General features: G+C 37.0%; 10 protein-coding genes across 10 annotated transcripts; 8 read left to right on the top strand and 2 right to left on the bottom strand.

Moving 5' to 3' along the window:
• Positions 1-10,566: 10,566 nt before the first annotated feature.
• Positions 10,567-13,570, top strand: LOC146165009 (protein phosphatase 1 regulatory subunit 3B-like). The gene is made up of 2 exons (XM_083381705.1): positions 10,567-11,307; positions 11,866-13,570. Exons 1-2 carry the CDS (start codon positions 11,277-11,279, stop codon positions 12,945-12,947), a joined length of 1,113 nt encoding a protein of 370 aa, XP_083237831.1. The 5' UTR covers positions 10,567-11,276; the 3' UTR covers positions 12,948-13,570.
• A 17,532-nt stretch (positions 13,571-31,102) lies between these two features.
• Positions 31,103-33,452, bottom strand: LOC146165008 (uncharacterized). The gene is made up of 2 exons (XM_083381071.1): positions 31,917-33,452; positions 31,103-31,314 (listed from the first exon to the last, which is right to left on the bottom strand). Exons 1-2 carry the CDS (start codon positions 33,367-33,369, stop codon positions 31,103-31,105), a joined length of 1,665 nt encoding a protein of 554 aa, XP_083237197.1. The 5' UTR covers positions 33,370-33,452.
• A 27-nt stretch (positions 33,453-33,479) lies between these two features.
• Positions 33,480-35,712, bottom strand: LOC146165007 (peptidylprolyl isomerase domain and WD repeat-containing protein 1-like). Its single transcript, XM_083381070.1, has one exon. It carries the CDS (start codon positions 35,594-35,596, stop codon positions 33,848-33,850), a length of 1,749 nt encoding a protein of 582 aa, XP_083237196.1. The 5' UTR covers positions 35,597-35,712; the 3' UTR covers positions 33,480-33,847.
• Positions 35,713-39,078: 3,366 nt separating this feature from the next.
• Positions 39,079-47,170, top strand: LOC146165005 (cytochrome P450 2C4-like). Its single transcript, XM_083380906.1, has 2 exons — positions 39,079-42,287; positions 45,181-47,170. Exons 1-2 carry the CDS (start codon positions 40,830-40,832, stop codon positions 45,688-45,690), a joined length of 1,968 nt encoding a protein of 655 aa, XP_083237032.1. The 5' UTR covers positions 39,079-40,829; the 3' UTR covers positions 45,691-47,170.
• On the top strand, positions 44,147-45,316 carry LOC146165006 (cytochrome P450 2C50-like). Its single transcript, XM_083382812.1, has one exon. The coding sequence runs from the start codon at positions 44,205-44,207 to the stop codon at positions 45,177-45,179; it is 975 nt and encodes a 324-aa protein (XP_083238938.1). The 5' UTR covers positions 44,147-44,204; the 3' UTR covers positions 45,180-45,316.
• An 8-nt stretch (positions 47,171-47,178) lies between the features above and the next one.
• On the top strand, positions 47,179-48,752 carry LOC146165004 (cytochrome P450 2D1-like). Its single transcript, XM_083382810.1, has one exon. The coding sequence runs from the start codon at positions 47,267-47,269 to the stop codon at positions 48,749-48,751; it is 1,485 nt and encodes a 494-aa protein (XP_083238936.1). The 5' UTR covers positions 47,179-47,266; the 3' UTR covers position 48,752.
• Positions 48,753-50,181: 1,429 nt separating this feature from the next.
• Positions 50,182-51,695, top strand: LOC146165003 (cytochrome P450 2J6-like). The gene is made up of 2 exons (XM_083382811.1): positions 50,182-50,891; positions 50,949-51,695. Exons 1-2 carry the CDS (start codon positions 50,188-50,190, stop codon positions 51,661-51,663), a joined length of 1,419 nt encoding a protein of 472 aa, XP_083238937.1. The 5' UTR covers positions 50,182-50,187; the 3' UTR covers positions 51,664-51,695.
• A 665-nt stretch (positions 51,696-52,360) lies between these two features.
• Positions 52,361-53,877, top strand: LOC146165002 (vitamin D 25-hydroxylase-like). Its single transcript, XM_083380905.1, has one exon. It carries the CDS (start codon positions 52,393-52,395, stop codon positions 53,875-53,877), a length of 1,485 nt encoding a protein of 494 aa, XP_083237031.1. The 5' UTR covers positions 52,361-52,392.
• A 1,404-nt stretch (positions 53,878-55,281) lies between these two features.
• Positions 55,282-57,424, top strand: LOC146165001 (vitamin D 25-hydroxylase-like). The gene has a single exon (XM_083381811.1). It carries the CDS (start codon positions 55,310-55,312, stop codon positions 56,792-56,794), a length of 1,485 nt encoding a protein of 494 aa, XP_083237937.1. The 5' UTR covers positions 55,282-55,309; the 3' UTR covers positions 56,795-57,424.
• A 326-nt stretch (positions 57,425-57,750) lies between these two features.
• LOC146165000 (cystinosin-like) lies at positions 57,751-69,683 on the top strand. The gene is made up of 9 exons (XM_083381687.1): positions 57,751-57,909; positions 58,118-58,278; positions 60,155-60,255; positions 60,739-60,882; positions 62,466-62,565; positions 63,066-63,185; positions 64,673-64,843; positions 67,748-67,865; positions 68,890-69,683. The coding sequence occupies exons 1-9, from the start codon at positions 57,840-57,842 to the stop codon at positions 69,057-69,059; spliced, it is 1,155 nt and encodes a 384-aa protein (XP_083237813.1). The 5' UTR covers positions 57,751-57,839; the 3' UTR covers positions 69,060-69,683.
• The last annotated feature ends 1,172 nt before the right edge of the window (positions 69,684-70,855 follow it).

The following is a 70,855-nucleotide window of genomic DNA, read 5'->3' as shown; positions in this document are numbered from 1 at the left end:
TTTGGTTGCCAGCTACCGACTTTCCTGTGAACTCATTTTACCGAAGCTTGGATACAAAAGATTTAAAACATCAAATTTAGGATAATTTAACCAATTTTTGCAAAACGTTTACGGCCAACATATGATTCCTTGCTACACACTTGTATTAGGTGCCTAAAGCGGTGGTCGCCACTTATTCGTAAGCAGGGGCATATCCAGAGAACCAACGTAAACATGGGAAAATACGAGTATTGTAATGCAATGAATTGCTTAAGTGCATTTAATTAGTCATTTTCAATAGACTTAACTTGACTTAAATCGTTTCGAAAAAGTTACCTGACCTGACTTCAGTCTTTTAGACAAATGACTTTTTTTTTGGTTATTCATAGTAATCGGACGAGTTTACCAATTTTAATAGTTTATCGTTTTATTTTAGATGAATTATTTGACTTGGAGTTGACTTGCTTGGTTAATGACCTTATTAGGAGTTGTGACTGGGACTTGACTTGTTATTTAAAAGAAAGATTGAATGTGGAATTAAGATATTTAAAAAATGACGTATACTTATTTTGTTTAAATAACTGGACTTGGAATTAAGTTTTTTAACAATTTAGTTGGACTCGGACTTAACTAAAGCTACTGATGACTTGGACTGGTACTTGACGTAGTATTTTGTAAACGTCTTGACTTGGACTTCAGTCATTTCAAAATGAATTATTTACAACACTGACCAAGTATCGCTACAAAATCAACTGGATGCTACTATTGATGCAGGCTGGCCAAAAGCAGCGTATACCCCTCTTTGCCGTAAATGTCCAACACGTGCTTTTACCAACGTTTCGGCAACCTATGCAAGTCGCCTTGGTCAGGGTGAATGACACCGTTTAGCTCAGTAGTTCACAACTTTTTTTCTTTCGTGGCCCATTTACGTTGCAAAACAATTCTGTGGCCCAATAAATTTTTATGAAAGAAAAAACTGTAAAATAGGTAATTATTTACTTGCGGCTGAACATTATATTTACATTCCTTTTTAATTCCTCCCCAAGCCATTATTCGTGTAAAATTAAATAGTGAAACAAATAAAACTAAATCTAGCTTTTTTAAATTGGTCTGTGGCCCGCCTTAAATGTTGTTATGACCCACCAATAAGCCATGGCCCACTGGTTGAGAACCGCTGGTTTAGCTCTATTATGTTTTCAACCGATAGTTTTGAACTATTGGTATCGAACAGGAATTCGAAACACTTTAATCCGGTGTTTCTCAACCTGTGGGTGTGACCTAAAATTGAATGACCGTTTGATTTGTTTGGATCACAGATTGCAGTATAGTACACATGGTTAGATATATTGAATCGGTTTTGAGCAAGATCTATCCAGAATTTTAAATATTGTAAAAGCAATACGGAGACATGGCTAATATTACTTAAATCCGTATTTAATAATGTTAATGTCTTCTTTTTCTTCAATTTGGTCGCCAACGCTTTGATGTTGTACTTATACGCTTAGTAATTAGGTTGCTGCGAACAAAATTGAGATATACTTAATCTAACAACCTTTTAATATCATTATTAAAGCTTCTTGCAACCTATAAGGTTGGCAGTCCATTTGGTCGTCTTCCACACGCGTTAAATAAATATGCAAATCAGTAAGGATGGTGTCTTATCAGAATTTCAATGGACATCAAAGCCCGTACAAAAGTGTAGAAGTATAGCATTTGGTGAACGTTATGATATTCATTCCACGTCTACTTTATAAGTATGAATAAAATAAGTGTAATATCATGGAAAGCTAGTTTTATGGGGTACCGGGATATCAAAAGGCATTTAATTGTTTATATGCTAATATAAGCTACTTGCCTGAAATTGCTAACTTTTTTTTTCGGGTGACTTTAACAGAGACACACTGACGCAGGACCCGATGTTGACAACAATGTAAGGGTACGGGTTTTGCAAATCGAAAGGCTCTTTAACGATAGGTCCATCCGCTTGTTGGTTTTTAATCGAATAGCTTTGAGAACCACAACCAGTCTTACTACTTTGTATTAGTACGGTTTAAATCGAAATAAGTCCTAAATCCGTCGGAATAAGACCTAAAAAGTCAAAATCAGGCCTAAACAACACTTTAACTAACCCCGAACCCCACCCCTAAGTGCATCACTAATTCCCCTAATAATTTCACCACTAACCCATTTTCTAACCCCACCCATTACCCACCAACAACCCCAAACAGGACCAAAAATCCGGTGCCAAAACAGCGGCGCCCTGACGGCGCCGGTCATATTAGGGCGTCCAAACGTAGTCACCATAACGGCCGATGCCAGACCGATGGCCCCCGGTCGTCTCATACTCTCTACCCACAGGTTCGGGCGTTATTCTGACCATTTTGGCCTTCTTCGGATGAATTTAGGCCTTATTCCAAAAAATGTAGGCCTTATACCGATGAATTTAGGCCTTATTCCGTTGAATTTAGGCTTTATTCCGATGAATTTAGGACTTATTCCGATGAATTTAGGACTAGTTCCGATGAATCTAGGCCTTATTCCGGTGAATTTAGGCCTTATTCCGATGAAATTAGGTCTTATTCAGACGATTTTGATCTTAAGCTGTACTGGATATTACTTCGTATTTGGCATTATTATGACGTTGGTCCTAACACTATGGTTTTATAGATTTTTCTGCTTTAGGTATTGTTGCTTTTTAGGTCTTATTGTGTGTTCCCCATTCATGCAAGGAAAAACACGAGAACTCGCTTAGATGAGTAAACAACATTTCAATCGTTGTTTTCAACTGAGCTACTTGCTATTTACTCCAGTCATGGGGGGCTCCAGGCAAATGACTTAAGCGTTTTGTAAAACATATTTTTTGTCTAACTTCACGCACAACATTCCCTGATTTAAGTTTTAACTTTAATATTTTCGGGAAATTTTGTATTGAATATATTCGTTTGAAATCAACTTGCCTTAGACCACAATTTTTTTTTTAATGGCTTGCTTGAACCTCTTTTGACTTGTTTGCAACACTATAAAACAGGAATGTGCGATTTCAACTTGAAACCTGACAGTTTGGAAAAACAAGCGAAAGATGCTTTTTTATGAGAAAGCAACACTTAGTTCACACAACGTGCTCCCCTAGCGCCTCGTGTGGCCGTATTTTTTGTTTTTTTTCACTCGTTGTAGGTCAATATATGACTCCAAGCGGGGTAGATCCAAAAGGGGGCACTAAATCATGCCAAATTTATCTTATGTACCAAAAAACATAACAAGTATCTTAAAAAAGTATGGTTTGCCAATTTAAACCGAATATACCCAGGTTTTGTCTCGCCTCGGCCAATTAGACTGGATTTCAGCTGCATACTTGCGAACAGCCCGTTTGAGAACAAGATGTTTTTGAAATTAATTGTTTCATGGCGTACCGTAACTTTTCAAGTCGCTCCTAAAAAACGTTATGCCTGACAGGGCTACGGAGTCGGAGTCGCGGTCGGGACTCGGCGGAGTCGGTTTGTTACCTGCAGTCGAACTCGGAAACTCGAGTAAGACCACGTAAGACTGCCCGAGTCCCGAGTCCGACGTGCGCATGTGCAGTACCAAATTTCGAAAATGATAACGTCGCAAACTGTAAACTGTGAAGGCGGAATAGCATAGGCTACTATGGAAAATTTTCCAAGCACGTAATTAGGGCGGATAAATTATCTGACATTACACACCACTATAAGTAGATGCTAAATATCCACCGTATTTAGTTATGTAAATTGGCAGAAAACCGGCTGAAGATTTAGAGCCGGAATCTGGACTCGACAAAATCGCACATTTGACCAGAGTCGGACTTGGGCCTTGGGAGTCGGACTCTGGTTCATTTTTTCGGCGTGAGTCGGTTATTGCCACATCTGCAGGTCAGACTTAGACAACTAGATAATTCTAGTTTTCTAATTCATTGAATTAAAGCAAAATGCAGCTAATTCTAATTCTAATCTAATTTATGAATTGCCTGTGTGCTCTAATTCTAGTTCTAATCTAATTCGGATTTTTCCACAAATGCTACTTTGTCCAACGGCATTTTTAGTGACTCGGTTAAAACACAGAATTTTAATTAAAACTCTTTGGTTGGAACGACTTGTATGTAATTTTTACAGTCTAAAAAGCATAAAAAGCCTTAAAAATTAGCACACACATATTTACCATTCGCATTCTTATAAGAATACTTTGCGATTAAATTAAATCGGTTGTAAATAATTAAATGTGATTCTAGTTGAAATTCTAGTTGAAATTTGTTTTTTTAGGAATTCGGTAATTTTAATTCTAATTCTAATCTAATTTAGAAAAACTAAAATGCCCTAATTATAATTCTAATCTAATTTTAAAAAGCTAAAATAAATCTAGTTGTCTAAGTCTGCTGCAGGTCTGATGCCTCAAAACAAAAAGCCTGGATCTTTCTTTGTTCAAGTACCTTTATTTGAAGATGTGTGTCGCTCTCTCCAATTACTTCAAAAGAGTTATACTCAGTTAAGCACTCTCCCATTGTTCTTGCGATTTTTTCACTGAATCTCCTTCTTCCGGGGTTAAAGAGCAGGGCTCGAAATAAACGAGTTTTGCAAGGGTGCCTCCAAGGTCGACACCAAACAAAGGATACATCGATGGCATTTTTGCAGCGTTTCTTGATGGTATTTTGGCAATTTTTGCCGCAAACAAAACCTTACAAACTATTATTTCTTTGCGATCTGCACCTGGGCCTTCCATTTATTTTTTGACCGTGATGCTTAGCCTAATTATCTATGGAGAGAATTTGGTATGTAGGTTTACAAATAAGCACACTGCAACTGTAATTTTTCCCTATAAACAATTTTCGCCACTTGTAAAGTCGTAAACGTGGTATTCTTACGCAATATTGTATTTGTAATTACGAATACAAAATGCGCCACAATTAATGTACTCAAACTTTCATTGGCTGGCGCATTTATCTTCTATTGGCAAAGAAAGAAGTTGTTTATTTAACTACAGCAAATCCTTTTAATAACACGTTACGGTTTGGTGTAAGACCTATTATTTATCCTTCGGTGTGATAGCGACTAAATGCCGATGTTTAAACGTTGGACCAGCTTATTTATGTAAATTAACTTAACACCGTAATGTTATAAAATTTGCCAATCTCAGTAAACTCAAAGTCAAGCATGGAGCTTTTTAGCAATTTGTTGCAATCAAAAAAAGTAATCTAAAAAGAAAACAATTTATCTAACTTGCGCTAAAAACCCAAACTAAACAAATGACCTACAGATCACTGCAGAAAAACTGGGCACTGTCCACCAGCTAAAAAAATACAGCTAAAATGAAACGAGGCAAACCTTTTAACGATTCATTATCCAACAACAAATACTTTATATCCTATTTAAATGAATTGATGTAGTCGGTTTTCAATTTAGCCTTTCGTATATGTCGGTAGCCGGTAAATGTGAAACAAGTCGGTATATGTGAAACAAGTCGGTATATGTGAAACAAGTCGGTATATGTGAATAGGACTTGCAGCTGTATTGCGATGTACGAGATAATCGTTAGAAAATGCATGCTTAAAAACATTTTTTATAGTTTCCCTTTTTGTGCTATGTTCAATTCATTATATAAAAGCGCTATATGCGAATCGCATGTTTTAATGAAGCAAATAAAAAACGACAAATAAAAAACGATTTTTTTACTTGCTTCTTGGCTTGCGTCAGATCAGGTTAAAAGCAATCTTAAAAAAGAAATTACCTTTTTTCGTCGAAAACTGCGTCAAACCTTCGAGCCTTGTTACTCTTTTATCGCTGAATTGGCCGAAGATTTACCTTTGCGAGTATTAGTTATTTACTGAGAATGTATCTCACTGTTTTTTTTTCAGAAATAATGATCACCACATGTTTTCCTACATGAAAAGTGCATAATACTGCATTATATGAAAGTATATAGTACTATATAAGCCGAACAAAAAACATTGGTTAAGAAAAAAAACATTGGTTGTGTAATATGAATTGACATATTTTGGGTAAAATTTTGGCTGCTTATTGTGTCCGGCATTAAGAGATTTTTATGTTCTCATCGATAAACTTATTATGACTTAGCACTAATGGTGAAAGCAAGCCAGAACAGCCTGGAACGCTGATCGGTAAAATAATATTTCCTGAAGTACCGGTAATAAATGTCATTTTTATACCCGGCCATGGCCCTTTTTACCAGGCCATCCCGCTAACTCCTTAAATGTATTTATATATGATTCAAGTTGCATATTTGTACACAACATCGAACGATAATTTCGTGTTTCCTAAGGTGTCTTGTTTTAGACGTCTTGTTGTGACGTAACGTTTTTGTTTTCTAGTATGAAATTTTTTTGACGTTTAGAAAAAAAAATCTTCTTTAACCCCATACTAAGCACGTTGAATACACCAATCGATTAATTATCATGACGTGTTTCAATGTTTCGCTGAAAAAAACACATATGGGAGGTCGTGGCCTAAAGAAAGTTGACGCTTGCTATGCAGCATTTTAGTGCTATGATTAAAAAGCGACGTTAAGCTTTCGATTACGGCTCTCAGGCATTTACATTACATTAAAGTGTGTGTGTGTGTGTGTGTGTGCTTTAGCGCGCGGGTGTATTTTTTATGCTACTAATTGTCGCGCCGCTTTAATTTCGTGAACCAATTCCACTTCCCCCTTCGCTTTTAATCTCCGGCATGACGCCCACTTCGCGGCACATTTGCGAATTATTGCCAATCAAACTTAACCGGCTTTGCGCGTAACGCCGGTTTACAGCAACTCGTAATTGTACGGGGACGTGTTAGAGTAACGGATAATGAGATTTGTCTGGAAAGTTTTTATTTATTTCTCACGCCTTTCGCCAAGGCGATTTGCCGCCGTTTAATCGCATTAAAAGTTAGTAATAAGTATCCGTTGGGTGACGCTGGCGAGCCAAGGTGCGACAATCGCATATAAAGTCAAAAATCACGCCCCTGGAAATTTGTAATGGAAGACAGATGCTGTGCTGACGTAAGCTAGCCTTACCCTATTACGCAATACAGACTGCTGTGGTTTAGGGTTCTCGGCTGTTAGGGTGATAGGAAACGGTGAACGCTTTGAATCCTATTGATGTTCAATTTGGAAGAAATGACATAAGCATAAAGATTTGTGTGGCAAACTGGTATCAATATTTTAACCTTAAGTGCTCAGTCATACACTCACAATTTTGTTAAATCGCACAATGCGTAATCTAACCAGTTGATTAAGTTATAAATGTAGAGCTTACAGTATGTAAATAGAAAACATCGGTAGTTTTGTAGTGCTAATTAAGCACGTAACAGGTAGTCTACGACAATTTTTTGCAAGTCGCCTTTTACCTATTATTCGCAACCACTTCTGTTTAGCTCTATCTAAATAAAATTAATTATTTTACTTAGGCATATTTGATGTAAAACTGTGCCAATTGTTGCGGTCATTGATGTTAAATTTTGAGGCAGTGACGTGAGATGATAGAGATAACGATTTGTGTCGTACAGTGGTATCAATCTTTAACCTATAAGTGTTCACTTCACAGTTATTGTTAATTTCGCGCACAAAGCGTGATCTAAGCAGTTTATTAGGTTATAAATGTTAGTCCTAATGTTAATATGGATAAGAATCTATATGCAAATCGAACCGTTTAGTTCACTTTTAGCTGCAATGGGCTACCAATTCTATTTCCGTCTACAAAACCTCTATTTTTTACTTATTTGGTTTAAAAACTGTGCCAATTGTTGCGGTCAAAAGAGTTCCCGGCTTTAGTCGCTACATGTGTGCGAGCGTTTTTCTTGGCAATCTAAGGGGCTGTTTAAACTATTGATTTACCGCCCGTGCGCTTGGCTTTGTAAATACTCAAAGTGTGATTTATGGGATTAGCATTCTTATGTGGCTGTAAATGGGTCGCAAGGCGGCGCGACAATTAGTCCTTGGCCAAGCCAGGCAACTTCGCACGAACCCTGCAAAAGATGTTCCCGCAAGGTTCTTGTACTATTTTTCAGTTTTGTCGCAAAAAAGGGGCCGCCGACCCCAAAAAGTTAAATCAAAAATGTACTAAATTTTGCTTGAGAAAGAGAAGTTGGCACTCATTACAAAATCCTTCAACTTGAAATACGTCGACACAAAGGTTGTCCAGTACTTCATATTTCATAACGATATTCATACCCCGTATTTTGGTATAAAAGTACGGCCAACCGACCCGATAAGCTACTAAATATTGTCATCAATATCACACAAAAGGCAAACCTGTAGAAATTAGAAAAACATCTTCTGTATTTTTTTTTTATATGTTAGAAGGACAGATTTTTCTTTAGCGCTAGAGAGCACCTAGTTCAATTGTTAAATTGGCTGTTACCTTAGTTGTTAATCTAATGCTAAAAAAATCGGTAGAAATGTAGGGAGATATAAAACCGTTATTACCACTTTGCCAATATTACTGGACATTGCTAGTCCTTGTAGAGTGTAGACCAGTGATTCTCAACCTTTTTTAGAGCAAGAGTCGCATTTCAAACCTAAGGTTTGCAAGGAGCCGCATAAAAAACAACAGTAGGCATATAATTATAAAACATTGAGAAAGCAACTAGAAAACAACAAATATACATTACGCTAGCCTAGGCTAACTAATTAACAGTGTTTGCCATAGCTTGTCGATCAGGACTAAATATATTGTGACGTAATAAACCACAAAATTATTTTAAAGAGCCGGATGGAAGTACCCGGTAACATTAGTACTTCGTACTCGGGGTCTTTGCTGATACAATTCATTAATTCTTGATTTCTCTTACTTACTTTGTTGCCATTCTGATACTTCTAACTGATTTTTCACTCGGTTAGTGAGAGCCGCAAAACGTACAGTTGAGAGCCGCAGTTGAGAATCACTGGTGTAGACGTATCAGCAGACTTAATACATCCGGGAGACTTCGTCTGCGGTAACTTTTTATGATGTAACAGTAGATAAGCTTGCTGAAATGCCTGGGCAAATCAAAAGTCAGGACTAGGACTCTTCGCGTTGATTGTGAGTTGACTAGCAATGCTGTTAATACATGTACAGTTATGGCGATGACGGTGTTCAGCTGAAATGCCGACGCATGACACCCTGTCGTCAAAACCTCTCGAGATATATTCCTGACGCCTTTATTTCTTTGAAATACGGCACCCCACTTGGCAGTCTGATAATGACTGGCCACCTAAATTCGATATTCTTGGTAGTGTAGCTTGCAAGTACACTTAATCTCTCTTCTTTGGGTTAAGTTATTGTGGTTCAAAAATTGGACGCAATTATGCGAATAATTTTTTGCCCGATATTTGATTTTTATGTTAGACCCATATACAGTATATAGCCCCATGTAGGAATTTTGTGTCGCTATTGTAATCTATCGCATCTTTAACGCTTAGACCAGATAAAATTTAAACAATTTCTTTGCAACGGTAGATTGAATTTCTGCAATAAAACATTAAAATTAAACCAATACAGATGAACTCTCATTCGCTTCGCTGCAATGTTTTGCAGAAATTTCCCATTCGTTTTACCCCCATTGACTTGAGCATTTCTTAGCATAGTGCACCGGAAAGCTAACATAGTGCACCGGAAGAGATTTAATTTATGCATAATTTTATCTAAAATATTTATGAGGCGTTCAAAACAGAACGCAGCGCACGTAGGCACTTGATAACGGCCTTCTATTTGTCCAAAGAGAAAAACGAGCCAATATTTTTTCCGCTGGAGTTTGTAGGCAACTTTCCATTTTGACGCAATTTCTTAAAAGAACCGGCTCCTTTTGGGCGTCAATTAGCGTTACAGCCGCTGGACAGTTTTGCATTGATATTTAAAATATTAGGCTTCTTACTATTAAGTTGATTAAACGATTTTGGCCGCCAATTGAAACAGGGGTTATATGGAGGCTTTCCAAAAGTTCAATTTTTTTATATGGCAACTGTGCTGCAAAAAGGCCGGTGATCAAATCGGACTTTTTAAAATTCAAACGAACCAGTTAATATTTGATAAGACCCGAAGCGCTTAATAATGTAATAAAACAACTCAGAATTTGTATTTCTCATGAGTGATTTTACATTTTGGTTGGCAGCTGAGCTTTGCATGTTCTCCTTGCTTTATTTAAACCCTTTGAATCGAATGTGGGGTGACCGTGAACCACATAAACCGCCAACCATCCGATTCCAACAAAATCACCTCGTTCATCATTTTTCGGTCTCCAAAAGCCGGCACGCACGCACGCACGTGAATGTCCACGCCGGCTACGTAACACCGCCGCGCACACACACTCACACGCGCAGTACACGTGCGCCACAGCAGCGAAAAGCAGGCACAATGCTGGACAGCAACAACTAGGAACCACCTCGGTTTCCACTTCCAGTAAAACCGGCTCGATCGCACCACGTCGACGCACGCGCTGGCCGCGTGATCAAGCCGGGCCTTTTACTAGCAGTCACGCCGAAGAAGACTGTCGAGGCGTGATCAGGCGCGTTTTAACGCGTGCAAAATAGCTGGGACCAAGCGACTCGTCTGAGATGCGCTTGCGTCACTTCGGGCTAACACGGCTGGGTGCCGGTTACTGCTGACGCGTGTATAGAGATAGACTTTTGCGTTATATTAACAGGGATTTGTGCTCGCGCCTCAGTGAATGCCCAGGCGCAATTTTAAAGGGTGTAAATTAGTACTGCAGGCGAAGCGAAAGGCTGGTAGTTTAGAACAAATCTGTTGGAACAGTCTAGTTGAGAAAATATCACCAACACAGTTAGAAGTACGCTGCCAAATTACGTCGCAGTTTTCAATTTAAACGCTTGTTATATTTTTAGCCTGGTTGATTGTTTCTATTGGGATTCTTTATGAGATTGTGTAATATAGTGCTTCAATATTTTACTCTCTCTATTAAAATGATTTTGTTTAGTGATAGCTCTTTATTGTAGCCATTTAAAGCGGTCATTCCACTTATTGATAATAGTAAATAAACCATTGTACATTAGATTCCATAGAATTTTACTTTTTATTGACTGTTTTAGCTGAATGTGCAGATTGCTATTTGGTAAAGCAGAGTATATTTATAACATCTATCTTGACCAACAGCAATGTACAATAATAGCTTTTAATGGCTTGTATGTTCTATAATATGTGTCAGTAAAATATTTAAGTTTTTATTATAAGGATTGTATTGTTCCACAGGCATTTATTTTTCTTTTAAACTTTGGGTTTTTTACCTGCCTGGTGATCTTCAAATTAGGCCTGCTTTCTTCCCAATCTCATTTACTGTTTCAGAGGATATTTCATCTGGATGACAGTACTTTCTCAAACAAATCTTACAGGTAATTTTCTTTGCCACGGTTATACCAATGTATACAGGGTTTAATTAAGGTTGGGCATTGGTGACCACTAGAAATAATGAGACCAACCATTTCCTCAAAGAATGTAAAATTTTTTTATTCAAATGTGTTAATAAATGTGGCCAAGTTGCCATAGGAGTTTTTAAGGCGCTGATCTAGAATCCTTCCACTTTTTTTACAGTAACGAAACGAGTTATTAAAATTGAAATTGCAGGAAAGAAATAAAAATGGAAGAATCAATACAATAATAACACTTGACCCACCAAATTGATAATCCAAACGATAACTTGTACCCTAATCCAAATAATAATGTTAGCAATATAAACTCCCAGAAGAAAATGTGTTAAGATTCCAGACCAGCACCCTTTTTAATCACTATTATACAATTTATCTTGTTTGAATTGGTCCAATTGCAATAAAAAGGCAACTAAAGAAAAGGGTGCTAAAAGCTAACTGCCAATAGCAGAAAGGCAATTTGAATAGAGTCGCTACTTTGCTGTAACCATTGTGCGCGCTTATTATCACACCGTTTCGCTCCAGGTCCTGGGTCTGAGTGCAAATCTACAATGCCAGCAGACGTAACTTATCTCTACGGTGTCAGCCCTCCACTATTCCACAACGACTACAACACGAACCCGTCGTACGCCAGCCTAAACAGGGCCACGGACACCTTCTACAAATCGCCCTACAGCGTGTTTTCGACGCGCAAACTCAACCTTTCGCCATGCTTTGCGCGAAAAAGCCAAATCCAACAGGAGCAGCAACTCAAAAAGTCGCTGAAGTCCTGCATCAAGCCAAATCAGCAAAAGTTCGAAGACTTTCCCAGCAAACAGCAACCAACCACTGACTTGGCGGTGAAAATAATCGCGCCCAAGGCCACGGGCACCGATTTAAAGGCTAAAATCGGCAGGCGGGTAACCTTTGCCGATTTTCACGGCCGGTCGCTTACTGCGGTGAAGTACATGACCGAGTCGACCAACGAGCCGCCTAGGAGCGTTTCCAGCGGCGACCTTACGCGAATGTTCAAGAACAACTTAAGCCTAAGTCCGGTGTCGGATCGGGGCGACACAGCGTCGAACAAAACGCCAAAGTTCGTCCTGAAATTCGCGCAGCCCATCTCGAACTACCTCCGCTTTAAGCAGCTGCTGGAAAAGAAGAACGTTTGCCTGGAGAACGTAGTGGTTAAGGACAATCACACCTTACACGGAACCGTCAAGGTTCGCAACCTCTCCTTTCAAAAGGACGTAGCCCTTCGACTTACCTGCGATAAATGGGCCACCTATAAGGACTTTGCGTGTCAGTACGTCAAGGACGCCTACGAGAACGGTGCTTTCGATACGTTTCAGTTCACCGTAAGCATACCGACGATAGCGCCCAACATTGACTGCGTGGAGTTCTGTATCAAGTTCAGCTCTCCAGGTTACGAGTTCTGGGATAATTACGACGGCGTAAATTACCAGATCGCAGTTTCGCACCCTGACGCCGTCAAAATCCCGCAAAGGCAAACCGTGTCCCGACAGACCCCCGTCGTCTCTTTGCACCTCCCCTCAACCTACAACGAGCTGCCAGGCCCCCAGTTTAATACTTGGAACGAATGGGAAGGGTCGGGGCCCTTTTATTAATTCGACAACGGTTCATCGCGGTAATCCGTCCCACGGCATTTTCCCGAAGTAAATTAAAGCTACATTTGCCAAGTCTACCAATCACCGATTTTGCACAGTGAAGGCAGGAGGTTGTGTTCTTTCGCCTGCTAGCAAAAACACGTTAAAGCTTTGTCCACAGTCCACTGCGCACGCACACCCAGTAGCAATGGCTTTCGTTTTAACCACTGTGTTGTTTTTCTCGGCGCGCCATTAAAGCCATTGTTTATGGACTGCGCCGTTTTTGTTCTGGTGAGTGGGTCTTTTGTAAGAGGGGCTTTTATATGTCATTTCTTCGATGAATCAAATGCGCATTTATTACATCTTGGAAGGCTACACTTGCCAGTCCTTGTTAATTTCTCGCCGAAATATTACTTCGTTCAAAAGTATTTTTGATACCATGCAGTAGTGCTTGATGGATAAGCATGTCGCTCTTTAAGGCGTATTTTTTTGTTTGTTTTCTTTATATATTTCCCCTTTGTCAGACACCAGCTGCAATTATCTTTTTTTCGCATTCTACGTGAACTTGTATTATCTTTTGTTTCGTGCCTAAACGTTTTAACTATAAATATTACACGGGCGGCGTTACGAACGTCCCTCAAAAAACAAAACTTGGTGTGGCATGTGATTTAGGGGGCTTATTCCACCAGGAATCGAAAGAGATTTGTGTAATGAGAAATTTCCCTTCACCAGCCGTTGCTTTGCGCGACTAGCACTAGGTAGCAGCTGGCAATTGAAAATTGGCTGCAATAACGATATTGAAAATATGCAATTGATGTTCTGTCAGACATTGCTCTTGGAACAAGAAGTATAAAACCTTAGATGGACACTCTTTTCTAGACGGGTGCTTTACAGTCGTTTGAAGGTTAGCAGAATTTTATGCTCTGTAATCATTTAGTAACCTTAGGGAAATTCTGAGCATACATGTAAACGCAAAGAAACCAAAAATGTAAAGCATTTTTTAAGGTACAAATGTTTTGGCTGTATAGCCATTAAAAACAGTCTATCTCAGGGTCATCGGATGTCTACAAACTACGGATTAGAACTATACGTCCATGGCATTTGGTTATCTAATGTCCATGTAATTCTAAGCAATTCTTAACAAAACTGATTTGGAAGGTCAAGGATAGTGCAGCGTGTATTATTTTGCCTATGCCTCCTTATTTTTGTGTGTTTAGAAAAAGCACCAAATTTTGTTGAAGTGTAAGCATGTGAGGATTTAACTGTAGTTTGTTGGCTAAAGATTTTGGCAAAAAATCTGCTTTTAAGATTGAACTTAACAGCAAATGCAATACCTCTATTTTGTGTTGCCTTCTGACACCGATTTTCACGAGCACTTTTTCACGGCGTCGCGGCCGAGCTTTACAATTAACAAATTTGTGGCAGGATTTCCTGCTTTGATTGTATGCCAGGCAAGCCGGTTTCAGTAAAGGTGTCGGCCGACGCACGAAAATGACGCGCCTTAAATGGAGGTTCGATTTCGATGAATAGCTTAAACGTATTGGTTGAAACAAGGAAGTTTTGGAAGTTTTAAGCGTATCTATTTGAACTATTTACAGCGCTATGCTACAATACAAATTATGTGTAAAATGTCTAACAGAGCTTACCTGCATATAATCAGTCAAATATATGCTGAGGTTTGTTCGTTTCACTGCAGTTCCGTCTATGTTTTTGTGTCGTTTATTTATTTTTTTCATCTATTTTACGACAAGTTTAAACAAGGCGATTTTCCGCCGATTGGTCTAACCCCTAACTGCGACGTTGAACAATAAAAAGGGGCTTCAGACAATCAGTTACGCGAATTTCGCAACATTTGTCCTGTTCAAATTCAGTAGCAGGTAATCCAGGTTCGAACCCGATTGTCTGTTTGTTTGCAAACAATGGCCCATTGCGTTTTCAAATGTAAACAAAGCGACTCCTGGCAACTTTTGGGCGCCCGTGATTGTCAACAACGCTTCTAATTGCGCACAAAAGATACAGCAGCGCCCGAAAAGCGTAACGGGGTCAATGCACTCTTGCCAATCCAGACGAACACGCCAGTCAACTGATTACGTTTTCGTCTGCGCGAAAATTGTCTGTTACGCCAGAGCAGCTTCAAGCGGGCTCGAAATTGATTGTATTCTACTTTGCTTTTTAGTTTTTTTCTGTTGCTGGCCCTACTGGAAAACCAAGAAGTTAAGCGTCACATGTGGAAACTTTTAAAGTGAAAACTCACTTGCAAATATTGTAACTGAAGTTACGTTTTTTGTACTAGCCAATACAACTATTTTAACTAGTTTTATTACACAACGATTTGAACATATAATTCAATGTGTATGTATATAATATGGTGTACAAACTGTCTTGAAGCGGGGTTGACCTACCTAGATAAACACAGTTAGCTCAATCAATGGTCTTTGCTAGGGAAGTCTGATGCTGGACACTTTTATCCGATACGATACCCGAACTTTCACACAAAAAGTATCGCGACCCTATCCGATAGTAATGACGTCATTGTACCTCTTGTTGTTGGCTTACTATATTTAATAAATCTTCCTTTGAAGGTAGAAATCACTGCGTTATCATAGCTAAAATAGCCATACTTTTTTGGTATCGGATCGGCACCGATACTAACCTTGTATCGGACGGGTACCGATACTATCGGCATCGAGTATCGGCTCCTATCCGATATTATTAAACATCCCTAGTCTCTCCCTATTTTATGTTTTAAGAATTTACACCCGTAAAAGAAAGGCCGGTCTAAAATGGCCTGCGAATACAAGCGTATTGATTTTTACAAATAAAGCCCAAGTGGCAATTTACCTCTTTTTAGTCGGTAACGTTATATAATATGCCAACCATTAGGTATTATCGTTATACCGGCTTTTTCCGTTTTTTGGTGCTTTATTCGATGTGCCAATAAAGCTAAAAACGGTCGAGACATTTTGGTTCCAGACCTGATTTCCGTTTGGTTTCTACTATGCCTTAATTAGCGGTTGCAGGAATTTACATTCAGTAAGGTTCCTGTTAAAACCGTAACCCGTTTAAGTGGTGTTTTATGTGGCATTTTCTGTGTTATTAAGCTCTTTTGACCCACTCCAGATTTTGTTGAAATGCCACATCAAACTGGCGTTATTGGTCAACTAAAATTTAATTTTAAACTAAATAAGGGACTCCAGCCTTAAGAATTTGGCTGCGCCCCACAAGAACAATATCTACGTAGGAATAATACACAGAGCTTGCTGCTTTTTAGGTCTGGCTGTGTGTTCTCTAAATACGGTTTAACTGTTGAAAAATGAAAAAACTTAGGTTTTTGTAGACCTCATTATGTACGTTTTAATTTACTCTTTTCTTTAATTTGTGTGATTCGGTGCATAGACAAATCGCCTTGCTTCTTGTCCTTTTAATCGCCCTTGGAAATGACCAATCATAGAATTGCAGGCAAAGTACGTTCAGTCGTTCACCAATCCCTTCTTTGTGGGTGTGTGTTTGCTTGTTACCTGGGAGAAAACAACATAACCACGAGAAATGCCCGAACAGTTGTCCTTGCGCAAATAGACGGGGCGGTTAACGTTTCAGAGCTAAACCCATGCGCCAATTCACTTTCCAGTCAGTAATGGCAGCCCTGCTTGTCACATGATTGCGTTTGAGGTCGACTTGATCGCTGAATGGCTGATTGGGGTGGGTGTGACTGTAGCTTTATCCAGCTTATCGATTTTCAGGAATTTTTAGCGATTTGTTGTTTTGATGTGAATGCGCCAGCTTTGCTATGGTTGAGCACTTTGAGTGACTGTTTTTTTCCAAACGACCTCGGTTGTTTAGAAAATAAGTAATACCACCCAAATTTGTTTATTTTTTGCAATCGGTTAAATCTCTCCATTTTGTGATCAACGGTTTGCTATGAAAATATAGTAATTCTGCGTGCGCGAAATATTGCTTTAATTAGAGTTTTTGGAGCTTATAATTTTAAATGGGACTTTTCGTGCTCTTTTTTGCGAAGTAAGATTATTTCGAAAGTTGACTTTGCACGTTTTTTTCATGCATATCGTAAACGAAACATTGCATTATTAAAACTCCCCTAATAATTTAAACCCAAACCCAATTGCTAACCCCTAGGACCCCCACTAAACCCAAACAGGGACAAACAATTCGGTGCCAAGCAGCGTCACCCCATAGGCGCCGGTCAAACTAGGTCGTCTAAACGTGGACATCAAACGGCCGATGTCATAGCTTTTACGTTGCAAATAAAATTCTGTGGCCTAATAAAATTTTATGAAAGAAAAAACTGTAAAATAAGTTTAGAACAAAACACAGCAGATCATATTTTAAAACAGATTATTTATTCAACCGTGCATGAGTGATATTTGCGGCTAAACAATCAATTTACATTCCTTTTTAATTCCTCCCCAAGCTATTATTCCCGTAAAATTAAATATAGTGACACAAATGAAACTAAATCTAGCTTTTTTAAATTGGTCTGTGGCCCACCTTAAATGTTCTTATGGCCCACCAGTGATTTAGCTATTAGTCTGTCGTGGATATTAGTGTATATTATGTCGTTGGTCTCAATGCTATGATATTATAGAATATTCTGCTTTGGTAATGTTGCTTTGAAGAACTTATTGTGTGTTCCCGACAGCCGACTGGAGCTCATCTGCAGGAATTCAAGCTTCGGTTTTCGTTATCTCTCTCTCGCCGTGTTCGCCCTTTCTCTTTCTTTCTCTCTCCCTCTCTCGATTTATCACGCGTCGGGCGCGTGACAGCCGAGCCCCATGTATGTGGTCACGTCCACATTGCGGTAAACGCACGTTCCGCGTGTTGTTTTTCTCGCTGGTTCACCAGAGGGCGATGTTGACGGTTTCAACTTGCTATTGGAATGCGCGGGTAAGCGGCGGACCACGTAGGTTACCAAAATACTTTTAGGCCGATTTGTGCTTCATTTTTAAAGACCAATTAAATTAAAAGCGTGCCGATTATGAAGTTCTTGTATTTTTATGCATTTCTTGCAGCTCATTTAAGAAACCAAAACAATTCTCTGTAGATTTTCTACCACGCGAGATTAATTTTTTAACACTTATTTTACAAGGAAATAGGTGAATGTCAAAATGCAGTGTGCATTCAATTTTTGCATACACGCATAAAAATGATAAACAGAATAAGTGATTTTCCAGCATTACAAAGAGAACCCCTAATATATATATAATAATATATCGCGTAACACAGCCTGTGCAAAAGTGGGACGGCCTAACTTGTTAACGGCCTTTAAGGCTGGCCGTTTTACGATTCTCGAGACAGCGCGTCATTGCTTTTTACGGTCATGCGGCGGATTCTTGAAGTGTGGAAATCGGGGCTCGGTGTTGCGAAATGCAGCGGCGGCGTCGCACGATGCTGCAATTTCAGCTACTTGATACAATTCAGAGTTTCGCAATTTCACTTACCCATACTTCTTTCAGAGTTTCGCAATTTAACTTGTCGATACCATATTCAGATTTAGTAATTTAGGTGAAGTCTGAAACCTAATAAGTAGGTTTATTAGTTTTTAAATGGAATCATAATGATTGACCTGGGAACTTGTAGTTTTACAAATAAAACAAATGCCAAACAATAATCTTGAGATAAAGTTTCGCATAGGAATAGCCTTACTGTTCAACCTGATTGCAGTGTTGTAATGACTTAATTAAATGACTTTACTAAAGTGCACTTAATTCACTGTTTTTAAAATACCTGACTTGACTTAAGTCTTTTGAAAGAATGACTGGACTTGGATTTAAATCAATTTTACGGAAAAATGTTTCCAATGCTTTTTGCCTTATAACGCGATACGTGCTTAGTAGGTTAAACACGGCCTCGGACTTTCAAAATGCACTCTATTTATTTGTTTTTGCATTACGCCCACACCTAACAGCCAGTGCATTTGGTGCTCAGTGAAAATTGAGTATTGCATAAACCTCACTGCAAATTTCAAAACACTACCAAATACATCCTTTAAATCGTTGAAGGATGAGTGATAATCCCAGGGGATTTTGCACAATACAGCAGAACGGTTGCGTAATCCAGGTTTTTCTCAACTAATCCATCAATATCACGCCTTTACAATTCCACAAACGAGATATTAAATTCCTCTGCTTCTTTTAGTAGTGCAGTATATTGCTTGTACGCGTCATTTTGGAGGGACCCCAGGCATCCTAATTTGTATTTCCTAGTGACGTACTCTCAATTGCATTGTGACGTCATGTTTGACGCTTATGCAATTTCCAGCTGTCGTTTGTAACATTACCTTCAATATTAGATGCTAAACAAACCGTATTACATGAGGTAAACAAAGTCGCTAAAACCAAAGTAACCTTGGTTTATACTCAGTCACAAAAACAAAGTAACCACAATGTATGGTTTGCTACCGCCAAAGATTTGTGATTTTTACAAATGTTTTAACGGCTCTCAGGTATACTTCATTTATACAGACGTGTAATTTAACAAAGTGCAAGTGGTAGTTTGTAAGTTGACATTCCAGCTGTTATATATACACACAATGCCCGTACGATTCAAGTTATGCCTGCAGGAGTTTAGGCCTAATGCTTGCGGTGTAAGCGTGATTCATCACTGCTTTGGGAAAAGCCACCGGCTGATCAAGACAGAGATATTCTTTGTTGACCTTTTGCTTGAAATGCTAGGCCAGGGTGTTAGCTTTAGGTATACAACCGACACATTCATTTTTTTGGCAATATTCAGAAAAAAATTAAATTATTTTTTTTTGATGAATACTACCCCTTTGACGCAATTTTTAAATGTGCATATTACACAAACAAGTTCCAGTTAGGCTGGGAGAGAAAAATGTTTAAACTGCACGGTATATTTTTCTTTGTTTGTGTGTGTTGTGAAGTGCTTCAGAACATAATACAACACCTAAGCAAACTTCATCGCGGTAAAGGTAAAGTTTATCGCAATTTTACGAGCCGCGCTGGTGTATAAACCCTAATTCTGGCAACGCGAAATGCAAACAAAGTATAGCAGCAACTTGCAAGGTCAGCGTTATTTCACCTCCCTTTTTTTCTGGTTACCCTGAACGTTCTAGAACTCTCTCGGATTCGATTTCGAAAATTCACCCTCCCTGGGTAACTTGTGCAGTAAATGAGGACGGTCTTGTTTTTTCCATAAAGACTAATGATCATTAAACACCTTATCAACACCGCTGTACCTCTAAGGTGCTTAGTAATGCTCCAATTTACAAACTCAGACACATAACATTTCCGTCCCACCTTTTATAAGTTATGCTTCTCAGCCACATTAACTGAAGATCATACAAGCTCGTATCGAAACTCTTAATCAAAATTATGTCGATTTACACGTCCTTTTCGGCGTTAACAATCATTATCAAGCTACCGTACAGATCCGTGCATAGTGTCATAGTGTACCTGACTAATGATCACATTTCATTTCGTGAGATGTCCGATACGTAATATTTTAATCCACTATCGATAACCGATATTTGGGCAAAAAGTTTGGTCGTTCGATCCAGCACCAAAGGACGCCATTACTGTGACTAAATAAACGAGTTGATGAAATTAGAACCCGAAAACCCGAAAGTTTAGTATCTTTCACTTCTGTAATTAAGTTAATGACTTGACTTGAGTGCATGTAAGTCACTGTTTTCAAATATTTAAATATGTTTTTAAGTATTGAAGTTAATTTTTGCACAAAAAACAATTTGCTGTTGTGTTTTTAAAGAAAGGTTTTGTCGATTTTTAGTTAAGTTATTGCTCATTTTGGAAGAACACTTTCAATAGTTGAACGCTGTATTGACTTGAAGTTGACTTAAAATTACAAGGCAGCCGTGGATAGAGAGCATTTCAATTTGACAAATACAATGTCATTGCGGCAAGACTATTGCAAAAACCTGTCGAAGGCGGCATGCCCTTATTTTTTCCTGGAATTAAAAAGAACGTGTTTGTTTATAGCAAATATAAAAAGGGTTTCAACTTTGTAAAATATCTCCTTTTCTGTGTTTTTTTTTAACTTTTTCTGTTTTTTTACTGTTTATCACATACACAGTTTTGTTTGCATTAACGCCTTCATTGTATTTAATATGCGATATTTATACTTTTACTAAATATGGTTTTAAACAACTAAAGACCCCACCTTGAAAAATTTGCCAAGTATAGAAATTATAAATATTAAAACATTTATATCTTTTTTTGTTGTTTTTATTTACTTTTTCTCTTTTTTAATTTTTGTTGCAGATATATTTTTGTTTGCGTAAACACTTTCATTGTATCCAATTCCAACATGTTATTTTGTGTATTATATGTTTTTCGTTTTCCTACTTTTCATTTCTAATATAAGCTCTTCAATTTTTAATGTATAGTTTTCTTTTCCAAGTTTTGCATTTTTCGAAACTTTCACTGTGTTAAGCTTTTTGTGTTGTTTTTCACCTTTTTCGCGCAATAAAATGGTTTACCCAATGAAATTTTGTGGAATTGATTTGGAAACACTGAATACTAGCATTAAACACCTGGCCGAATAAACGGCAAAACGTCTAAACACCTGAAATTTAAACACGTTTATTTTCAAACATGTTACATTTTCGCCCATTTCAGGTGTTTAATTTTGGTGTTTAATCGAATGACAGTGTAGCACAAAGCGTTATTTGTCCTTATAAACTAATGGTGTTTTACTTGTCTTGATGTTGAAGCCCATTACCGGCGAACGACCGCTGGCGTCTCGCACAACAATATAATCTATGGTTCTACGCATCAGTTCTTTATTTGACAGTTTTGTTTTGGTGACTGATACTTGGTATTTCCTTTCCATAGCGATACCGAATGAAATCTTCACCAGAGGTCAAACTAAAATGTTTTTTTTTTGTTTTTTCTTGACGTCATAAAACAAGAAATCTTTAGAAACCTAAGGTTATCGTTCGACCTCGCACAAATGTGCAACTGAAATCTTGGGAGATGAACGTAAAGCATTTCGGCGACGAGAAAATTCGTCTATTACTCTATTGGGTTTAAATTGTCCAAAAAATATAAGATCTATGTTTACTGGATTATGTTATTGTTTTAATTTTTCATAACTTTTGAGGGAGAAAGCGTTTCGTTGGATGGCAAAATGTGCTAAAATGCTTATCTTTGGTTTTGTTTCGCCACCGATAGCACTCTATAGTGTCAGACAAGTCCGTTACTAGCATTTGGCATACGGTATCTTCCCCGATACGATAAAATCGATCATGCCTTATTTGAAAATGTATCCTTTAATTTATATTAAATACACGTGCGTTTTAATCACGGCAGATTATCTCTAAAAACAATAAAATCAATGCAGTATTGGGCGATTATTAAAGTTATTCCCTTTTTCTACCTGAAAGTGCGGGTTAAATCCACCCCATTGCAGCACTAGATGAGTGCATTATGAGCAGCACCGGTATATGGCGGCATGCTCTATTTTTTCAGCGAAATATAAAGCACGTGTTCGCTTAAAGGTAGCAGCACAATGCTTTGTTTGTCGTTTTGATGTTTGTCAGTCTTGATATTCGTGCCCATTATTGGTAAACGAATGAATAGCCTGTTGCCTATAAAAAACAGACAGTTCATTAATTAGGGTAAACCACATAGCAACTTTTAAAAAATAGATTTGTAATTTACTGTAATAATTTTTAAATATATTGGATTCTGATTCGTTTGGGAACACGTCATTGGAACCCCACCCGGTACCGATACTGAATTGACCAAGAAACAATGGACACACCAAATCAGGTCTAAACAGAAATAGTACAGTTTCGGAGTTCCGAAATGGTGAACTTATAGAAGGTTCTTTTTAAAATATAAACTCAAGTTGGAAACCATCATGTGGTCTAGCCCAGGTGTCCTATTCCTTCTAATTTATTAAAACTTTGCGCAGCTCTTCAGTTTACTCTGGCTTCATGCCGCACTTTAAGCTTCACTGTGTCGTGTCTAAACGCGGTTACGTCACCATAGTATAATATCAATGTACTTATTTGTGTTCGGTTGAGAACATTATTTGTTTAGCCAGCAGTGTTGTAATACCTTACGTCATTGACTTGACTTAACATTAAATTGACGATGGTAAATCGAAATTACTACACGTTTAGGTATCCTTAATATTTATGTCGGTCGTACAAAAAAGATTTGTTAGAATTTAAGAGCCTTGTGGTTTCGCTTAGGCCGCGACTTTTTACGTACGCCACTGAATAACACCGATTTCACGAATAAAATACACTAGCTGCAAAACGATGTGATCCTTAGTCAAAGAAAGTTCAGATTTAGTCAAAGAAAGTTCAGATTTAGTCAACGAAAGTTTTATTTCTAAGCCACTACCCCCTATCGTGCAACCAAGGACCCCCATTCACTACGACAGTGGTGAAAGCCAGGCGGAACGGCGAAAGTCTGCCAAAACCAAAAGTACCGGATTTTTTTAACAGGCCATGTCTTTTTTTCCAGGCTATATCCCCGCTATCGGCTTAAATGGATCCATACTGAGATTTCAGTTAACCATACTGAGATTTTCAGTATGTGCGAAGGCTACTTTTTTAAGACGTCAAGTCATGACGTAAATTTGTGACGTCATCACTAAAAGTTTTTATGCGTTCCGCTACGAAAATATATTCTAGTTCCGTCCCTGTATAAGAGCATTGTGGCTGTGCATACTAACCTGGACACCCAGATGTTCTTCAAATGCACAAATCCAATTTCCTCGAAGCCTTTGCGGATTTCCTTATTCTACTTCCACCACTGCACTAAAGCAGATAACCCATAATGTCTTTGTTTATCATTTAACGGTAGCCTATTATCGAATCGTAGTAATGTCCTTTGTGAAAGCATCCCGTGTACAACATATGGTGGCATATACCCATATTATACCGAGAAGCAAAAAGTACTTTGTTGATAACAAAACAACGTAATGACTCAAATATAATTGCCGCCCCTTATACCGTTATTTTATGGGCGTTACTCATCGACAGGGTCGGATCCAGGATTTTAGTTCGGGGTTGCATGGCCATTTTTGATAAAAAACGTCGAAAATTTATTTCAGAAAGTAACGTCATACAACAAATAATCCTAAAAACTTTTAAAAACTGTTATTTTCACTCAAACTGCTCGGGCGCAAAATGAGCTCAAAAATGCATTCTAATCATGACACAATTAATAGTAGTTGGATTTTAAAGTTACATTTTCTGGAAATTTTAGTGAGCTTTATCAATGTGTGCTGTTGAAATGACATACTTGGCAATAGTACTTAAAAAGCGACACGGTTTAAGGCAGGGGTCGGCAACCTTTTTTTGCACTGCGGACCGGTTTAAAACTAAAATTTGGTCGCGGACCGGACCGGCTTTAAAAAACAACAAATGTTCAGGAAAGGAAATTTATTGCAACTTTCAATGCGAACTTTTTGCCGCAAAGAGATGGTCCCGTCTAGGACTTATTGAACTTACTCACGGGTGGCATTCGGCCGACCAAACAATTTAATTTAACCGAGCCCGCGGCTCATTCAATAAAACTTTTAGGCCTTTACGTGTTTTATTTCATTACACTTGTATACCATTATTACCAATTCGTATATTCTTACCAGCTTGTCAAAATAAGGATATTTAAAGCATTCTTTTAAAAGAAGTCACACTTTTGTATAACATATAATAATGTATGATCCTATTTTTGACCAGGCCCTACACGACACTTTCAATAGTTAGCCAACGTAATGTAAAAACGAAAAAAAATTAATGGCAATATAAAAAAGTACGAACCACAGACCGACACCTGAACATTACAGGATAGACATACCTACAAGGCTTGTCAGAATGGCTTTTTTGACAACAAAAATAATTTTTGTAACGTGATTGATGTCAAAAAAATCATTAGGCGTTTTGGGATTTTTTGTTACTTTTATAGAGTCTAAAACTATACAGGCTAAAACTAATTAACATACTATAGGTTTTTTCGAAATCTTTCCATGCCTAAATAGCAAAATAATAAATTATTTAATTATGGGACATAGTTTATCAACGTTGTTTATATGAAATTCTATTGCACTTTAAGGTGAGCATGTCTAAAATTAAAACACATGATATTTTAGGTCCTTTTTCGATGTATTGTAAGTACTAGAAGTTAGATTTTGTAATAAAATTATGCATTATGGATGTTGTGAACGTGCTATGTAGCTTATATGGCCACGACAAACTAGTTGTTTTGAACCTCACGAGAGCTTATAGTAATTGTGATTTTTTATCATACCAATTAACCATGGAGTAGTAGGCTATAATAAAACGAAGGTGTGTTTTAAATATAAAAATACATTTAATTATTTTTGACTTTTTACCACGGTTTTACGTGACATTAGTGCTTAAACAAAATTTTAATCTGACAACCCTGCTACGGACCGGTAACCAACTCCTCGCGGACCGGTACCGGTCCGCGGACCGGCGTTTGCCGACCACCGGTTTAAGAGATCAGAAGGCCTGCTCTCTCAAATTGCGTTGAAGTTTCTGGGTGAGAAGCCACACGACCGGTTACGTAAGAGATGACGTAAGCACGTCGAAATAAGCGGCGACAGACCGACAGTCACGAGTCGGTTTTATTTTTGTTAAAACAGTCTCTGGTGTTTATGACGTAAACCCCAGTAAAACCTCGAACCGGAACACTTCTATTTAAGTTGAAAAACCTCATTCATTCCATTGCACAATATGATTTATTCGATAAACTACAGACAGTGTATTTTTGGCTAGTGTTTATGGTGTGTGAGCGTGTGTGCGTGTGTGTGTATATGTGTGTGTGTGTGTATATGTGTGTGTGTGTGTATATGTGTGTGTGTGTGTATATGTGTGTGTGTATGTATGTGGTGGATGGGGCGTATGGAGGAGGGGATATTAATTAAAATAAATTGATAACTATGTGTCCGTACATTTTCACTTAAACAAATATATAAATGCATGTTATAGGAATAGAAAGGAAGTTTATACTGAATACCAAAACCAAAAAGGTCGAGCAAATCGACATCATGTTGATAAAGACCTTTCGATATGCACCTGTATTTTTATCAGTTAATGTTTTAAATTTGTTACAATTATAAATTACACGCTTAACTTCGTCACAGAATATGCTTGTTTTTACCAGATCCAGTCTGCCCTTTTAGATTCAGTAAGGATTTCTGATACACATTCTTTGTAATTGGATTGCACAAAACCCGGAAGAAGGTATCGTTGAAAAGGGCCTACTTACAGGCACATAAAGGCTAAATGAGTCAAGTAGCTGCACATCGAGGTGTTCTGTTCCCGCGGTAGTCTATTTTAAGCTTCGGGTGTGGTTTCAGCAGAAGTTTGCTACAAGGCAACATTTCCGCCGGGGCCCGACTGCGCAAAAAAATCAGCCGCAATCATATTTGCTTTGTCGCGTCAAACAAGGACGAGCCAACAGGCAAAGTGCTAGGCTCAGCGGAACACGGCAAAGCGCCGCCAAAATAAAAACAACCACGGCAGTGTTGGTTTGTTTTGTGGTCTGATTGGAACAAGTTAAACTCGAATGATCGCATCACGCGTTGAGCCATGGACCCTGAGGTTTTTTCCAACGTTTACCTAGTTAGTGAGCGTTCGTTAACCGCGTGGTAAAGCACGTGTTATGAAGGGGGCGATTGTTTTCCTTTCAACCGTCCTGATCACGCTTGGGAGTCAGGCTTTTTTGCAGAACTTTCTATCCCCAGCAGAGCAAAGTAAATGACTTCGTCCGACCATTGCAAATGTTTACTAATGGCTGCATTCTGCCAGTGGTTCACAACTCTTTTAGTGTGTTTTGCACTAAAATAAATTTCAGGGCATTACGTATAAGGGTGTTACTGATATTTATTAAGTAATGCCCTGATATCAGTGATTAAGCAACACTAGAATGATCAAGTGAATTACTTTTAAACAAATTAAAAATGTAAACAATAAGATGGCTGCATCATTTTTTTCTTATTTTGCAGCGTTTAAAGATAACACCTTATATTATGGTTAACACACACACACAAAAAAAAAAAAATAATTAAGTTTGGAAAACAATTATGTAGTTTAGTCTAGGGGTTTCTAAAACTTTCGCAGACCCTTTTAATTTGTGAAAACTTTCTGCGACTCTATATGTTACACAACCCCATCAAAATTGTCAAATTATTCCCTTGCGGGTAATTATCCACGGTTTAAAAACCACTGCTTCACGCTTTTCGCAGAGACAGAGTCGATTGCACGGGCAAAGAAAAACAAAGACTCCCAATCGATAACGGCCATAAACCTGACTGGAAAAATCTTCGTCTGGGAAACCCTTCGCACAAATCGCATTGTAGAGTTTTTGGGAGGGGTTCTGTTTAATGAGGCCTATATAGCCTTCACTTTTTCCCATAGCTTAGCGCCACACGCTGAGCAAAACAAACGGCTAGATTCGATAGGAGTCACAGACGTTCTTGACTTTAAAATATTGTGGTTGAGAACGTCTAAAAAGGGGCGTGCTAATGTTTAATGATCACTACAGTGCGTTTACTTTCTTGGATATCCCAGCACCACACGCAAAGTAAACTAAAGGACTTTAAGCGATTGGAATTACAAACAAATATTCTTTAGACCGACGGTTTTACTCTTTCATGGGTTGTTGCCCTCCTTTCACAGGCTTTTAACATTTAGAGCACCCCATAGTCCCCCCAAAACAGGGAGACTGCTCCATGCCGATTGCCACGGTCGCTGCTTTATATGTTTTTGTTGTTGTTAAAGCAAGTGATTTTAAACAATGTAAGAAAAAATCGAAGTCATCAAATAAACACACACGATCTCTTCCTTTAAATGAACGAAGTATAACATTTTGACTACGAAACCATTTTTATAAGCACAAAGCAAAGAGAGGAGAGGGTTATTAAGAGCTGATCACGTTTTTTTTATGTCTGCACGCTCACAGTAAAACAAAGGTTTACTTAAAAACAATTAGCTCAAACCGCGTGGTTGATCAAGCGTGAAAAGCGGCTAATGTGTAATGAGGGAGGTAACCTTCACTTTTTCTGACAGATTATCACCACACACAGAGCAAAACAAAAGATTCAGTCGATGAGAGTTGCAAACATTACAGACTGAGACATTACAGACCAAGTACCCAGCGCTCGGTTTACTCGTCGTTTCATTTTTTTTCCAATCGTTCATTTTTTGGTTTTACAGTTACAGAGTGCAAACATGTTTTGTTTTTGGAGTCTGCTGGACTTGGTAGCCTATACCTGCACGCCTTGTTTTCGAACGTTTTTTTTTTTTACCAAACTGCTTGGTTGTTCTAAAAAAGGAATTGTTTGGTGACAAAAAGTTCACCAACTCAACTGGTTATTACTAGGGGATATATTTCAATATGATGTTTATCACAATATTTTTTAATATTTTAAACATATTATTTAGGCTGAGAACCGCTACTCCCAAGGTTATAATCCTACAAAGATTAAAAAAAAATTATAAAACGGAAATAATTGTTGACTGAAAGATCATCATCAGTGTTGTAAACAAGTCATTTCAAAATGACTCAATTCCCAGTCAAGTCATTCGTAAAATTACTTAAGTACAAGTCAGGTATTTTTGAATAAATAACAAGTCAAGTCCATGTTAAGTCATAGTTAGTGCAAGTCAAGCCCTTGTCACAAAAATAAAACTTTAAATTATGAAAACTGGCAAACTCAAGTAAAAAATAACATAAACGAAACATACTGTATAGCAAACAAATTGTTTTTTGTGCAAAGATTAGGATATATAACGCAATTTTACAAAAAAAATTGCTTAATGAAAACAATTCATTTTAAGCCATGCCATTTGTCCAAATGACTAAAGTCAAGTCAAGTTATTTGCCCAAAAGACTTGAGTCAAGTCAAGTCATTGACTGTCATTACAACACTGGATACCACACATACGTCATACGTGTTCAACAACTACGCCCTTCTTTAGTTGCTTTTGACCAACGATACCGGATCATACTGCTTCGGAAGCCATAGCACACTCGCCGTGTCTGTCGGTCAATGATGGCAGGCTGAAAAAAACAACTAGCCTGCAGTGAGGTTCGAACTTGCAACCTCCGGCTATACCTATAGACCGTTGAATTGATGATTTAACTTGCCCGCCGCGATTCACATAAAATTGACTTTAATAAATTCTTAAGCTCAAGACAAATTTTAATTTCGAAAATAAAAAAGTGATTGATGGTAGTAGGAATTGATTGTCTAAAAAGTCAAGTCAAACTACTTCGTCCCAAATGAGATATAAATACTCCCGACAAGGCTATAATTACAAATGTTTCGTAACCCGGCTACCTGCTCTATTAGTAGAACTCGGCATTGAATGTTGCAGTTGTCTGGGGTCTGGGCATTTGATGTTGTTTTTTGCCGAATAACTTCCGGTTTTGCAAACGCGATATTAATATCCGGTAATTGGTCTTTTGTATAGAACAACCTTTTGCTATGAAAAGTAACGTCAACGCTATTTCGACGCTTTAAATTTAGAAGCGATGATTAATTGCCAGCGTCACAATGCTCATTAATGTGTGACGTAAGCATTACGCGTCACCGGCGCGAAAAAATTGAGCTCACGTCACCGGCGCTGGAAAGGTTGTGACTCGTTATGCGTTGCTTGATCATAAAACGCTCTACTATACTGGTTCCGGTGGAACGTGATGACTAAACCAGAGTTCCGGATCTCTGGCAAGGCGAGATTCCGCTGGCTTTTCAATATAATATTTTAGAATGATGAACATACCTTATTGCAGAGTTCTCAGCCCTTTTTCGCGATCACCTAAATCCTAAGCGTAAGTGTAATAGCAAAGCTTTATTGGCTTAATTCATTTTTTGCAATACGATAATTGCGTGAAAATGGACGCTAGCTGATTTTATCACGTTAGTGCTGACAAATGCCTGCAGTGGTGACGGGCTATTTTTAATTAATTCGTTTTTTAAGTGAATAAAAAATAAGACAAATATCATAAATAAATTCTAGTTTAAATATTAATGGTTATATGACTTCGTATTTATTGCTTAATTTCCCTAATTTTTAGAAAAATGTTGCTCGAAACAAATCTCAATAAATCTAACCACGTGAAATACTTCAGTCGGGGACCCAACCAAATTGACAGACTGCCTTGTTTCGGGTCGCAAACCATGGATTGAGAGACACTGCCTTATTGCATGTGCTATAGGTATAAGGGTGTTAGATCAAGTCGGATCGAAGCCCACATCCGATAACTATACCTTGTTTGCGATTTAACTTTTGAGTTTTCTAACTTGATAGGTAGACTACGTTTCCTACCAAACATAACGTTGGAAATACCACAGCAAACTTAAGCCAAATAAATACTAACGCAAGGGTTGCAAAATTCAGGGCTAATTTTAAGACGTCGGTGTCAGTTCGCCCTGTTTACCATATATATCTTTATAACCAGCTGGAAATCTCCTTCGGTGCGTACGTTTTATTAACTTCCTAAAACCTCTGGTCTTGAAAACAGTTTGAATAGTTGTTCTAACTACGACTCTCTAGCGCCACACAGCGACAACAATATCACACCATATTTTTTATTTTTATATTGGCAAAAAAAAATGTAGCCTAGGAACGACATAGATAGATTATAAAAGAACGCGATAGCTTGAATTGCAACACGATTATATGAAATAAAGTGCTTCGAAAATATTGCACACTAAACAAACATTTACTAGCACACCATACTAAAATATAGAGAATACTAAATAAAAATAATATCGCAAACGTTGCTATCCAAATAAATTTTAAATATCAGCTACTAACGACGCTTTTTTATCGTTTTTGTTCTGAGTGAAGAACACATCTAACCTATAAGGTTTACCGCTATCGAAATAGCGGTCCCGACAATCCATACTTCAGTGAGGGTAGAATTACAATCCTAACAGATCAGAATTGTGAGCGCATATTTTTCATCAAGATTTCCCTTATCGATACTAATTGCCGTTATCAATACTAATCGCGCATCATAGTGTTTTCCAAAACTGTCAAACGAATTAACCTGTGGTCAATAAATACACTCCACCTTTACCAAAACGCACACCACCAGCCAAACGAAAACACCTTACAATACGAACTTGTGGTGTTTGCTCGCTTTTTTAAACGGAAGTGACGACTAATTGACTACAACACATCTCGCGGCTCAGCTCCGCTTAGTCGTCATGATCTTGATGACGCAATTCTCCCTATTGATGACGTCATTCTTGCGTACGATGCGTGTCTGTCCCCTCTGACCTGTGAGCGCCTCCGCCCTCACAAAGTCTCCGGTGACGAGTCGGTAGTGATGTCGCATGAGCGTGTGGAGGTGCTGGACGGTGGTGCCAGGTTTCAGCACAAGGCAATCACGCAGAACGCCTAAGTTGGATGCGAGAGAATACGTTAATAATGTTTTTTTTTATGTGTGAGTGTATTCAAGGGGAATTGATTGATCTAATATAAATAATCATGCAAGTACGGCAAGGCAGAGACATTCCCAGTCGTTGGCCTGCTGAGACTCCTTACGCCGAGGCCGTCGCAGCAAACTCTTCAATTACACTTGCAAGCATATGTGTGTTTTTGCAAAAACGGTTTTAAAAGTGTAAGGCAAAAAAAGCAAGTTTTCGACCGAGTTTGTCGCTTCGTTTAGTGCCGAGGCGAATAGCTGGATAATGCAAGTAATAGCGCTAAAATGTCGCAAATAATGCAGCACATTTTATAAGTTTAAAAACAAATGCGTTTCTTAAATCTTTTTATTCAGAAAGGGTTAATTTTGCCTTGAGATGTAGTACCTAAATAACAGAACTTTCAAGTCAAGAAAAGCGATGTGTAATGAAGTTTTTTCAAGCACAGCATTTCGACTTTTTCTTGATATACACTATATTCTGTTAGTTTATGTTATATTTTCATTGTGCAGCCGGGGCACTTTTTGACACAATACATTTTTACGCTCAACCTTGTCGCTCATTGCATGTAATTACCTGAACTTTGACCTTTCTGCTGCGGCTCGTGCGAGGTCAAGGTCGAAAGGTCGTGAACCGGAAAGGCGTAGGTCGGCGCGCGCAGTTCGACCGCTCGATTTAAGGCCAGATGGACGTTGGTTCCTCCGAACTTTTCCGAAAGCTCTTCGCGCTTTTTCGCGAGCGAATCTTCGAGAACCTGGCCTTCTTGGAGCGATTTCTGGAGTTCGCACTCGACCCGGGCGCTCGCGCAAATTCGCGGCCAGTCGGCGAAGCGTTCGGAAAGCTTCGCGATGTTTTCGCGCGAGCTCGGATCGTCGCTCTTGTTCAGCAGCAAAAGTATCGGAAATCGTACAGCTACAAAGGCAGAAACAAGCCTATGAACCACATCGTCACCCCAGGAAGGCAGTTCTTCCGCCAGATTGCTAGTTGACAGTCCAGCGCGGACAAAAGCGCTCCGTACTAGCTTAGGCGAGCAGTGGTAGCCGCTAAACATGTCCGCTAGGCGTTCTGGACGCTTTACGATCGCTTCCCAGCGTCGCGCCAAGTTGCCGTGAATCCACGCGCGAATCTCGTCCAGCAGCCACGTGACGTCATACCCGGGGTCGTGACCCTCGGGCGCCGGTTCACCGAAAGCGTCGGTCTTCCCAGAGGCGTCCACCACGTGTATGAGCACATCAGCGTCGCATAAATCGTTAAGGAAGCGATTGCCTCTGCCTTTGCCGTCGGACGCTCCAGGTACGAGACCGGCAACGTCTTTGAGCAGCACTGGAACATATCTCTCCAAGTTGTTTGGCTTCCCGTAAGCAGGCGCCGAAACCACGCCCAATTTTGACCCCGGGTCTGGAATGGTGTAGAAGGCCTGGGCGAAATTGGGGTCGATCGTTGTGAAGGGGTGGGCGCCCACTTTGGCCTTGGTGCCTTTCGTGGCCGCGTTAAAGAAAGTGCTTTTTCCAGCCGACGGCTTTCCAACCAGGCCGATAACAAAGTCCCATTTGCCCTGCGAGGACGCCGTTTCATCCTTCACGTTTTCTTCAATTTGAGCCTCTATATGTCTTTCTTCTCTTGCCTGAGAACCCTTTTCCTCAACTTTTGGATCAAAGTTAGAAGTTGTGTTGACACAATAAGATTTTAAGTTTTCTTTTAACCAATCCTTGGCCGCCTCCGTTATCGTGAAAATCGAAGGAAGACCTTGGTTATCACTTGCAACTTCTTTTAAGTAGTGAAGTAAATTTGGCTTCAGGTCAGGTTTGAAAGCACCACTTCTCAATGGAAACTGAATGCAAGGTACAGTCCCAGGGTAATCCCCAGGCAGTGTGAATTTTAACTGGAAGACAGTGTTTGCAAAATCTGAGTCTACTTCTTTGATTGCTATCATGCAGGAGGCGGGAACAGTTGCTAGGTCTGAAAAATCCTCCATAAAGATAGAAGCGAGCGCCTCAAACTCATCAGCTTGCTCTTCAGCACAATCCATTCTGTTTGAACTTTCAATTGTATTTACTCTATCCTAGCATCATGTCAATTGTTGACTACTTTACTCCTAGCTCTGTTCCTAATTTCTATTTGTCTATGCTACAAGCAGAAAAAAACACAAGAATAATTGATTTAAAATTTGTTTCGGTTTGGCAAATTACAAGCAAAACTGGAAGAAAAAAACACATTTTGAACAACTTTGTCAGTTGCCAAAGTAAAGTAGATATAAAAATAGCCCAGCGTTCTGAGAGAAAAGAGCTACAAAAAATGCAATTGATCTACTATTTTTTTCATTTCAAATTTCTAGAAAAAGAATGAATTTGATATACACATTTTAAACAACTTTTGTTACTGACAAGTAGGTAGATAAAAAAATATACCTTAGCGTTTTTCTTACAGATAGAAGTTCTAACAGTATTTAAAAAGGAAACTTCATTGAAACAGGCATTACAAAACATTGAACATAATGCCTTATTTTTTTATTTTATGCTAATGCTAATAATTGTAATGTCGTCATATGGCTTGTCAGTTTTAGGGTGTACTTTTGTAGTGGCAATGCTGTGAACCACTTCCATGCCCTTTGTAACTCTGCCGAACACTGTATGTTTGTTGTCCAGCCAAGGGGTGGGAACAACAGTTATAAAAAACTGCGAACCATTAGTGTTCGGCCCAGCGTTGGCCATACTTAACGTGTAGGGTCGGTCATGGCGGAGATTAGGGTGAAACTCATCCTCAAATTCTCCGCCCCAAATGCTTTCACCGCCGGTTCCGGTACCCAGTGGGTCTCCAGTCTGAATCATGAAGCCCTTGATAATCCGGTGAAAAATGTGCCCATTGTAATATCCGTTCCTGGAGTGAACGCAAAAGTTTTCAGTAGTTTTTGGACACTCAGTCGCAAACAGCTTCAAATGGATGTCGCCCATTGCGGTATGCATCACTGCAGTCTCGGAAGTTTTCCTCTCATTTTGTGTCTGTGTGGCTGACATCACCTCCTCTTTGGTTGGCCTTTCGTTGAAGATATCCCTGTCTGTGTTTGCGTTCACCGCATCATCGGGGTCTCGCCGTGAAAACAGGTAGAAGCGGTTCTTTTTAAAGCCTGTGGCAAACAAAGTGGGGTCTAGGATTGTTTCTTGTAGGCCTGGGTTGTTCGAAGCTTGCATATCGGCCGTTAGCGTCGCCTTGGTTTTGGCGCCGAACCCCTGGAACATGGAGATGTTGAGGAACCTTATATTTTCCGGTTTTCCAATAAACCTAACACATCTGTTGGTCGTCAGGTTTATCACCTTCACACCCAGCATGGTGGCGTACAATAGAAACTGACCACTTTCATCAAAGATGCAATTGCACAGCGCAAAGTTATCAAGGGATTTCTCCAACTCGCGCTCGGCGGCAAGCCGACGCCCAAACTCCATGTTGGGAAGCAGCGACTTGGTCTGCTGCAGTTCGACAACTACATCCAGGGTCTCCTTAAACACCCTTGACTTCTTGCCGCTGAGAAAATGAAAGACCCTGACATGTCTGTCCATCGAGGTACAGGCCATTAACTTGCCGTCAGGTGAAAAGGCAATCGTCATAGCGTAGGTGTTGCACTTGATCAACTCATAAAGGTCGGTGTCGGTTTTAAATTTAAAGTTAACCACACCTTTCGGAAACACAAAGTCGTGCTCTTGGCCGCCCCAATACTCCAACATGCCCTTTTTATCGGCAGAAACGCCGATTTTGTACACCGAGTTGTAGCACATGCAAATGACGACATCTGTGTGTATGCCCTCGATAACGTGCATCGCTTCTGAACCTCCCCTGCCGTCATAGACATAAATCTTGCTGCTGTCTCTCTCAGCAACAGCCACGGTGGCAATCCGGCTCCCGGGCGAATAAATCCACTCGGAAACGCTCGGCGTAAATCCCAAGTTAATCATATTAATCATGTCAAAATTGACGATGTCAAACACCTTCAATGCTTTGTCTACTGACACGGTGCTCATAAGCTCACCGTTGTAGCTGGTTGACATGCACGTCACAGGGCCCAAATGTGCCCGAAAGTGCTTGACAAATTCAATGCCGAGCTCTTGTTTTTTCCAGAACTTTATGTGTCCGTCACAGCTTGCCGTAATGAGGAAGTCAGTTTTAGTGCACGAAATGTGGGTGATTGTGTCGCGGTGCATGTAGCTTTTCTCGTAGTGATTGGTGCAAGGCATCTTGTCCAGGTACATGTGCTCATATGGCATCACCCTTGCTTTTTTCTTTTTGACGAGAGGGGCCGAATCGACTTCAGGCTCCTCCTGTTTACGTTTCGTCGCCACATCTTCTGCAGGTGTTGGGTTCACAGTTTCTGTATCTGACATCTCTACAAATCCTAAAACTTGAGAAGTAACAGTTAGATGGTGCTTATACCATTCACCCAAGTGTTTTAAAAGTAGTTAGCCTACATTATCACAAATAAAACTTTCTATAAACTGTCCCTGGCCCAGTCGGCATGTGGCACACCCGTCATGCTTTTAAGACAATTTATGTCTAGCTTAGTGAATCGCACACAAAAATGTTAGACAGTTTATACTTCATTTGTATAAATAAAAAAATAAATTTTAACCCAAGTCATTTGACCCAACGACTTTAAGACCATGTCAAGCAAAGTCATCACGACTTAAGTCAATTTGCAACACTGTTAGGCGTAATGCATAAAGTGCCAAGTGGTATGAAATCATAAATGCAGAGAGAACGCTGAATAGTACACGATTAATAAGTAAAGTTTAATTGATTTTATAGGTGTTTTATACAACATATTCGTTAAGATACTATTGGAATATAATAACTTTTAAAATTTTACACAGCAGCGTGACAGAACAGAAATTCTGAATAAGGGAATTGCCAATATTTATGCGGGAAATTACCAAATGTAACGTCAAGAATTACAGCAAAACGATGATTAACACATGAATCAGTCAAGAAATATACCACAATTACAATTTAACTTTCATGAATTTTAATTTTTTAATTTTTTATTAAAAGTATTTTTTACCAAAATTTATCAAGAAAATCCGGTTTGTATTAAGTTCACTATGTTTTTAACTTTTAGTCTAGATTAGACGTAATTTCAAACAAAATCTATGACATAAAATGTCGGCTGGTTTGGCAGTTTTTGAATAAGGCAAAATTCAACCAACTGGGGTGTCATAACATACCTGGAAACTATTCCTTGCTATGCAATTCCATTTTACTCGAGCACTGAGTCCGACTCGAGCCAAATAAATCGACCCAGCCAAGACCCGGGCTCGAATGGCGAGTCCAGATCCGACTCCGCAGCCCTGCACTGACACTTGAAATATATTTTTAATAGAGCTTATTAAGGACGATAAATGTTGAGTTTTGGTATTAAACATTAGTAGGCGCAGACATGGCTTAAAGAAAACCACCAGCGACATAAAAACCGTTGCATCAAACATTTAAACAAAATAGAATCAAAACTTACGTTAGAAATAGAATCAAAACTTGCCATCACAAAACAAAACAAGTAACTGTGAGAAATATTTAGAATCTGTAGAACTCGGGGGGAAATGTGCCCGCAGAACAAAAAAATACTACATAACTATAGGGTACCGGTACTATTGTCAGTCGAGGGGCAAATATAAAGATTTTTTTGGCTGTAAGATATTAATATTAGCCTACTGTTACTCTGTATCTATACTATGTCACGTAAACGAATATTTATAATTAGAATAATGCGCAGGAAAAGTAGTTGGGAAGTGTGTGGGGCGCATGATAGGAGCTAAAACCTAATATGACTGTAAAATCTGTAATACTAAAATGGTATTTACCACCAAAACGTGTGGGCCTACCGTTCTTTGCAGTGTAGGCTATTATAAAATGTCTTTCGAGTTAGAGCAGGGGTGTCCAGCAAGCGGCACGCGTGCCAAATGTGGCACGCGACCTAATAAAAAATGGCACGCAAGCCCTCCCCAAAAAATACAAAAATTTTTATTTAGCCAATTGCCAAAAAAGCTCAATTTGTTATTCAGCCAATTGTCAGAAAATACTAAGTTTGTTGTACAGCGAATTTGTTTGTTCACAATATACCATTGTTTGTTCACCATATACCATTGTTTGTTCACAGTATAAAACGATCGCGGCAATCACGACACCAACAATTACTTTTGATATAGTAACATTATACTGTGTGGAGGCTAGCATTCACATAATATTATACAGCTTGGTGTGAAGAAACAAAAGTCAGCTCACCGAGAGACACTTTGATGTAGTGATGCGCATTTCTACTAGACAGTTGTTTTTTCAAGTTTCAATAAACGTTATTATTTTTGGTAAAATAAGCGCTTTTATGATTAAAAAGAACTGTAACTTTGGCACGGGAAGAAGTTATAAGATAAAAATTGGCACGCCGGCATGTTTGAGTTGGACACCCCTGAGTTAGAGTCTCGTTGCGGCCATGTTGTGGGCAGTATGGGTGAATGTGTAACTGCCGCTGCCTGCCGCATTTTAGTAACTTGCTTATTTATTGCATGTGTCATTTAACGAGTATGTTAACGTAAAAGTACTATAAAATCTTGACGATTGATTGGGGCTTGGTGCAATATATAACCTAAACAAACATGCAATTAGGTCGAAAACGTAATTATAGATTTTAGTGTTATTCAATTATTTGATCGTGGAGCCCTGTCTGTAAGTTTTTATCGATTTTCTTTGCGCGCCGTAATTTAAACAATTTGCGCTAGACCACTTGCGATTATCCAACATTTAGCTCGAATGTAAAGAAACAACACACGTTACTAAGTGTTCAGTCCACACCTAATTTGCGTCCCGCGATACTGCAAGACGTATCCCCTTCTTCAATCCAGACAACGGTAAAAAACAAGATAAAAGGATAAATGTTACGGCGAAATTAAGTTCGACGTTACCGCTTTTCAGCAATGTTTCTTAGCACAGCACAGACTTTTAGTAGTCCAAATAGTCCTCATTAAATATTTATGACCACACGATGACTTGAGGCGTTTTTCTTGTGCGATTATAACAAGAATAGGCGAAACCAGCTAAACGTGAAGTGAGTAAGAACTCTATAGTTTAAATACCAGCCGTGCAGCCAGTCATCTGACTCACGTTGTTTTGTTTGTTTACTTTCTGCAGCTGATTGATGTCAAGTAAAAATTGCCGCCAAACAACAAAATTTTAATAAGGAAGTTGGGAATGCAACTTATTTGTGCAATCCTTTTTTGAAAGTCATTGTCGTCAGCTCTTATTTTAAGACTTTCTTGTGCTTAAGACCGGTAATTTACAATATTAAATATTACTACAAAACAGTACGGACATAACAAATTTTGGCGCTCTTTCACTATTGTACGTAAAAAGTTATGCAAAAAAAAAATAATAATACCGCATACCACAACGCATATTTTTTGGGTTAGGGTGCGGGTTAGAGTTTGGGTGAGGGTGGGTCAAGTAATATTATGTTTATTATTAATAATAACTTGACTCAACCAAACGCTAACCCGCTCTCTAACCCAAACAATATGTGTTGTGGTATTCGACATTTGAAGAAAATTATTTTTTTATTAATTTTTACGTACAATAGTGAAAGAGCGCCCAAATTTTAAAATATTGGCCTAAACCAGTGGTTCCCAGTCGGGCATACTGGGGTGCTATTTCTAATGCTCAAGGGTGCCGGGAGATATTTCAAACTCTTTCAGAATCTGATTTTTGCTCAGATCTTCTGACTTTTTTTGTAAAATTAGTGTGGAATAAACCTATCCAGTTATAACTTCCTACGTTGTGTACAGTTGATGTGTGTTGTTCCAGTTCCGTTTATTTTTACATTCTAGTGAATTACCTATGGGAAAATCGTTTAGGGGTGCCGCAATCTATTTATTATCTGCTAGTCTTAGGTTTGTGATGCTATTAATCTACGAATCAAATAAAACGTGGAATTTTGAATCGAATGAAACGTGGAATTTTTTTTTAAAAGTTTTGTAGATTATTTTTGCAAAAACAATGTAAAATCGGTTCCTTTTTACCAGGCAAAATATTTTGTCTGCAATAGCTGTACTTAAGTTTATAGATGTCAGGGCGGTAATTTTTGCACAATCTGTGTTGTGCAAAATGCTATTAAACAGCAGAAAACACAACATTAGTATTACCCAGGTTTGCTGAGCCAAAAGTGTTATGAAATGCAGACTGGACTCAGACTCTTATTGTTGCTTTATAGTGTGTATTTAGGTCTTTGTGATAAAATGAGTTCCTTTTAAAAAGCAATATGTCTTGCATCAACATTTTATTAAATTTATTGCTATCAACCTTTGGTAAACCCACCACTAGATGTATGCAAGGGCTATCGAAAATTTTACCATGTAATATCTCCAGAAATAAAAAATATATTTATCAGACATTTTCACACTTTACTCAATGTGACCTAACTTAGCCAGCAATCAAAATTTTATCAAAAATTTTATTAAAATGTTAACATTCATAGTTATGAATTTTAGGTCAAGTAAAGTGGTAAAATTTCTGATCTATATCTTTTTCACTTCCTAAGATGTTACACCATGAATTTTGCCCAGACTTTATCAAAAAATATTTTTGAAATATTAATGTTCATGTTTATTAAAGTTAGGTCACTTTAAGTAAAGTGTAAACATTTCTGATCAATATCTTTTTCCTTTCAGGAATATTACACCGTGAACAGTCAACCTGCATGCAGCATGCTTTTAGTCATACCAAGAGTTTTGAGGGAGTCATACAGTGACTTTTTGCCATGGTATGAAGTTTTGTTTATTTGTCTTATATAGAATGAACCGCATCATGTTGTTGTCCTGCTTTGTTTAGCAGTGGAAGCAACATGCTGTGCTTTTTTGTTGTTAAACATATTTAATTTTTTAGCGAAATGGGTAAACCAGATGTTATTCAGTGATAGTAAAAAGCCACTATGGTGAAGACTATTAATATAAAAATAATAGAATTGTTAAGAAATATATTTTATTTAAGTTTAGATAGCTTGTTATGAGTTGTAGGGTGCCACTGAGTGTTCAAAAAACTATATATATTATTTAAAGTCATTAAATAGTTTTAAAATTTATGTTTTATGTGGAGTTAAAATCTATCAAAAAATCTATTTAGAAAGGGCCTAAAAATAATTTCTAACCATATGTCACTGTGTTAACTGTTTTCAGTGAAATTTATGCCATTTTTTTGCAAATAATGTTCAAAAATGTCAAGCGACCCAATTTTAGTCTATAAAATGACAGAAATAATTTTTTAATTTACTGTTTGAATGTCTTTGGATTTTTTCACAAAATTACATGTGTCAATCATGTATTAGTTGTTTTAAAGTAAACATCATTGCACTATTATTGAGTTATAAAAAAGTATACCTGCTCATTTTGCAACATATTATTTTATTTTTACCGATTTGTAGGTTTGCAATTTTATTTCTGAGTTTGTTTATCTGCTCAATATATCATGCCATCGATAACATATTCAGTTATAACTGAAAAAGTTATTGGAGTTCTGTCGAACACTACTTTGTCAAGCATGATATTCTACCTCATTTTGCTTTGGATTTTGAACAAAATATTCCAGCGTTTATTTTCACGTTTGCCTCCTGGTCCACTTGGGTTTCCATTTGTTGGTGTTCTACCATTTTTGCAACGAAACATGGGAAAAAGCTTTGAAAATTGGGGGAAAAAGTATGGCCCTGTTATTTATGTGCAATTGGGATGGAACTCAACTCTAGTGCTCAACAGCTACGAAGCAATCCACCAAGCATTTGTCGTACAAAGTGAGCAGTTTGTAAACCGCCCAAATTCATTTATCAATAACTTACTCTCAGTAAATGGCCACGGCATAATGTTCGCCAAGGACAATAAATGGAAGACTCAGCGAAAATTTGCCCAACGATCACTCGCCAAACATTTGGAAGAGAGAATTTTAGCAGAATCTGAAAAATTGTGTAACGCCCTAAAGCCTCATGCTGGCAAAGCAGTTGACCTGAAACTCATATTGGGAAATGCTGCATTTAATGTGGTTCGTGCTATGGCTATCTATGACCAATACGACAGCGCTGAAATGCAACATTATGAGCATGGCATCATTAATGTAATGAAGGATAAAGGAATATATTATGTTTTGTTGACATTTGCTCCCTGGCTTCGTTTTCTTCCTCCAGTAAGGTACGGTTATAAATCAATTCTTCAAACTAGAGACCGTCGATCTAAAATGATGTATAGCAGCATTGATTCACATGAAGCTTCATTAAACGTTAACCACCCTAAAGACTTTATCGACTTGTTTGTTATCGAGATAAAAAAGGGAAACCCCATGTTTACCAAGACTGAGCTGCGAGTTGCTTTGCAAGATCTTTTTGCTGCTGGTACAGAAACAAGTACAACATCTCTCCGCTGGATATTCAACTATCTGATATTGTTTCCTATGATGCAAGAAAGGATTCACGATGAGATTGAGTCGGTAATAGGAAGCGATGGTAAAGTGAGGGCGGATCTTGATTTACCGTTCACAAAGGCATTCATTGAGGAAACCTTCCGTATTCGACCAGCTGTGCCATGTGGTGTTGCCCGATGCACATCAGAAAAGGTCAAATTCATGAACTACATTATTCCAAAGAATACTCCGGTTCTACCAAACATTTGGGCTGCCCATCACGACCCAAAAGTTTGGAAAGACCCTCATACCTTTGACCCTGAACGACACCTAGACAGTGACGGGGCATTCCACAAGTCTGAAAAATTTTTAAACTTTTCAATCGGTCCTCGTAACTGCCTTGGTGAAAAAATGGCTCGAATGGAAGTTTTCATTTTTCTTGTTGCAATTTTGCAAAGATACAAAGTCAGTTTAAATCCTAATCTGCCCTTGCCGTGTATGGAAGGACAGGTTGGCATAACCATGAACCCAAAAGAATATTCTCTGATTTTAGAAGATAAATAAACATTTTGCTATTTTTGATTTATCCTATTCAGTTGTTGGATCAATATTGTTACATCAAAATGATCTTGGTGGTTTCAGAGGACTTACTTTTCAATTTCCCTTTAAGCTGGTCAATTTTATGTATGGCCGTAGTGTATCTGAATTATTTTTTTGATTTTTTTAATTGTTAATAAACAGCTTGAAAAGTATATATTAGATCAATACACAGCATTTCTCAGTCATCAGTAAAATGAGATGTATTATAGTTTGTATATAACAATGTATATCAAGAGTAAGATATGTGTTTTGTTACTTGTTGCTAATATATATGTCGTTTTTACCGTTGATTTGCACAATTTTGTATCAGGGATAAGCATTCGTTAACATCAAGGCCTGTGGCATAATTCAGAGAGTTTATCTGATAATCACATGCTGTTGGGTTTGTAAACCATTTTGGTCTCTTGTTTTCTTTGGTCATGACTATAATTTAAAGGTTTTAAAGCATTTAGCCTTAATTTGATTGCAGGAAATTGTGTATAATAATGATGTACCACTTAACATTTAAAATTCCACCTAAAGCTAGTAAATTGCATTTAGTATTGCCATTTGCACCCTCAAGTGATTTAATAAATTATATTCTTGCCAAATGAAAAATTCTAAATAATAGAAATGAACTGCCTGAATTGTATGTATATAGAACTCACTATTTTACCTCATTTCACATACCATTTGCACTACGTTTAGTTCCTGTATTTTGCCTTTATTTGTGTATAATGTTTTTTTTGGTTCTCTAAAAATGTAAAACAATAAACAAATAAAATAAACCTTTATCTTTTCAAAATTTAAGTCCATTGTAGTTAATTTATGTTTATTTATTTTCTGATGCTTGGGTTATATTATTTTATAAACAAACCTGATTTTAAATTTATGGTGTTTACATGAAAAGTATTACCTTGAAAATAATACATTTAAAATTTTGAAATTTAAATAAATTACTTTTAATTTAGATTAATGAATTATTAATAACAATTTTTAATAAAATCAGACTTCTGTCTTGGATTTGTGTTTTGTTATATATACCTTTTGAATTGTGTTCGCCTTGTAGTTCCACAAAGATATTATTATTTGGAAATTTCTTGTGTTTTCATTGAAAAATAGCAACCTATGTTCTAATATTTTAATCCACTCTTATTTTTGTTTTTAAGCTGCTTTTATTCTGAACAAACATTAAATTGATTTTTTGGCTTTAACAAACAACATTAAACTCATAGAAATTTAAGCCCTGACTACATTACTAAGCAAAGCTGTAAATAATTTTGTGTTGTAATTTGTTTGACTTTTTCGCAGAATGTTTCTTCACTTTGTATTGGCTGTGATAATTTTAATGTATAACTAAAACCTCCAACAAAAAATTTGCTGTTGCTAAAATAAAATAAAACCTCTAGCCTTTATGCTCCAAAGTGTACCTAACCTAATATGTATTGCAGTAAAATTTACCTTTATGTGTTGTCTGTTTTTCGTTCTTATATAATTTGATTTACCTTATATTTAAATATGAACAGGCAACCATACTAAATTAAATTTTTGTTTTGTTCTAAAAAAAGGAGCAAAAAAAGCCACAACAACATCAATTTATAATATCACCTGTTTTAATTTATGTATGCCACTAAAAAGGTGAATTTTAACAGGTGTATGGTAAATGAAATTTGTTTTAAGTAAGTCAAACATATGTATGCTTTTAATTTTATCGCTGTTATCAATATTATTAAACTGTTGTAAAGTTTTTTCCTGATTAGGTTAAAACGAATTTCAAGACACACTTTAAACAAACAAGTTTTTTTATTTTGACAGAAGTTTTAGCTAGAAGTAGTCCTTCAATCTGTTGTAATTTAATCAATACATTTGAAATAAATCATGTCAACAACACAACTCTCAAATATCACAACAAAATTATCTGAAGTCCTTTTGAATCTTAGTTTGTCAACAGTCATCTGCTACCTGATATTGCTTTGGATTTTAAACAAAATATTCCAACGTCTATTTTCATGTTTACCGCCTGGTCCGCTGGGGTTGCCTATTATTGGCATTTTACCATTTTTACAAAGAAACATGGAAAAAAGTTTTGAGCAATGGGCCAAAAAGTATGGCCCTGTTATTTATGTACAATTAGGATGGAACTCAACTGTTGTGCTCAACAGCTATGAAGCTATCCACCAAGCATTTGTTGTTAAAAGTGACCAGTTTATTAACCGCCCAAAGACATTTTTCAACAACTTGTCTTCCTCAAATGGGCATGGCCTAATTTTTACAGAAGGCAACAATAAATGGAAGGTTCAACGAAAGTTTGTTCAAAGATCACTAACTAAGAATTTGGAAGAGAGAATTCTAGAAGAATCTGAAAATTTCTGTCTTGCCTTGAAACCTTATGTTGGAAAAGCTGTTGACCTGCGAATCTTATTGGGAAATTCTGCATTCAATGTGGTTCGCTCTATGGCTTTCAATGACCAATATGATAGTAAAGAAATGGAGCACTATCAACATGGCATCCTTAATGCAATGAAAAAACAAGGAATATTCTACTTTCTGTTATCACTGGCACCCTGGCTACGTTTTATTCCACCAATAAATTCTGCTTGTAAAACAATGCTGCAAATTAGAGATCGTAGATCTAAAATGTTTTATAGCATCATCGATTCACACGAAGCCTCTTTGGATTTCAATTATCCAAGGGATTTCATTGACATGTTTGTAATTGAGATAAACAAACAAACCCCAACATTTACCAGAACCCAACTAAGATTTGCATTGAATGATCTATTTTTTGCTGGTACAGAAACTTCCATGACATCTCTTGAGTTGGATTTTCAGATATTTGGTTTTGTATCCTGAAATGCAAGGGAGAATTCACAACGAGATTGAGTCTTTAGTAGGCATCGATGGTAAAATAAAAGCGGATCTTACTCTTCCATACACAAGAGCATTTATTGAGGAAACATTTCGAGTCCGTCCGGCTGTGCCAATGGGTGTTTTCCGATGCACAACTGATAATGTAAAATTAATGAACTATGTCATTCCAAAACATACACAGGTTATAGCAAACATTTGGGCTGCCCATCATGATCCACAGGTCTGGAATGACCCTTATACCTTTGACCCTGAAAGGCATCTTGACAGTGATGGGGCATTTCACAAGTCTGAAAAAATTCTCAACTTTTCAATTGGTCCTCGTAACTGCCTTGGAGAAAAACTAGCTCGAATTGAGATATTCATTTTTCTCGTGTCAATTTTGCAAAGATTCAAAGTTAGTCAGAATCCTGATCTGTCCTTGCCGTGTATGGATGGACAGATGGGCTGGACACTAAGTCCAAAAGAATATTCTCTAATTTTAGAAGAGAAATGAAGAAATGTTTTTTTGTTAAATGGCCTTTTATTTGATATAGTAATTTTATTGGGCCAAGTTTTGTATTATCGCGTAATATCATGTAGCCTTACAAATTGCATCTACCAAACTGCACTAAAATATTTTTTTTAAGTTGTTTGATTAGCTTTTCTCTTGCCATAGTGGACCTCTGATCAATCCAATGAAATGCCTGAATGGTATTGTTTATGCTGTGATAAATAGTTTCCACTGTTTTTAAATTTATTTTTATGATATGCAGTGACCATTATTTATGTTTATTATTGTCAAAAAAAAAACTAAAAAGCACGGAAATTCATTAAAAACACAAAAAAGAAACTGAGGCTAACTTAGATCAGTTCACCAATTAAATATGATATTTTATTTTATATTCAGATAAGTGCATTTGGCTGACGTTTTGTAAAAACTGTGTAAACATATGTATACCTTTAGCTTACCATCTATAAAACATTGTATTGTGGAAAATGGAGATATATTATTTAACTACTGAAAAATAACTTTTTACACAAATTTATTTCTCTTTATTTCTAACTTTTTTTTATTTTGGACTTTTTTTCACTGTTTTGATTTGCAGTTACAAAAATACCTCCTTTTTTAATATATAGTAGTCTGTTTAGCGTTTTTTTCTTTTTAACTGCCACATAAATATTAGTAGTATTGCGATTAGGAAATTCTTTCGTTTGTTTTACTGAAAATTGCAAACCTTTGTCAAAATAATTTTTACCCAAGATATTGTATTGTGTATGGGGATCATAAGATAAAATGTGTTTTGTTCCCAATTCAAGTAGCCTTTCAAAACTTGTGCAAAGTTTTCTTTGCTGAAAATACAAATATCGTTTGCATTTCTCCACCTATAATAAGCTTGTTTTAATCTCATTTTTTTCATTTTTGACGGTATATCCATGAATTTTTAGCAACAAGACCATATTCAGTGAAGGAAGTAGTTGAATCTGATAGAACTATAATAGGCCACAATGAAGTAGCTAAAATTGTATTGTCAGTTTAATTAAATCAAATAAATTTATAGAATTGTTGAAACAGTGGTCAACATTTAACAATTTTCAAAATAGTTAAATTTGTTCTTCATATTGCAGCATTTTCACTGTTAGTAACATTATTATGATTATATATTTATAAAAATGTAAGTAGTTAGCCATTTTAAATTAAATGTTGTTCATAAACATTAAAAAAGCTGACTAATGTATCCAAGTCATTTTTATGAAAAAAATTCTCCTGCTGAATGTGTTTAGTGTTTCAAAAGGTGTATATTTATTTGTACCGATCTGTAATGCAGCTTGTAAATGTGTTTCAAAACCCAACAAGTTGATTTAAACATGATATCAGAATACTCAACTTTTTAGCTTTGGTGTCTAATTTTGAATTGTATTGCTTTTTTTAAATTATACTTCCATTATCATTATTACTATTAAATTAATGTTGAAGTTTAACCTTTGTAAACGAATATTCAGACACAGTTTAATGTTTTTTTTTTCTCATAACCAGGATTTAAGGTTGTAGGTAATGCTGTAATAAAATAGGCTAATCTTCTCTATCAATCATGATAGCAATAACATATTCACTCATAACTGAAAAACTGTCTGAAGTCCTATTGAATCTCACTTTGTTAAGAGTAATCTGCTACCTGATACTGCTTTGGATACTAAACAAAATATTTCACCGTCTATTTTCACGTTTACCACCTGGTCCGCTTGGCTTTCCAGTTATTGGCATTTTACCATTTTTACAAAGAAATGTGGAAAAAAGCTTTGAAAAATGGGCCAAAAAGTACGGCCCTGTTATTAATGTACAGTTGGGATGGAACTCAGCTGTTGTACTTAACAGCTATGAAGCAATCTACCAAGCATTTGTTGTTCAAAGCAATCAGTTTATCAACCGCCCTGTGACATTGTTTAGCAAGTTAGCTTCTGCAAACGGACATGGCTTAATTTACGCAGATGCGCACAAAAATTGGAAGGTTCAACGAAAGTTTGCCCAACGATCTCTAACTAGAAATTTAGAAGAGAGGGTTTTAGCGGAATCTGAAAACCTGTGTCTTGCTTTAAAGCCCCATGCTGATAAAGCAGTTGATCTTAAAACTTTGTTTGGAAAATTTGCATTTAATGTTGTTCGCTCTATGGCTATTTATGACCAGTATGATACTGCAGAAATGGAGCATTACCAGTATGATATTGTTAATGCAATGAAAGACAAAGGGGTTTTCTACTGGGTGTTATTGCTGGCCCCCTGGCTACGCTTTATTCCCCCCTGGATATCTGTTTATAAAGCTATTCTAGAAAAAATAAAACAGCGCTCCAAAATGTTTTTTAGTATCATTGATTCACATTACTGTACCTTAAACTCTAGTCATCCTAAGGACTTTATTGACATGTTCCTAATTGAAACAAACAAAGGAACTCCTACGTTTACAAGGATACAACTAAGATATGCATTACAAGATCTGTTTTTTGCCGGTACAGAAACAAGTACATCGTCTCTAAGTTGGATTTTCAGATATTTGGTTTTATATCCTGACATGCAAGAGAGAATTCAGAATGAGATTGAGTCTTTAGTAGGCATTGATGGTAAAATAAGAGCTGATCTTAAACTTCCATACACAAAAGCATTCATTGAGGAAACATTTCGAGTTCGCCCAGTCGTGCCATTAGGTCTTTTCCGATGCACAACTGAAAATGTAAAATTGATGAACTACATAATTCCTAAAAATACCCAGTTTCTAGCAAACATTTGGGCTGCCCATCATGACCCAAAAGTTTGGAACGACCCTCACACATTTGACCCTGAACGACATCTAGACAGTGACGGGACATTTCAAAAGTCTGAAAAAATTCTAAATTTTTCAATCGGTCCTCGTAACTGCCTTGGTGAAAAAATGGCTCGAATTGAGATTTTCATTTTTCTTGTCTCAATTCTACAAAGATTCAAAGTCAGTTTAAACCCTGGTTTGCCATTACCTTGTATGGATGGACAGGTTGGCATAACCATGAGTCCAATGGAATATTCCCTGATTTTAGAAGAGAAATGATCTTGTTTGTATGTGTGTTTTCTGATACATTGGTTTTATGCCTTATACTTCGTTAAACACCTATTTAGATTTCTTCAATTGTAGCACAGTTGTACTATCACATTTCCCTAATTGAACGCTTTTATATAATTTTAAGTGGATTGAACTATGTACATATTCAGGGGGGCAACCATGGGGGATGTTTTGTTGGCATACCTGTAACTTCACTGTGAAAGCGTAGGTCAGATAATACAAGAATTCAGCAATTTTTTCCCATTTCAGCTACAAACATGCCAAAAAATGACAATTTTTTTTTATAACAATTTTTTATGCCAAAATAGCTGTCTGGAGATCATCTTATGCCACCATGATCTATATATATGCATTCATGATGTTTGATACTTATCACTTCACAAATATACACAACAACCTTATTCCATATTTTTCTATATGACCATAGGCTTGTGCCTGGAAAGCAGAATCATTTAAATGGAAAATACATATGCCTACCTAATCAAGTTAACTTATTTTTTATGAAAATCCTTAACTTGGTGGCATTATGACATTTGTGTTAAGGTAAAAGGGCAAGACATTGACCAGGCACAAGGCAAAAGAGGTTTTTCAAGATTACTTGTTTTGTGGCGTCAAGCTATTACGCTTTTTCAGAGGGTTATAAAATATTTCTTAAAGAAAAATCCAGCTCTGCCCCTATTCCTTGCCTGTGCTCTTTCTTATTGCTGGTTGTGCCGCTGTATATATACTGCTTTTTTGTATCAATACTGGCACATAAATATATGCCTTGTTTCTTGTAACTGTTCACCAACCTAATTTCCTATTTAATTTTATGGACAATGTCGACTGCCAAAATTAATATGGACAGTCAGTCCTGATTTATATGTTTTGTCTGGTTTTAAGCACTCCTAAAACACTCTTAGACTTCTATATGTTGTACAGAATGTAATGTAAGCTATATCTAACATTTAAAATTTATGTAAACAAGTTAGAAGTTGGCTGTATCTTACACCTTATTGCAGTTCAACTTTTATATTGACTGTTGTCTTTTTTGTGTCGAAAGCTGCTGGTATTTTAGTTCTGTTATTTTAAATTTGATGTTGTTATGATTCTAGTTATGGAGGAACCCTTTTTTTCAAAGGGGAAAATAATACCTCATTTCAGACTGTAGACAAGTTTTATTAAAATATATTATAATTGTATTTAGTTTGTCTCAGGAGATTTACAAGTGTTTTACGTTGAATTACTAAACAAATGCATTTCATTTGGCTAGTGTATTACCTCTTGTTTTGTTAGTGTAATCCATATTTGCCAGTACCTCATTAAATATAAATGTATACCTCCATACATGCACTAACATAGTACTTTTGAATTGACAGGAAATCTGTTGACAATAAAGCTCTGTAATGTGTACATTGGTTTATTACAAATAAACAAAGACTACAATGGAAAATTCCACTAAATCTGACAAACTATACAGAATCCTTCAGAGTCTTACAATATATAAAGTGATTTTCTCACTCATTTTAATCTGGATTCTAAGCAAAATTTTTAATCGATTATTTTCACGTTTACCGCCTGGTCCACCTGGCTTACCAGTTATTGGCATTATACCATTTCTACAAAGAAGTGTGGAAAAAAGCTTTGAACAATGGGCCAAAAAGTATGGTCCTGTTATTTATGTACAATTAGGATGGAACTCTACTGTTGTGCTCAACAGCTATGAAGCAATCCACCAAGCATTTGTCGTTCAAAGTAACCAGTTTATCAACCGTCCAATGACATTTTTCAACAAGTTAGCTTCTGCTAATGGACATGGCTTAATCTTATCAAAAGGTGACAAGAAATGGAAGGTTCAACGAAAATTTGCCCAAAGATCACTAACTAAGAATTTGGAAGAGAGAATTCTAGAAGAATCTGACAACTTATGTAGCGCATTCAAGCAGCATGTTGGTCAAGCAGTTGACCTGAAACTGTCATTGGGAACATCTGCATTCAATGTGGTTCGCTCCATGGCTATTTACGATCAATTTGATAGTAAAGAAATGGAGTATTATCAACATGGCATCCTTAATGCTATGAAGGATAAAGGAATATTTTACTTTGTGCTCTCACTAGTTCCGTGGCTACGGTATATTCCGCCAGTAAGGTCTGCATATAAATCAATACTTGAAAGAATGAAAAATCATTCCAAAATGTTTTACAGCACTATTGATTTACATGGAACTTCGTTGAATCCGAATCACACTAGAGACTTCATTGACATGTTTGTAATTGAGATGAACAAACAAACCCCAACATTTACCAGAACCCAAGTAAGATTTGCATTGAGTGATCTGTTTTTTGCAGGTACAGAAACTTCCATGACATCTCTGAGTTGGATTTTCCGATATTTGGTTTTGCATCCTGAAATGCAGGAAAAAATTCACAGTGAGATTGAGTCTTTAGTAGGCATTGATGGTAAAATAAGAGCCAATCTTGAGCTTCCATACACAAGAGGATTTATTGAGGAAACATTTCGAGTTCGCCCGGTTGTGCCGATGGGTGTTTCCCGATGCACAACTGAAAATGTAAAATTCATGAACTATGTCATTCCTAAAAATACCCAGATTCTACCAAACTTTTGGGCTGCCCATCACGACCCGAAGGTTTGGAACGACCCGTACACCTTTGACCCTGAACGACACCTTGACAGTGACGGGGCATTTCAAAAGTCTGAAAAAATTCTAAACTTTTCAATCGGTCCTCGCAACTGCCTTGGTGAAAAAATGGCTCGAATTGAGATTTTCATTTTTCTCGTGTCAATTTTGCAAAGATTCAAAGTTAGTCCCAATCCTGATCTGCCCTTGCCTTGTATGGATGGACAGATTGGCTTAACCTTAAGCCCAAAGGAATATTTATTTATTTTAAAAGAGAAGTAATTGTTCCTTTAAAATTAAATCAATCGTCTGTAAGATATTATATTAACTTACGTGTTTCTAACTCAAACTATACATTTTATAAATATTAGACTAATATTAGTCAAAACAATGATCAAGTTCCTTTCGTTTAACCTTTTTTGGATGCAGTTCATTTTTTGGAGTTAATTGATTTTGCAGCATGTGATTTAATGTCATTTGTGTGTGTGTTTATGTTTTCACATCTTGCCAACTTGTTTATGTTAAAATTTTATAAGAGAACATACCATATTAGATTTGTTATCCGTTTGAAATTACATTTGTTGTTGACAACAAGGCATGATATGAACTATTTATTTTTTAAATATTGTCTGGCTAGTAGCACTTTTAAAACACAAGTTGTTTCTATCGAATTTATGATGAAATAAAAATTTGTAAAAATTAAACGCCAATTAGCAAAAACAACTTAATTTAAACTGGACAATTTAAAGTTTTTGGTTTAACCTAAAGCTATTTAACCATGAATGCGAAATATTTTAAGTTTATTTAATTTTTACGTTTAAAGTTGCATAAGTATTTTACATTGTATAGATATCCTTTTTACTTTCATAATGTTTCACATTTTTCTCTTGCCAACATTTTGTTCAATTACATTTTTCCTCTACACATGTGTTAACATACTAACTTTATTTTGCCAGAAAATATGTTGAAACAAGTCTCTTAACTTAAGTTTTGGTTTGTTATAAATAAGTGATGGCCATAACGGCAAATTCAACTTTAACTGAAGAACTATATGAGAGCCTTCCAAATCTTACAACATCTAATGGGATTTACACTCTCATACTACTCTGGATTCTACACAAAGTTTATATTCATCTATTTTCACTTTTGCCTCCAGGACCCCTTGGTTTTCCCATTATTGGCATTTTACCATTTCTACAGAGGAATGTTGAAAAAACATTTCAGTCTTGGGGAGAAAAATATGGCCCTGTTATTTGTGTGCAATTGGGCTGGAGCAACTGCGTTGTACTAAACAGCTTTGATGCAATAAACCAGGCTTTTTGTGTTCAAAGTGACCAGTTTATAAATCGGCCGAGCACCTTTTTCAGCAACTTTACATCTTCAGGCGGACATGGTATCATTTTTGCAAGAGGTAAAGAAAGATGGAACACTTATCGAAAGTTCGCCCAAAGGTCACTAAGCAACAATTTGGAAAAAAGAATCTTAGAGGAAGCTGAAAATTTGTGTGATTCTTTGGAAAAGCATGCTGGAACAACAATTAATCTAAGAATTTTGTTCGGAAAATCTGCTTTCGGTGTAGTTCAGCGCATGGCAATTGCTGACCACTATGAAACTGTTGAAATGGAAGATTATCAAGATTCACTACTCCACCAGATGGAAAAACATGGACTTTCCATTTTTATAGTGGTAAATGCCCCTTGGATGCGCTTTATACCGCCAGTAAGGTCTGTTTGGAAAGATATAGTTGAAACTAAAAACCGTTGTTCCGACATGTTTTTTAAATGCATAGATTTACATGGAACTTCTTTGGATCCTAATTACCCAAGAGACTTTATTGATTTGTTTATTGCAGAGATGCTTAAAAGGAGGCCAACCTTTACCAGGACCCAATTGAGGTTCATGTTAAATGATCTTTTTTTGGCTGGTACAGAAACAAGTACAACATCTCTGAGTTGGATTTTCAGATATCTGGTTTTGCATCCTAAAATGCAGGAAAGGATTCATTGTGAGATCGACTCTTTAATTGGAAGCGATGGAAAAGTAAGTGCAGATCTCAAACTTCCATACACAAGAGCTTTTATAGAGGAGACATTTCGAGTTCGACCTGTTGCACCTATAGGGGTTATCCGGGCAACAACAGAAAATGTCAAATTCATGAACTATGTTATTCCTAAAAATACCCAGGTTATAGCAAACATTTGGGCTGCCCATCACGACCCAAATGTTTGGAACGACCCCTATATCTTTAACCCTGAACGACACCTAGATAGTAATGGAGCTTTTAGGAAGTCTGGGAAAATTCTAAACTTTTCAATCGGTCCCCGTAACTGCCTTGGAGAAAAAATGGCTCGAATTGAGATATTCATTTTTCTTGTGTCAATTTTACAAAGATTAAAAGTCAGTCTAAACCCTGATCTGCCCTTACCTTGTATGGAAGGACAGTTCAGGGCAACCTTGGCACCAAAAGAATATTCACTGTTTTTAGAACAGAAGTAATGGTTGTCCTTAATTTTTTGATTACTAATAAATGAATTAAGATAAGTTTTGTTTCTTAACTATGTAAACATCACATTTCATGAAGTCCCTAATGTGAAATAAGTACTCTGTTGCAAAACTAGATCATTTCTTCTTTTTTTTTCTGCACTAAATTGTTGATTGTTTTTAACAAAATAAGCCCAGATTTTTTGTTTGGTAAGTTGTGAAATGTATTTTACCTGCTGAGTTACAATCATAGACTTTAACTTCGGGTGTTAAAATTCTTAGTTTTGTAATCATTATTTTAACATTGAATATTATTTACTTTTGTAGTGTATATACTTTCTAAACCCCTACTTTTAAGTGTGATTGCCTTTAGAATGAGCACATTGCTATATCTATGACTCCTATATAATGTGATCCCTATAAAATGTTTTTTTTTTATTTGTGACCTGTGTATTATTTTTAACTGAACAGTTTTCTTTCTTTAGTGGATACAAATATTCTAAACTTATCAATCGGTCCTCATAACTGCCTTGGTGAAAAAGTGGCTTGAATTGAGATATTCATTTTTCTCGTGTCAATTTTGCAAAGATTCAAAGTTAGTCCCAACCCTGATCTGCCCTTGCCTTGTAGGGATGGACAGATTGGCTTAACCTTGATTCCAAAGGAATATTCATTTATTTCAAACGAGCAATGATTCTTCTTTTATTGGAATGTTCTGTAGGATATTTTATTAACTTAACTGTTTCTAACTCATGATGGTGCAAACTATACATTTTAGAAATATTAGGCTAATATTAGTCAAAACAATGATCAAGTTTCTTTTATTTAACCTTTTTTGGATGCAGTTCATTTTTTGGAGTTAATTGAATTTGTAGCATGTGAGTTAATGTCATTTGTGTGTCTGTTTATGTTTTTACATCTTGCCCACTTGTTTATCTTTAAATTTGATAAGAGAACATACCATGTTAGATTTGTTATCTGTTTGAAATTAGATTTTTTGTTGACAACAAGGCATGATATGAACTAATTAGGTTTTGTATATTATCTAGCTGATAGCACTTTTGAAACACTGTCTTCCATCCAATTTATGATGTAACGAAAATCAGTGAATATTTGTTTAAAAAATGTAAATGTCAATTAGCAAAAAACAACTTAATTTAATATAGACGGTTAAAAAGAAATGGTTTAACCTTATCTAAAGCTATTTAACCATGAATGCGAAATATTTTAAGTTTATTTAATTTTTATATTGAAAGTTGCATAAGTATTTTACATAAATAGATATCCTTTTTACATTTATAATGCCTCACTTTTTTCACTTGCCAACATTTTGTTCAATTACGTTTTTCCTCTACACATGTGTTAAAATACTAATTTTATTTCTCCAGAAAATATGTTGAAACAATTCTCTAATTAGGTTTCTCAATTGGTTTATCATAAATAAGTGATGGCCATAACTGCAAATTCAACTTTAACTGAAAAACTATATGAGACCCTTCCAAATCGTACAACATCTAATGTGATTTACACTCTCATACTACTCTGGATTCTACACAAAGTTTATATTCATCTATTTTCACTTTTGCCTCCAGGACCCCTTGGTTTTCCTATTATTGGCATTTTACCATTTCTAAAGAGGAATGTTGAAAAAACATTTCAGTCTTGGGGAGAAAAATATGGCCCTGTTATTTGTGTGCAATTGGGCTGGAGCAACTGCGTTATACTAAACAGCTTTGATGCAATAAACCAGGCATTTTGTGTTCAAAGTGACCAGTTTATAAATCGGCCGAGCACGTTTTTCAGCAACTTTACATCTTCAGGCGGACATGGTATTATCTTTGCAAGAGGTAAAGAAAGATGGAACACTTATCGAAAGTTCGCCCAAAGGTCCCTGAGCAATAATTTGGAAAAAAGAATCTTAGAGGAAGCTGAAAATTTGTGTGACTCTTTGAAAAAGCATGCTGGAACAGCAGTTGATCTAAAAATTTTGTTCGGAAAATCCGCCTTCGGGGTAGTTCAGCGCATGGCAATTGCTGACCAGTATGACACTGTTGAAATGGAAGATTATCAAGATTCAATACTCAACCAGATGAAAAAACATGGAATTTCCCTTTTTGTTGTACTAAGCGCTCCATGGATGCGCTTTATACCACCAGTAAGGTCTGTTTGGAAAGATATAGTTCAAACTAAAAACCGTCGTTCCGACATGTTTTTCAAATGCATAGATTTACATGGAACTTCTTTGGATCCTAATTACCCAAGAGACTTTATTGATTTGTTCATTGCGGAGATGATTAAAAGGAGGCCAACCTTTACCAGGACCCAATTGAGATTCATGTTAAATGATCTTTTTTTTGCCGGTACAGAAACAAGTACAACATCTCTGAGTTGGATTTTCAGATATCTGGTTTTGAATCCTGAAATGCAGCAAAGAATTCACAGTGAGATTGAGTCTTTAATTGGAATTGACGGAAAAGTTAGTGCCGATCTTGAACTTCCATACACTAAAGCTTTTATAGAGGAGACATTTCGACTTCAACCTGTTGCACCTTTAGGGGTTCCAAGAGCAACAACAGAAGATGTCAAATTCATGAACTATGTCATTCCAAAAAATACCCAGGTTCTAGCAAACATTTGGGCAGCCCATCATGACCCTAATATTTGGAACGACCCTTACACCTTTGACCCTGAACGACACCTAGATAGTAATGGAGATTTTTGGAAGTCTGGGAAAATTCTAAACTTTTCGGTTGGGCCTCGTAACTGTCTTGGAGAAAAAATGGCTCGAATTGAGATATTTGTTTTTCTTGTGTCAATTTTGCAAAGATTTAAAGTCAGTCTAAACCCTGATCTGTCTTTACCTTGTATGAATGGACAGTTTGGCGGAACCTTGGCACCAAAAGAATATTTACTGTTTTTAGAACAGAAATAATGGTTTTGCTTAATTTTTTACCTTTTTTTTTGACTTGATAAGTTTATTTTGACAGACACTTCTTTTGTTAAAATATCATTATCCTGATAAGGTTTGTTTTCTAACATCGCTTTGCATGAATTTCCTGATCCAAAATAAGCGTCCTACTCCAAAAATAAATCATTGATTCTTTTTTTTCTCAACAAGTTTTTCAGAATGTTTTCTTTGATAAGTCTAAAATGAATTATCCTGCTGAGTTACAATCATGACTTAACTTCTAATGTTTCAATCCCCACAGTTTTGTAATCATTGATTTTAACATTAAATATTAAGGATTTTTAGTGTATTTTCTAAACCTTCACCCTCAAGTGTAATGGCCTCTTTTGGATGACCACATTTGTATATCTATGTGGTCTATAAAATGTTAGTTTATGCGACCAGTGTATTCTTTATGAATATTTTTTTATTCTTCTAATGTTTTTTGAAGTGACCTTATGAGAATTAAATTTTAGTTTTACTTTTTGTTGTTCTGCCTTTGCCATGTTAAAAATTGTATCACCCTTTAAATATTTTTTTTATTTTACCCAAACATTTTATTAAATTTTCAACTATAGTTTATTCTCAACAAAGAGTTTCAATTTTATGCCAAACTGTGTTCTGCCTCACTTGTGTTTCAAACTATGCACAAAATTTTCATATTGTTTGTTTAACTTTACAAGTTTGTCTTATATAGAATGGATTCCATCTTGTTGTGTTAATAACCTTAATGGCAATGGCCACTAAAAAATTAAATTGTTGACTTAAAATTCAAAATTTACATGCTGGCAATTGTGCCTTTTATATATATTGCAATTTAGATATTTTGTCTCTACTGTTGTGATAACCATTCTATGAATACCCTTTATATTAACTTGTGGACACGATATCATAACTTGTGTTCATTCTGCTAATAATTTTCTTTTCACAGATGTGTAGGACTGTGAGTGATTTTGTAACAGTTTTAGTTTAAAGTTGTTGTTTTTTATCAAACGAATAAGCTTACTACTGCAAGCCAAAGTTCAAAGATATGCGTCTATTAATTTTTGTTGCTTACTTGATTGGACTCTGCGGATACGCTAGCACTGGATCTCATCGTGGTAAGTGAGGCGTCGCCTATATTGTATGGGACAAATTAGTTTCACTTAAAGATCCAAAGTTCATGAAATATTTTTCATCTCTCTTGGTTAAATATTCTTAAGGATAATTTATTTACTAACTATTTGATACCAATAATTGCCCCTAAAATGTATTTCTAAAGTGCTGGTTTCAGTCTGAGTTTGGGAAATTGATTTTAATGTTTTGTAGTGGACTTGACTTGGGGTTCAATCGACAAGCTAGTTCCCGGAGAGTCGACCAATGTTACCTTTCATCTGAGCTCACCCCTTGATCACCAAGAAGCCCTAATCCTTAATACCAGTCATGAACATTCAGCTCATGGCGACTCTCCTGTTTCCTACCCTAAGCAGGTGATTGGTTTATATTGCATCTATTGTTAGAAAATTGTGACTGTCTGTTTTTTTGCCATTAGACGTGTTTACCAAACCTTAGTTGTTTACAAAACATGTTGGTAGCACTATTGCAACACTATCATACAAAAAAGCGTTGATTGCAATATTACTGTTTCAAAATTTTTAGCTGTTTCAATTAAATAAATGCAAACATTTTTTGCGCTTTGCGAAAACTGTGCCGTTGTTGTTTTGCCAGTATTTTGTCTCTGTTTTAAACATATTTATTAAGCCCATAGCCACTAATCATACTATAGACCAGAGGTTCCCAACGTGGGGCGGTACCGCCCCCTTGTGGGCGTTGGCAAGTTACAAGGGGGCGTTTTGGGCACGTTTCTAATTGGGGGGCGCTGAATGCACTTAAGGGGGTGTTACATAAAACCACTTATAGGCTAAATTTTATAAAAAGTTCACATAAAAATAGTAACAAACAGGACTGTAGGTAACTTTTAACCTTAAATGCAGTTTTCCGACCATTGTTACGTAATAAATGTAAAGTTGTTTGTTGTTGTTACGTTTCACAGTTTTATACGCGGCAAAATCTTTGTATATTTAAAGCGAAAATACTTTTTGATTATTTTAACTTAGTACGGGCAAAAATTTTTCGCGCTTCTCGCAAATGCTGTTTCGACATCCAGTTTGTTTACGTTTTCATGCTGTTTTTGGAATAGATTAGCGCTTGTTTACCGTTGCGGACAAACGGAAAACGTATTCAAAAATATCAGACATATATTGTTTAACATTTTTTGATTTTTTTCGGCAATGTGATGAATACTAGCACGAAATTTAAAAGAAATGTTGGTATACCTCCCAAAAATTGCGCTCGCTTCGCTCGCAAGGTGCGCCGGGACTTAAAGACCTTAACAAACACTAAATGACACTATTTATAAACACTAAGGTTATCGCGTTTCCTCAAACTAGCTTTATTACACTTTTAATTAGTAGTAAAGAATCCGAGGTCCGCCTGATTCACAGTTGTTCTAACATTCCAATAACACAATTCTTAGCGGCCCACAGAGACCTTTCTGAGTCAGATTGGTGCCCCTTGCCGACCCCTGATTTAAAGTATTGGTGCAGAAAGTTGAATTTTTCCTGGTAATGACATAACCTGGTGAATTAATGTATCCATAAATTCCTATAGTGAATGTATGTTAGACAACCTAAAATATGACTGGCAGTTTATCGAAACGAATGTGAAGACAATAAGTGTTAGGCAACGATTAATATAATACTTTACTGTAAAGCAAGGTGAGGGGGCGATATGAAATATTTTCGAGCCCAAAGGGGCACTAGTGTCAAAAAGGTTGGGAAACACTGCTATAGACTGTGTGACTCTAACCTCGGTAACAATTTCTATTAAATTTGATTATATATATCGTTTTTCTGATTTTGCGCTGCATGTTTGCACCTGAGTTCGCCCCAAAACAACTCAAATATGTAACAGTTTTAGAGTAAAAAAAGTAGACATGTGCATCCCCAGGCCCCAGTTTGTAGTTTAGCATGTACCTTATGTATTTGTTTATGTCAGAAAAATTTGCGCCTTTGGCGCAGCTTAACTTTGTTCACATAAACATGGCAGTGTTGTTAGATTTTTTTGGCAAACAAATCATTTAACTTTAGCGGCGCAGCAAAAAAACGAAGAATTTAGGCCAAAAATGCTGGTCACCAGAAGACTGGCATGATTCTGCAAGCCTGCCTAACTATAGAAATTTGATGATAAAGATTGATGTAAAAGTTGGTTGTTTAAACTTGAATCCTTGGCAAACAACTTATTTTCAATTATTCTTCATGTGTTTTGGATTTACAAGTGTTTAACCTTACAGAATTTTTTTTAAAGGTTTGGCTTCCCATTAACGAAACGAACATTGCAGTACGTTTAAATGCAACAGCTGTCGGGCAAATTGTAGTGCTTGTGAACTCTACTGCAGAAAATATAAGGTGAGCTTAAACACTTTATGTGTAGTATTTTTTAAAGGGATACCGATATATCGGTATCAGTAAAGTTTGCCCCATATTTTGAAAATATGATATAGTTTTTCACTTAACTATTAAAGAAAAAAAAATTGTTTATCATCATTACAAGTAAACATGCAAAGTAAGAGTTAAATTCATATAGGTATATTTAACTGAAATGTTATTTGGAATTTATTTTAAATTAAATCAAATTATATAAAAGAAAATCGACATCGGTTTTCGGCTGGCAAAAGACAAATTAAAAAAAAAAACTCATTTTATGTAGCTCCTATTAAGATCTGATTGTGAAAGAGCAGTTAATTCAGATTCCAAGTTTTGGACAACACCATTATTTAAAGCTTTTTGATCTAAAAAAATAGATACACAATTTTTTAAATGGATATGTAAAACTATTTTTTTACCAAAATGATTACTTGGTCTGTTTCACTTTATTCCTTTTATTGCTAGCCTGCCGAAAAATCCGAGATTTCGCGTCTATGTGGTCCACAGTAAAGCATTGTCAATTGTCAATATTGTTGTCGGATGGATATACTTTGTTGCCTGGTCTGTTTCCTTTTATCCACAAGTGATTTTAAACTTCAGAAGAAAAAGGTATGTTTGATTTATTTCACGATTTATGGGTCAGTGGTCCTTAAACTGGGGGGGCGCGCATCCCCTTGGGGGTGGGGGGCATGTGAGGTTCACAAGGGGGGCGCGGGAAAATTGACAAACTCTGTATGAATTATGACTAAACATTAAGGCGAAGTGATATTTCTCTGCTACTAATACTCGATTTGAACATTTGGTATCCAAAAAACAGTTACATCCTTCGCAGTAATGTAACTTACCTGATAACAAATTGCTGTGCTGCTTTATGTTTTTTTATTTTGAAACAAGGTGGGGCGTGAGCTTTGGTAAAATTTTAAAAGGGAGGCCTATCTCAAAAAGTTTAAGAACCACTGTTCTAGGTGATTATTCTAATTTTTTTTCCTGAGATTGGATTACTAGTATTGCTGCGCTATTACTAGGGATGCTCAAAGTAGAATATCGAATCCTTGGATTCGAATCCAGATGGGATTCGAATCCAATTCTGCCGTTTATTTCGGGTAATTGGAACCGATATAATTTAATGTTTTACCACCGATTGTTGCGCCTAATTGCACAAACGCGTGTGGTAAGTTGGCCTGTCGCCGCGGTGACCAATTTATAGTGCTTGCTTTAAATGTAACCTCGTAGTGCAGTGTCAGCGTTTTTTTGGGCCACCAATTACCGCGTCTCGCGATAACGTTCGTCTAATAATTAAGTGTCAATCAAGCATTATTGGGCGAGCGGCTAACGTGTAATGTTTGGTGTGGAGTTCGCAAATTCCCTAAATGCGTTAAGTTGCAAAAGTAACATAGCGTTGCAAAGCATGCTGGGTGTCCACAAAATGCGCTATGGGGTTACTTAAGGTCAACTTTAGGCCAATATTCAGTAAGTTATGCAGTTATGCACAACGTAATTGTCAAGAATTCGTTATGTCAATAATAACTTTGTATTCTTTGCAGTACATCATTTGACTGCATAACAGATCATGTTAGTCAAAAGAAGCACTAAGACTCAACAATGCTTTCAAAAACAGGACCGAATTGCTTCGGACTTCTGTGTGCAGTGTTTAATTGTACTCACTATTGGCAAAAATATAAGTTTTGGACACAACCTGGACAGTTGAACATATTAAAGTTTACAGAACGGCTTCAGATGACAGAACTTTGTTAAGAATGCTAGACATATGGGAGATTTTTTTTATAATGTACACGTGTTAGCAAATTGTTTGGGCGATTTATTGCTGTGATTGTGGGCCCTGTAGGGTAGACTAAGATTAATCCCTTCCCCAAACAAAATCGAGGTTAAATAATTTAATAAAAATATACTAGGATTCGCTATTCTGGATTCGTTATTCTAGATTCGAAACCTATTATTCTAGAATACCTTGGGATTCTACTTTGAACATCCCTAGCTATTACAGTTCTGCTAAAATTTTGAATGCTTAAAATTAAAATGGTTGCTAACTTTGACGATGCCGCACAACTGACCCAAGACTTATATATAAACAGTATAAAATGCTGGAAAGCCAAGCCATGGTTCTTCGTTACTTTAATTTTGCATATGAAAAGTGTTGTATATATATATATTTTTAATCTCTTCTTGTTCAGTGTAATTGGTTTGAACTTTGATTATCTGGCATACAACATCACTGGCTTCTTAGCATATGGCTTCTACAATATCGGCCTCTTTTGGATACCTTCAGTTAAGGTATGGGAAACTATCACTATTCATAGTTCAATAAACGGTAGTTGTGTAGATAAATATATAAATAATCATGCTACATTATTTAGTTGTTAATATAGTAACAGGTCCATGATATAAAGTTTTTTAAATCTACAAAGTTACACAGGTTTTAAAATTATTCTAAAATATACCCTTTTATATAGAGTCATTCAGTGCATTTGTTCAAATGACTCTTATGTAAGCCAATCGTATTTGCAAAAGACCCAAGTCCTTTGTGACAAATAAGTCAACTTGAATCTTTGTTTTAAGGCATCCACGTATTAAAGTATTGGCACTTGATTCTTAACATTCAAATATACAGTGTTCAAAACACTTTTTTCAGTATTGCTAGTTTTAATTATTGTTAACAGGTTGTTATGTAAAACTGTTTTATTAGTGTATTTTTTCAGAAAAACTTTTCAGTAAATCAATACAACAACAAAACAGAAAACTCTGCTACTAAAAAAAACGTTTTTGCATTTTAGGAAGAGTACTTGGCTAAGTACCCAGATGGAATTAACCCTGTCCAGCCAAACGACGTTTTTTTCACTTTACATGCAATCCTTCTTACTGCCATCACTATTGGGCAATGTTTAATTTATGAGGTAAAAAACGTTTTAGAGACTGACCTTCTAGTCGGCTAACAATTTACATCAACAAATATAGCATGAATTGCTTGGCATTTTTCATTATTCTGTTGACAAATTTAAAAGGATAAAACATGGTTTTCCTATTTACGTTGACATTTGGGCGAAGTAAGAATTTATCTTGACTATTTAAAAGACAAAACATGATTTCTTCTGCACTGTTGGGTGAATTTGGCCTAAAAATGTTCTAATGAACCTAACATGCATGTCTATTTTGTATTTGTACTCTAATGATGTTATTCAATTTACAAATATATATTGTAATCTTGTTTTTGAACATAAACATGGCAAAGGAACATATAAAAAGCATCATTTTACTGTATTAAGAAAACTTCAACTTTCCGCATAAATCAATGATTTGCAAACCAGGTGGGGAAACTTTCAAAGATAAAACTTGTTTTTCAATAAGCTATTATAAACTTTTCCAGCATTTTTACAATAAGTAGACAACTCATTCCAATTCAAAATTTCAAGTTTTAAAATTGGATTAGAGGTCTTGGCCGCATTACTTAGAAATATCACTCCAAACAATAAAGGTTATCTGAATTTGGGCGTTACTTAACATCACTAATGTATTCACTGACAAGAAAAAAAGTCTGAACACACACAATAGTAAATTGTTGTTCACGACCACAGAAAATAATTTCAAGATACAGACACACACACACAGAAGTAGTTAGATATGTTGATGTACTTAAGACCACATGTTTTCTATAAGTGATTTTGGCCATTTTATCCAAACAGTTATTATGACAATAATTAATTCTATTTATATATCCCATTATTGATAAAGCATCTCTCATTCAACAAATGATTTTAGTTTTTAAGTGACCGATAAACAAATGGGTTCGAAATGCTAAATTTCAAAGCAAAAATCTCATGCAGTATACAACCAGGGCTGGGGAGCCGGAGCCGGAGCTGGAGCCCGGAGCCCGGAGCTAAGCATTTTCTCTGGAGCCGGAGCCGGAGCCGGAGCCATTGTTATTATTTTTGTGGAGCTGGAGCCGGAGCCGGAGCCATTTTTATTATTTTTGTGGAGCTGGAGCCGGAGCTGGAGCCATTTTTATTATTTTTGTGTAGCTGGAGCCATTTTTCAATTTGTGGTGTTAAAGCTAAGAAATTATATTTTGTTCCATCTCCAACGTTAGTGAGACAAAAGCAATTTTTAAAACTTGCCATTGAATAAGTGACTGGTGGCACCGGAGCTGGAGCCGGAGTCATTGGGTGTATGTTTGATGGCTCCGGAGCTGGAGCCGGAGCCAAGGGATATGAGTTTTACTACTCCGGAGCTGGAGCCGGAGCCATTTAATAATTGCCTGATGGCTCCGGAGCTGGAGCCGGAGCTAATGCTATTTTACGGTGGCTCCCCAGCCCTGTATACAACACACTATTTTTTTTTAATGTAAGACAATCCAGCAATTCATTAACATCTTGTTTTTATGTAGAGGGGAGGGCAGAAAATTTCCCGCATAGCAACGGCTCTCCTGTCCCTGGGCTGGCTTTCTGTGGTCACTCTTCTCTTTGTGGCTGTCGGAAAGAAAATCACCTGGCTCGATTATCTAATGGCTTTCTCCTATCTTAAACTGGCAATCACCCTCATCAAGTATATACCACAGGTATGTTAAGATATTTCATTCGCCCATGAACCCTGCTTCTTTAACCGTCAAGTGAAAACGCCCAATTTAGCGAGCAATGATTCCCAAACTGTGTGCTTTGTCAAGTGTGCCGCGAAAATCATGCAATTTTGAAAAAGAGATTATTTTTATTACCAATAAGCATATACGCAAGCATTTTCGACTTAAATACGCACTATCCATTACAAATTAATAATATTGAGGCGTTTAAATATAGTTCTTGTTAAGGACGATAGTAAAATGACTCTTAAGGTTGTTCTGTTAAAAGTGTACTGCGAAATATTTAAGTTTTTTTTTGTGCCGCGAGCCAAAAAAGTTTGGGAACCACTGGTTTAGAGTGTGTTGCTCCGGGTAAGTAGGCGCTGGCCCTTAAGGCAAGGGCCGACGGGTGCCTATGTCTCTTACACGTTCCTTGTTACACCCGACTGCAAGGAGCATGCTCTAAAATATCCTAAACGCCTTGTATGACTCTCGACAGAGTCCCTTCACTCAATTGATATTGCTCGTTAAGCATATTTGCAAATCTCAATATACGATATATCGGCGTAACACAGTGGTCGGTGGTCCAAGTCATTAGATAAAGCTGTATCCAATCAAATTGCATTACGCAGAATGAAATCGCGAAACGCCAAACCCACTCGTCTGGGCGTTGGTCAAACTGACGTATGCGAATACTTTGATTGTTTATATTAGGGTTCATGAGTGTACCAACACTATCAGCTGTTTATCTTTTTATATCGTCCCATTTCGTCAGATCCAAAAAGAACAATAATGTTAAATAAAGATCTAAAATACGGTCCTTGATAAGGACAGCGAAATAGGATTTACAGTAAGTGCATGTAACATGTGGGATAAGAAACTTGTGCAGCGCCGAAAAGTCGGATACGAACAACAGTACGATGTTAACAAGACATGACTTGAAATAACTGGTCTGTGGTGAGATTCAGCTCACGATGGTTTGCCGACAAAAGTTTGAAGGCCCAATGCGGAAGTGTGTCAAAGCACCACTACAGGACACATTTTTGTTGGGGTCAATTTTGCTGGCTTTTACGCTTTTTTACTTGATTTGTTGTCTGTCCAAGTTTTTGCCAATTTTAAAGGACCCCTTTAGCGTAACTTATTTTCGCGATTGTTTTTTTTTTTTTTTTGGGGGGGGGGGAGGTGAATTACGGTAACCAAATCCTTACACGTTACGTTATTGTTATGTCCATTACGTAGGCATCGAAAATAGTTTGTCGTGTTTAAAACACGTTTTGGCGTCACGTTTAAACGCCCAAAAGTTTTCGAACTCCATTGCACAACTGCATTCTCTTATCAGCGTCTCGCATGCTCGTAAAATGTAACCTTGGGCGTGATAAACGTTGTTGGCAATAATCCCTAACCAACTGCACGCTGCAATGCTTGCAAACATTTGCTTTTTGTTGTTCAAACGAAATTGTGTGCTAACGGGTGCCCTGCGGTATATTGGCTAATACATAGGCTGGTGAAGAATTTGTTATTGGGTAGCGCACAGTGTAATGCAAATAAGGCGGAAGTGTGTAGTAGTAGTAGTAGTAGTACAGTTGTTTCTTGAAAACTGTTTAAAAAGTTTCTTTAAAACTCTTTATCCTTATCTTTGAATGCCTTTGCAATGATTTGCTTGTTAAAACGTTTTCGAAAAAACCCTATCTTTCCCAAAATCTTTGAAAAGTCTTTGGATGTATTATTATGTGTCTAAAAAATGCCTTTGTAAAACCAAACTTTCAACTATTTGTTGTTATGTTGTCCAGGTCTTTTATAGGCCTTCGAAGCACTACAAATTGTCTTTGAAAATTCTTTAAATATTTTTTTTTAGTTTTTCATAAAATTACGTGGAAACCCTGTGGTACGCTTTACCAGTGATTTCCAACGTCTCATAGCGGACTGAAATGGTATCTCGAGTTTTCTCAACGACCTCATGAAATTTAGCCCACTCCTATTGTATTTATAGCTTGGTTGACGCGGTCCCCTGAAACGTTTGTGTGTATTTTGGCTCCAGCAAGTTATAGCGGCATAGATAACATTTCACCTTTAAAACAAACTTTTCAGCGTTTTCCAAAAGTTACAGATCACCCCGTTAAATTAAGAAAACATTTTTTCGATAGTAAATAGCAAAATATTTATAGTAGTATAGCTACTTTAACGCAGCGATAGTGGAATGTATAGCCCCGGGCTGTATACTACCGTTGCACAAAACAATATTTTTATATTTTTGTAAACGCCCCCATTATGAATATGTCAAGTTGCTGGTCTGTCGCCAAGGACAATTTCGTTGGATCTACGTTACAATTGGCTCAAATTGCTGCTGTTCAAAATAGTTTAAATTGGGCACAGTCTTTAAGGCGGCATGGTTATGCATGACAAATACTTAAAAAAAAATGATTTAAGAAAACATAAATAGTAATTTATTTTTTAAAGGGAGTTTTATGAGAGGCATTTCTAAGCCTTTTAATCGGGGTTACTTATTATTATTGAGAACTTGAATGACTTCTCACCATAAAACAGTTTAATTAAAACAAATCGTTTGGCATTCAATGTATTTAGACTCCAGTTCATATAGTTTACTCTTTATGCAAATATAAGCGTCAAGGAGCTCAAATTTTCACACGTTGCTTGTAGTAAATGTGTGGGACGGCCAGAGTATTTCGGCCATTTTTATTTCCGGAAAATTAATCAATGAATTTTACGGCTGCCTATATATACCCAGGGTTGTCGACTTTATACAACGACAAAAACCTCGCGGAAATACCATAAAATAACTTTTTGCTACTCTACTGAGTTTGTTTACGATTTCGCAACTGAATAACACCATTGTGAATTTTGTAAACACTGCTTAATAACGTTTGCCTTATCTACATGAACGTACAGGCTTACATGAACTACAAGCGTAAGAGTACAGAGGGATGGAGCATCGGCAACGTTCTGCTCGACTTTACCGGAGGCTCGCTCAGTATCCTTCAGATGTTCCTGCAATCCTATAACAACGGTATAAGCCTGATTTTCCTCGTAATATAGTGTTTTGGCGAGAGAGATAATGAGGTTACCAATAGAAGGGTAGGCTGGACTTATTCTAACCTTTCCTCGTCGGACAAGTGGGGCCTATTACAGTCCCTTCCGAGTTCCGATACAAATGACAACATTGTCATGGTCAAAAATGCAAGTTCAAACATATTGTTTTTTATTTATTTTAGGTTGTTAAGTCCAAGTTTGCTTGGGTGTTACGAGGCTTTATAGTTATCCAATTGTTATTAAATTTACTTTTCAAAATAGAAAACGCCAACTAAGGTGGCAATAATGAAATCCAAACCACCCTGGTATCGAATGTATACCGATAATATCACTTGCATGGTATCGGACATTAACTACCGATCCTTCATTACCGGAAATCCTTAGCTCTAACCATCTTTTCTCTTCAGACGAGTGACAAAGTTAACGTCAAGTTAGATAGCAATAGTAAACACCAAAACAACTCTAGCATCGGACGAGCAGGGCTGCGGAGTCGGTTAAAAACAACCCGAGTCCGACTCCGGCCAAAAAAATACACCTGAGTCCGACTCCCGAGTCCCCAATCCGACTCCGGCCAAATGTAAGATTTTGTCGAGTCCCGAGTCCAGCTCCGACTCTACAGCCTGTATTTTACCCATTTACGCAACTAAATTAAGGTGGATTTTCTGCAATCCACTCATATTGGTGTCATAATTGATCCGCCCGCATTACATGGTTTAAAAATGTTTCACATTTGCTATTACACCTTTACAACTTACATTTTGCCGCCTTAACAGTTAAAAAATTTGATACTGCGCATGCGCACGTCGGACTCGGGACTCGGGTAGTTTTACGCGGTCTTACTCGAGTCCCGAGTCCGACTCCGGCAAAACAAACCGACTCCGTCGAGTCCCGAGTCCGACTCAACAGCCCTGCGGACGAGTACCGATAATACCATTGGTTTGCGAGTATCGGTTCCGATCCGACATTATCGGACACCCCCTCTAACCCTCTTTCCTCTTCAGACGAGTGGGACCTCGTGTTCGGAGACCCGACCAAGTTCGGACTCGGGCTCTTCTCAATGGCTTTCGACATCCTCTTCATGGTCCAGCATTACGTCCTTTATAGGAAGAGGAACTTCATCGAAGGAGGACTTTTGGCAGGAGAGGAGAAACCAGAATCCGATGTTAATTAGCGGATCGCGTCTTTGTAATCCCTGAGAAAAATCTCAAGAAGATTCTTTCTTATTTTTCATCTAAGAAGAATCTCTCTTCTTCCCATTCCCATTATCTCACATTTAAAGCTTTTAGGATTTTCTTTTTTTAGGTTTTCTAAACAATGGAAGTTTGAAAAGTTAACGTTGGTTATCTCCGGGCGTTTAAGTTCTAAAAATCTGAATTCACATGTTAGGCTGTGCAGAAATGAAACTAATCTTTCAAAAATATACCTAACGATAATGTTTTTAAGCTTCTATTCCATTTTTTTTAGTTTAATCAAAATCTTTGCTGGGCATTTAGGGCGTTAATTAGCGAATGGTTCCCAGTTCTCTATGCAGAAGCTCCTTTTTCCCGTTATATTTCCTCCGAAATATTATTTTATTTATTTAAGATTTTCCGTTTTTTGTGAGTCGTTTCAAAAATCGGCTTAAAAAGTTGAACGTCAGAAGTTCAACCACGTAAAGGTGCCAACATGCAATTTGCTCTATTCCACCAGTAACATAGTTCGTCTAGCTATAAAACTATACTTCCACAAATATAGTCAACCATAAATGTTTAAGCTTTGTCATTTCATTTTTTGGTTAGTGTAATTTGATCTATTTTCCGCTGCTTGCGGGTCAATCTGCACCAAATGGGTTATAGGTCGTTGATAGCATTTCCCCCAAATTGATTTTCTGGGCCAAGTATTAGTCTTATTTACATCTAAATTACCAATATTTCCCCAATACTCCTCCGTTGTATATGTTCCTCTCAAGTTTAATCAAGGTCCTTTTTACTGTTTTTTAAACTTTGCTGAGCATACACGTCGCCCATTAGCAAATCGTACCCAGCAATTCTTAAAAAAGCTTCCTACCATTTATTTTCATCCGTATTATCCGAGCCTTTTTTATTCTTCCATGCATTTTCAATAATCTGCTTGAAAAGTAATGTTTAAAATTGAACGACGTAAAAGTGCCAAGAAGCTGGAATTTAGTCTTCTAGTCAATGACAATATATACCTTCACAACGATAATATTTTAAAGCTTTTTCGTTTAATTTTTAGTGTAGTTTGATCTATTTTCCACTGCTTTTGGGGCAAACTGCACCGAATGTGTATTAAGTCGTTGGCATAGCATTTCCCAAAGTCGATTTCCTGGGCTAAGTATTTAGTCCTATTTTTTCACATCTCAATTACCAATGTTTCCCAAATACTCCTCCGCTGTATAAATCCTTTATATCGAGACAAGTAATCCGAATGCAGAAAATCTTCCAGCTAATAGGCATGCTGTCTGTTGATTCGAAACTCGTGTTTGCGCTTTTGCGAAAATTCGAGGTATTCGTCAAATTAATTCGCAATTGTTTGCAAAAACTATGCACATTCGTCTTCTGGTGCGTATGTCTAAGCGATCATGATCCGCAGCGTTCATAAAGAATAACATTTACGACCAATTTCGACAGATGAAACATGCACTCATATGTGTGTTAACAACTGAGATCTAGCCCTTCTGAAGTTAACACACATATGTGTGCATGTTTCATTGAATAAATGATATAATACTGTGGAATGTGGATCCCCTTCAATTGAATTGCTTGTACTAACAGATTGAGCAAGCATTGGCGTATGGTTGTTTCTCGACTCGCTCCTCTCTGAGCCTGCATAGCTCAGTTGGTAGAGCGACGGTCCCGGCTTGACCGGAGGTCGTGAGTTCGAACCTCACTACAGGCTAGTTGTTTTTCTAGCCTGCCCTGCTTGCATCATAGATCAACAGATTCGGTGAGTCTGCAATGGCTTTCG

Source organism: Ascidiella aspersa, chromosome 2, assembly GCF_963924565.1.
Source record: "Ascidiella aspersa chromosome 2, kaAscAspe10.2, whole genome shotgun sequence".
In the NCBI taxonomy this organism is placed as follows: domain Eukaryota; kingdom Metazoa; phylum Chordata; class Ascidiacea; order Phlebobranchia; family Ascidiidae; genus Ascidiella; species Ascidiella aspersa.
The sequence above is the reverse complement of the archived record's forward strand: the minus strand, read 5'-3'. Positions and strand labels throughout refer to the sequence as shown.

Coding starts and splice junctions, on each gene's coding strand:
- LOC146165005 (XM_083380906.1), top strand. CDS start 40,830: ATGCCATCGATAACATATTCAGTTATAACTGAAAAAGTTATTGGAGTT. Junction 42,288..45,180: donor CCATGAACCCAAAAGAATAT/TCTCTGATTTTA, acceptor TTGTATCCTGAA/ATGCAAGGGAGAATTCACAA.
- LOC146165008 (XM_083381071.1), bottom strand. CDS start 33,369: ATGGATTGTGCTGAAGAGCAAGCTGATGAGTTTGAGGCGCTCGCTTCT. Junction 31,315..31,916: donor GCAGAAAGGTCAAAGTTCAG/GTAATTACATGC, acceptor CATCCAACTTAG/GCGTTCTGCGTGATTGCCTT.
- LOC146165002 (XM_083380905.1), top strand. CDS start 52,393: ATGGCCATAACGGCAAATTCAACTTTAACTGAAGAACTATATGAGAGC.
- LOC146165009 (XM_083381705.1), top strand. CDS start 11,277: ATGACAGTACTTTCTCAAACAAATCTTACAG. Junction 11,308..11,865: donor TTCTCAAACAAATCTTACAG/GTAATTTTCTTT, acceptor GTTTCGCTCCAG/GTCCTGGGTCTGAGTGCAAA.
- LOC146165006 (XM_083382812.1), top strand. CDS start 44,205: ATGTCAACAACACAACTCTCAAATATCACAACAAAATTATCTGAAGTC.
- LOC146165004 (XM_083382810.1), top strand. CDS start 47,267: ATGATAGCAATAACATATTCACTCATAACTGAAAAACTGTCTGAAGTC.
- LOC146165000 (XM_083381687.1), top strand. CDS start 57,840: ATGCGTCTATTAATTTTTGTTGCTTACTTGATTGGACTCTGCGGATAC. Junction 60,256..60,738: donor TCTACTGCAGAAAATATAAG/GTGAGCTTAAAC, acceptor TTTTATTGCTAG/CCTGCCGAAAAATCCGAGAT. Junction 64,844..67,747: donor TCATCAAGTATATACCACAG/GTATGTTAAGAT, acceptor ATGAACGTACAG/GCTTACATGAACTACAAGCG.
- LOC146165003 (XM_083382811.1), top strand. CDS start 50,188: ATGGAAAATTCCACTAAATCTGACAAACTATACAGAATCCTTCAGAGT. Junction 50,892..50,948: donor CGGTATATTCCGCCAGTAAG/GTCTGCATATAA, acceptor AATGTTTTACAG/CACTATTGATTTACATGGAA.
- LOC146165007 (XM_083381070.1), bottom strand. CDS start 35,596: ATGCCATATGAGCACATGTACCTGGACAAGATGCCTTGCACCAATCAC.
- LOC146165001 (XM_083381811.1), top strand. CDS start 55,310: ATGGCCATAACTGCAAATTCAACTTTAACTGAAAAACTATATGAGACC.